Below are 72,089 nucleotides of genomic sequence, written 5' to 3'. Positions count from 1 at the left end.
TCACATGGCATGGATTTTCCTTGTTACACAGTGGCACGGGAGAGTTGCTCTCTGTCACCTTCCATCTGACATTTTATAGGGATTAAGAAAATAAGTCAGAAAGGAAAACATATTATATATTGTTTTCCCTCTGCAGCTGACTACCAGTAATCTTAAAAGTCAACAAATGTCAGATTTCAATTTGGTGCTCACTGAATTACTGCAACCCCCCAGAGCTTTGTTTCTCTAATTCATTCATGTAACGTTACTGGGAAGCACCATTTTGCCTTACTCTGCCTAAGTGTTTGTGCTGTGCATCTACACATACACACACCTGATTAGGTGTGCACCCACATCATGCATGCTCTGAAATGAGTTGGTGGTCTGCACCAAATACTGCCTCCACAACATCCTTCCTCCTTTGACCTAAGATGGAGGAACGTACCTTGAGGCAGAAGGGGAGACAATGGTCTTTCCCTTGTGACGTAGGAAGATACTCCTTTGGAATGTAGCAGTGCTCTCATCTGTGACCTCCATCTCAGCCTTTATCTGATTCCTAGGGTGATTTTCTTCACCTTGGGGAAGGAAAAGGTAGAGTCAGCAGTTCAGGATAATGAGATTGTTTTTAGCTAATAGTAAACCAATGGAAATTAATTGACTTGAGTTAGTTAAGTCCATTATTTTCAATGTGTCTACTCTGAGTAGGGCTGACACGGGGTGCTACCAAAGATAAGTAGCAGTTTGTTCACTGATGAGAGAAACATACTCCTCTTCCCACAAGGCCCAAAGGGTTTGCATTGGGTCTGCTCCTGAAGGGAGGTGGAATAAGCTAGAATCATGTGGCTATGTCAGACAGTGGGACCACACAATGCCCCCTTTCTGGTTTGCCTTTTTCTGGCATCATGGATCACATACTCTTGCCAATAGGTGACTGGAAACTTTGGGACTGGGTAGATTTTTTTGGTCTATTTTCTTGTTTGTCTATGAATATTGGGCATTTTACATATACATTATACTGCACATGGAGGGGCGATCGCACTATTGGCAGGGGTGGTTGTCGACATACATCTGTATTGAGACAATGGAAGAGTGTGCCATTGGGCATAAAGTCAAACCTCTTGAGAGTTACAGCACCTGCTGTGGCTGTAGAGACCTGTTTTATTGCAGCTGAGGCAGATGAAGGCATCCAGTTTTGCTGCTACATATGCACCATGGTGTTTCTTCTTTCTGGCAGAGCTTAAAAGTCTGCTTAAATAGGTTGGTGACACAGGGCAGGGCAGGGCAAAAAAATAAAGCATCAGGAGAGTCACAGGTGAGTGTCCTCCGTAGGGACAGAGGGCAAATTTAATTCAGTTCACATTTAAAGGCAATTCAACCTTATTTGAATTTACCTAATTTGCCCTTTCTGAAACAATATGCAAACCAAAATGCAGCCATCCTTTGAGATTCACACTTCTCTGAATTTTGCAATGCAGTTTTCCCAGCAAGTAATGTGTACAGACATGCATTCCCTGGATCATGGCTTCCATTATTGCTGTGGGGACCTTAAAGCAGGAAAGAGCCCTTTTTTGAGCTTAAATAGATTAAATGTTGCAAATAAAACTTTCAAGAAACTAAAGGGTGGATTTCAACACAGTACTAGATAGAACTGCTGCAGATCTGCTTGGTAATGGTAAATAAATTTGTGGTACTAATTGCCTAGTTATCTGTGTCTTGCCTTTTTCTTTCAGGCATGGAAGTCACCTACCCTTCCTAGTTTCCAACACACTGATTAAGTACTTAGGAGCAGCTATTGTCTTTTGCACTTACAAAACAGAAGGATCGTTTTCTGACTTATCTTCTTAACCCACATTTGCAAACACATTTAAAATGTCCCGTATTTTCCGGTCTATAAGACGCCCCTATGTATAAGATGCCCCTTATTTTGGGGGACTTGGATTTAAGAAAATGGAGGGAGATCTATCCATGTATAGGTAAAGGTAAAGGGACCCCTGACCATTAGGTCCAGTCATGACCGACTCTGGGGTTGCGGCACTCATCCCGCATTATTGGCCTAGGGAGCCGGTGTACAGCTTCCAGGTCATGTGGCCAGCATGACAAAGCTACTTCTGGCGAACCAGAGCAGCCGGAAAGGCTGTTTACATTCCCGCTGTAGTGGTACCTATTTATCTACTTGCACTTTGAAGTGCTTTCGAACTGGTAGGTTGGCAGGAGCTGGGACCAAGCAACAGGAGCTCACCCTGTTGTGGGGATTTGAACCGCTGACCTTCTGATCGGCAAGTCCTAGGCTCTGTGGTTTAACCCACAGTGCCACCCGCGTCCCTATATAAGACACCCCCAAATTTTGGACATCATTTTTTAGGAAAAAGAACCTAGTCCTATACACGGAAAAATACAGTACATGCCAATGAATGTGATATGGGACAAAGTTCACAAACGTCACTATGGCTGCTGTTTCTTGGCAATGGCTTCTGTAGATATTATCCCTATGTGGAGGTGGAGGGGGGAACCACAATGTTATTGTTGTTGTTTACTCCAGAAATCAGTGCAAATTGAATTATGAGAGATTGTATCTCTGTAAGATTGTTCATTAGGCCACATCTACAGGGCAAACTAGTGTTGATCGTGGATTGCCCTTGATTTCACCTTGTGGGGTAACATTGAGAAAATCAACCACAGAAGATATTATCGGAATTTGGTTTTTCACTTAGCCATAAGTGAACATGTAAAGGCTAAGAATTTAAACTTTACAAGGCTTTATACGTATTAGAAAGCCCCTTTCTCTCAAATTGGTTCTCTTTCTGCTTACTTGGCTTCTGTAAGAGTGCTATCATGGATTGCACACCTGCATATAAATATATACACACCCCTTCACATATAAATTGCATGAAGGGAGAAATCACAGGATGCCCCCTGGATGTTCACACATTGGCATGGCCATGTGTACTGAAGGAGATGATGACAGGATTACAACTAGTATGGGGGTTCCTACTTCTGTGTTCAGGAAGCCTATGTGTGAGCAACTGGTTACACAAAAACGTCCAGACACTTCGGACATCTATGCAATCGGCAGTCCAAATCCCATGGAAGCCTACAGCAAATTTCCTTTGCTTGGAAATTAAACAAAAGGTCTGCTGGTTTCTCTTTAAGGTTTCCAGACTCAAAAGAGAGCAGGGCAATTAAAGGCACAGAAGTCCTGTCCTCTATTGAGTCTGGCAACCCTACAGGGGAGTCATTCATAGACTTATTCTGTTCACGTGTTCAAGTCGACTCATGCACATATAGGGGTTGCCCCAGCAGCACGTCCAGAGTAGGGCTGGGTGAATCTGTAAATTTTGGTTTCTCTTATCTTCATTTTACAGTTTTAAATGCAGTGCATTTTATTTTATTTTTTCAGTCCTGGAAATTAATCAGCATTTTGGCATGTTTTTGTAAGAAGTTTTCTCCTAATTGTATGTAATTTTCCATGAAATGTTCCCTAATAGAGTGCCTTTTTGTATGCAATTGTCACAAATATATACCTATTGATGCACGTTTTCCCCTAACATATACATTGTTGTACACATTTCTTTTTTATCACCGCAGAATCTGCTGCAAAATTTTGATGCATACCTATGTTTCGGTCAAGGGCATAGCCAGGATCAAAACTAGGGGGGGGCAAGCCATGATCATTCAGGGGCGGGGCCACAAAGTGGGAACGTGGGCGGGGCTACAGGGCCAGCTGGCCTGACGACATCGTGGTGGCGGCAGCGGCGGCAGCGGCCACCTTGTGCTTCTGGGGCTGGCAACGGCGGCGGCTACCCTGCTTGGCTGGAGAGGACGGGAGGGTCGGGCAGGCAAGAGGGGGTGACAGGGTGGGCGAGGGCAAGGCAAGGCACGGCCGCAGTCACGACGGCTCCGAGGCGTTGCTGCATATCAGCATAATATTTCAACCATGTTGTGGGTTCAAGCCCCACCTTAGGAAAAAATTCCTGCATTGCAGGGGGTTGGACTAGATGACCCTTGTGGTCCCTTCCGACTACAATTCTATGATTCTATTGATATATTGCCATAGCATATGCATCATTCTGCTTTCTTGAATTGTCCTACTCCTAGGCATAGCAGCCAACGCCTAGAGGCCTAGGTGCCTCCCCCCCCCCCCAAATACTAGTAAATACCGTATGTGAAAGAGTCATCCCCCCCATGTTGATGGGCTTTCTATGTGGGGCTTATCTGCCCCCCCATATTTTATTAAGAATGGAAGAGGGAGGGAAGGAAGGAAGAAATAGAGAGAGGGATAACTCATATTTGTGGGTGCCTCTGGGTGACGCTGTGATGCTGGAACTCTGCAGCAAGAGGACGGGAGGGTCGGGCAGGCGAGAGGGGGTGGCAGGGCGGGTGAGGGCGAGGGAAGGCACGGCCGCAGTCATGACGGCTCCGAGGCGTTGCTGCATATCAGCATAATATTTCAACCATGTTTTGGGTTCAAGCCCCACCTTGGGGGGAAAATCCTGCATTGCAGGGGGTTGGACTAGATGACCCTTGTGGTCCCTTCCGACTAAAATTCTATGATTCCATTGATATATTACCATAGCATATGCATCATTCTGCTTTCTTGAATTGTCCTACTCCTAGGCATAGCAGCCAAATCCTAGAGGCCTAGGTGCCTCTCCCCCCCCCCCCAATTACTGGTAAATACCGTATTTGAAAGAGTCACCCCCCATTTTGATGGGCTTTCTATGTGGGGCTTATCTGCCCCCCCCAGTATTTTATTAAGGATGGAAGAGGGAGGGAAGGAAGGAATAATAGAGAGAGGGATACCTCATATTTGTGGGTGCCTCTGGGTGATGCTGTGAAGCTGGAACTCTGCAGCAAGAGGATGGGAGGGTCGGGCAGGGGAGAGGGGGTGGCAGGGCAGGCGAGGGCGAGGCAAGACAGGGCCGCAGTCTCGATGGCTCCGAGGCGTTGCTGCATATCAGCATAATATTTCAACCATGTTGTGGGTTCAAGCCCCACATTGGGGAAAAATTCCTGCATTGCAGGGGGTTGGACTAGATGACCCTTGTGGTCCCTTCCGACTACAATTCCATGATTCTATTGATATATTACCATAGCATATGCATGATTCTGCTTTCTTGAATTGTCCTAGGCATAGCAGCCAACTCCTAGAGGCCTAGGTGCCTCCCCCCCCCAAAAGAAATTACTGGTAAATACTGTATTTTAAAGAGTCCTCCCCCCCCATGTTGATGGGCTTTCTATGTGGGGCTTATCTGCCCCCCCCCCAGTATTTTATTGAGGATGGAAGAGGGAGGAAAGGAAGGAAGAAATAGAGAGAGGGATAACTCACATTTGTGGGTGCCTCTGGGTGACGCTGTGATGCTAGAACTCTGCAGCAAGAGGAAGATACCGGTACACCTGTACAGGAGCCTTGTAAGCAGCTTTCTCTCTGCTTGATTTACAGCAGGCACGTCCAACAGGTAGATTGTGATCTACCAGTAGATCACTGGATGTCTGTGGTAGATCACTGCTAGATCACTGGCACCCCTAAAAAAAGCTCACCCATAATTTTCCTTCTCCCTAAAAAAAGCTGAACTATGACCTGAAGCCCTAAACAAAAATGGGCCTCCCTCCCTCCTAAAAGAAGCTCAACAAGTTTGACCTAACCCCCCCCAAACAGGGCTTCCCTTCCTTAAAAAAACTCAACAGCTTTGACCTGAACCCCCCAAAAGGGGGTAGATCACTCCCAGTTTTTAACTCTGTGAGTAGATCAGAGTCTCTTGGGAGGTGGCCACCCCTGATTTACAGTATACAGATGCAGGAGGAGGGGCAGACTGGAACACCAATGCTTTTTATAAACATCACTGTGTCTATCAAAGCTGCAGCCCCCCCCCTTCTTATTCACTTCCTTTTAGCCTTGCAGGGCCACCTTAGTCAAACTGAATCCTCTGCACCCTCATTAAATCGCCAATAGAACTGTTAATGCGATCCCTGAATGCCCATTAACAACTCCCACTGAATAACAATAGGGTGAATAGGGTGGACCTTGCCTGAAGGGATATTCTGCTCCATTGTCTTAACTGCTTAAGTACTGGTAGCCACTTTGCTTTATTTATTTGATGTGTTTTTGTTACAGCTGTGTTCCCGCCCCCAGCAAGTGGAGAGCTGCTCTTGCTAAAGCAAAGCCCTTTCCACTTCAGTTTTTGGAGGGGCAAAGTATTGGTTATGGTCTGTAAAATACAATAATTTTTTGCTTCTAGGGGGGGGCAGCTGCCCCCCCTGCCCCCCCTGTCTACACCCATGGTTTCGGTTTCCCCAACATTTATGGAAGTGTAAATTAGGTAGGTTCTCATTAACCCAATTTTCTCCCTCCCCCTAGGCCAACGGCAGTAGCAAGATCAGCAAGAAGGCCGTGCTAACTGGTCATTATCACTAAATATTCCTTTCTTTTCCCCCAGCAGAATAATTTTCTGAAGGCATGGTAGCAGCCGAATCCAAACACCCTAGACCCATGTCTAAGACTTTTCTTTATTTTTCTCTGCACTGGTTGAATGCTTGGTGAGAAGGAGAACAGGTGTTTGCCCTTAGGAAGCCTGGAGCCTCTAACACAAGCTTCCAGAGGCCCTACAGCAACCCAACAGCCAGATCCTTGTTCCAAGGCAAGAAGGAGGACAAGGAGGTAGAGACAGCAATTCCTCTGAGCCCATGTGAGGGACAGGGGATATCGCGAAGTCCCTCCCCTCCTGAGTTCAAGCCCGTCCCCGAGCAAAGGGGAAAGCAGGGAGAGTTCCGATTCCAGTGGGGAAGCAGGAAGTCGTGTCCGAGGCTCAGGCAAGGTAGAGGAGCCAGGGTCCCAGGTGGGACAGGAAGGGGCAAGCAAGGGGGGAAGACCCATCCCCCCAACTCCAGAATTACGCAGGAAGAGGAGGGGCAAGAGGATGGGTCTGCCAAAGCTTTTGTGTTGGAGAAAGACGCGCCAAAAGCCATTAGGAGGTTCTGAAACCGACTGACCACATCACTCCGTGTAAATAGCAATGACTTGAGCACTGTAAATACGCAGCACCAATAAAAGAATAAAATGCAGAGCTGCGTGGCGTCGTTACTCTGAAGTAGTCCACTCCGGCCACCGTGACAGCAACCTCCTAATCTTTTTTGGGCTACTTTGGAGTTGCCGGGATGAGCGTGTCAGAGGCGGAGAAGTGGCGGCAGATCGCGGAGCAAGCCCAGCTAGAACTGCAGCAGCTGTCGCTGCAGGCGCAGGGAGAATTGAAGGCAGCTAAAGAGGAGACTAAGAAGGTCCAGGACGACCGGCTACAACTTGCGGAACAGGTGAGAGAGCTTCAGGAAAAAGAGCAGCAATTAAGGGCGGTGGCGGTAGACCTCCAAAACAAGCTGGATGCAGAGAAAAACAAGGCGGGAGGGGCACCCCAAGTCCAAGTGCTGCCAGGAAGGAGAGCTGGGACCCTAGTTAGCAAGTTCAATGGAGACCCGAAGGAATTTCAAGGCTTTGAGACTGAGATTGTGTATGCTCTTGAGCTGCACCACGATGAGTTCCCTGATGATGAGCACAGAGTAGCGTTTATTGTGGAGCACCTTACCGGGGCAGCCCGGGAGTGGCTAAGACCGTTAATTGCAACAAGGAATCCTTGCATGAAGAATGTCAAACTATTTCTAGAAGGTTTGAAAACGATGTATTCGTCCGATAGTCATATGGACCAGACTAAGGAGGAACTTCATAATTTACGCCAAGGAAATATGACAGTTCGCGCGTATTGGGCGAAATTCACCATGCTGGTGCACAGATTGGGGTGGGAACTGGGGTCCCCCCCAATGCAAGCGGCGTTCTACTTGGGGTTGCATGAGGAGGTGAAGGATGAGCTCTCGAGAGGTCCAAAGCCCAGTGATATGGATCAGCTGAGCAAAGCGGCTCTGGCGGTGGGGGTGAGACAGGAATCCCGGTGGAGCGACAAACAAGCAACGCGCGCAAAGCGGGCTTGGTTCCCACGGTCGCAGGAGAAACCACTCCCCCAACAACCCTTTCAAGCCACGCCTGGGGCCAGCCAGGACCAGGAACCCATGCAGATTGATAGCGCGCGCGCGCGCGGGCTTTTCAAACCCCAGCGGCGCCAAGACGCAAGGAGGGAAAGGGCGGGAATTGCTTTCTCTGCAACTCCCCCCAGCATCTCGTCAGAGACTGCCCACATCGCAGGGAGTGGCAAGGAAGGGCGGGAACGGTGGTGCCCTCCCCCACTGACGCAGCACCACAGCAGGGAAACGGGAAAGCCTGGCTGCAGGAGACAAGGGGCAGCAGCCAGGCACAGTCAGCAGACAACAGCCCCAGCCCACCCACCCGCACAGAGAGGAGCAGAGCCAGCCCACCCCTCCCAGAGCAGGAGTGGTTCTAGAAGTCACACTAACGCTCCCAAATGGCTATCCCCTGACAGTCCTTGCCTTAATTGACAGTGGTGCCTCAGCGAACTTCTTCTCGAGAAACTTTGCAGAAGAGCACCAGATCCAGCTTCTGCAGCTGGATTTTCCCCTTCACGTGGCAACCATTGACGGCAGAGAGCTGCTGGGGGGGGCCATCACTCATCAAACCCCCCCCATGAGAATGACGGTGGGAAGGCACTCAGAGACACTGGCATTCAACGTCACCACCATCTCAGACCCCCCCCATCGTCTTGGGCATGAGCTGGCTGGCGCGCCACGACCCCTCCATCAGTTGGCACCAGAGATGCATCACTTTTGGATCGGACTTTTGCCTGGAACATTGCATGCAGCGCCAACCAGGGGAGGGGCCTCCGATAGCCACGGTGGCCACCATGCACGTCAAAGGGGGTGAGGCGATACCCAAGCCGTACTGGGACCTGCAGGAGGTCTTCAGCGAAGCGGAGTCCGACCACCTACCCCCACACAGGCCTTTTGACTGCCAGATCAACCTGGTGCCAGGGGCAACTATACCCCCAGCCAAGCTGTACGCCATGTCAGACCAGGAACTGGAGGATCTGCGCGCTTTCATCGACAAGAACCTCAAGCGGGGGTTCATCAGAGAAAGCAAGGCAGCAGGGGGCAGCCCGGTCTTCTGGGTGGACAAGAAAGACACGCAACAGCGCCGCCTGGTGGTGGATTTTAGACGGCTGAATTCGGTGACAGAGCCAGTGGCTTTCCCCATGCCCAGAGTGGATGATCTCCTGACAGCAGCACGCAGGGGCAAGATTTTCACCAAGCTAGACCTGAGGGGGGCGTACAACTTGATCAGGATCCGGGAAGGCGATGAATGGAAGACCACGATGTTCACGCCTCTGGGCTCTTTTGAATATCTGGTGATGCCCTTCGGGTTGCAAGGGGGCTCAGCCTGCTTCCAGGCCTTCATGCACCACGTCCTGGGGTCCCTCCTCTTCAAGAACTGCCTGGTCTTTCTGGATGACATCCTTATCTATTCCAATGACCCAGTGCAGCATGTGAAAGATGTCAGGGAAGTGTTGCAGCGCCTGAAGGAGAACCACCTGTATGTGAAGCTGGAGAAGTGCAAGTTTCACACCAAGGAGGTGGACTTCCTGGGCTACAAGCTGTCAGACAAGGGGCTGGCGATGGACAAGGACAAGGTGCAGGCCATCCTGGACTGGCACAGCCCCAGGACGCGCAAAGATGCCCAACGCCTACTAGGCTTCGCCAACTTCTACAGGAAGTTCATCAAGAACTTCTCTCGCGTTACGGCTCCCATCACTGACTGCCTGAGAGGCAAGCAGAAGTTCAGGTGGACACCAGAGGCGCAAGCAGCGTTCGAAAGCCTCAAGAGGGTGTTCGCCTCGGACCAGAACCTGTTCCACGTGGTCCAGGACGCGCCCCTACGCATTGAGACAGATGCTTCTGAGAAAGCTGTGGGCGCCATTTTGTTGCAACTGGACGCCAACAGGGAGTGGAGACCCTGTGCCTTCTTCTCCAGGAAGTTGACACAGCCCGAGCGCAACTACACCGTGTTTGACAAAGAACTTCTTGCGATCCACGCTGCGTTCAAACATTGGAGACACTTCCTGGTGGGCGCCAAGCACCCCATCCAGGTGTGCACAGACCACAAGAACCTGGAGTTCTGGAGAACTGCCAGGGTGCTCAACCAGCGGCAGATACGGTGGGCAGAGTTCTTCTCGAACTTCAACTTCTCCATACACTACATCCCGGGAGAGCAGAACGTCAGGGCGGATGCCCTCTCCCGCAAGCCAGAGTACATGGAGGAGGAGGAGCCACCAGCCCCAAGGCACATTTTCCCCCCGTCGGCATGGTCCTGCGGAGCAGCAGTGGTGAGCGAGGCAGAACTCACAGCACTGACGGCAGCGGATGACTTTGCCAACCGCATCTTCAGAGAACTGAGAGGGGGGAGGGAGCAGGCAAAAGACTTTGCAGAACGCAGAGGGCTGCTTTTCTACAAGGGGGCACTGTACCTGCCCACCACCCAGCTCAGACGTACGGTCCTCAAACAGATGCACGACAACCCAACGGCGGGGCATTTTGGAAGGGACAAGACCACTCACCTAGTCATGAGACACTTCTGGTGGCCAGGGGTGAGGGAAGATGTTCGAGACTATGTACGGGGCTGTGACACCTGCCAGAGGGCAAAGGTGGTCAGAGCAGCGCCACCAGGGTTGCTGGAGCCCTTAGCCACGCCACACAGGCCGTGGGAAGTGCTGTCCATGGACTTCATCACAGATCTGCCTTCTTCCCGGGGTAAGACCGCAGTGTTGGTGGTGGTGGACCTCATGTCCAAAATGTGCCACTTTATACCGTGTGCCAGGGCAGTCTCTGCAGAAGAGACAGCCAAACTGTTTGTTGATCACGTTTTCAGACTGCATGGATTACCTTTAAGGGTTATTTCGGATCGTGGCCGCCAATTTGTTTCCAGGTTCTGGCGGCGGCTCATGAACCTCCTGCAGGTGGAGGTCAGCCTGTCGACGGCTAGACACCCGCAGACCAACGGACAAGCGGAGAGGGTCAACGCCATTCTGCAGCAGTACCTGAGATGCTACGTCAGCCAGAGGCAAACGGACTGGGTGGATCGCCTGCCACTAGCAGAATTTGCCTACAACAATGCAGTGCACGTCTCCACAGGGGTGTCGCCCTTTAAGGCCAATTACGGGCGCGACCTCAGATCTTTCCCAGAGAGGGAGGGGGAAGAGGAGGAGGAGGGCCCACAGGCTGAGGATTGGGCAGAGGAACTGGAGACGGTGCACCAGCAGCTCAGAGAACACTTGGAGAGGGCCAAGGAAGCGTACAAAAAGGGGGCAGATCGCCACAGGCGACTAGGGGAGGTCATCAGGGTGGGGGACAAGGTGTGGTTGTCCTCGGAGGGCCTTCCCACCAGAGGGAGGTGCAAAAAGCTGGCACCCAAAAGGCTGGGCCCCTTCACGGTCACGCAACAGGTCAACCCGGTGGCATACAGGCTGGCACTGCCAGAGGACATGAGGGTGCATCCAGTGTTTCATAGATCGCTGCTGTCGCCGTACAGGGAAAGCAGCAGGCTCCGAGACAGCGAACAAACCCCCGAGGGAGGGGGGGAGAGGGAAGGCAGGGAGCAACTCAATGAGGCCACGGCCATCCTGGATTCAAGGTGGGGGGTGGGGGGACTGGAGTACCTCATGGCATGGGAGGATGCTCCACCGTCCCAGAATGAATGGGTCCCAGCCACTCAGATACAGGAGGAATTCCTGGTGGAAGAATTTCACGCCCTCTTTCCCCACAGACCCAAGCCCTGGCACATGGAAAGGGAGGGGGAGGAGGAGGAGGCACGGGAGAGCAGCTCACCATGGCGCTGGGAAGCGGAGTTTGAGGAACCAGAGGATGAGGTATGGGTGTCACCGAGATCCACCCAGTCAGAGGAAGGAGCAGATTGGCAGAACGTTTTTACCCCCACCAGCTCTGACGCCACGGACTTTTTGGGATTCCCGTCCGCCCAGGCGGAAGGGGGGGGCTCGCAGGACTGGGGGGAGGTATTCACACCAACGGGCTCGGAGAGCACTGAGTTCTTAGGCTTCCAGTCGTCACCGACACATGGGGGGGCCTGGGGAGGGGTGAAGGAGAGCTTGGGAGGGGGGTGGATGTGAGGGACAGGGGATATCGCGAAGTCCCTCCCCTCCTGAGTTCAAGCCCGTCCCCGAGCAAAGGGGAAAGCAGGGAGAGTTCCGATTCCAGTGGGGAAGCAGGAAGTCGTGTCCGAGGCTCAGGCAAGGTAGAGGAGCCAGGGTCCCAGGTGGGACAGGAAGGGGCAAGCAAGGGGGGAAGACCCATCCCCCCAACTCCAGAATTACGCAGGAAGAGGAGGGGCAAGAGGATGGGTCTGCCAAAGCTTTTGTGTTGGAGAAAGACGCGCCAAAAGCCATTAGGAGGTTCTGAAACCGACTGACCACATCACTCCGTGTAAATAGCAATGACTTGAGCACTGTAAATACGCAGCACCAATAAAAGAATAAAATGCAGAGCTGCGTGGCGTCGTTACTCTGAAGTAGTCCACTCCGGCCACCGTGACAGCCCACCTATAGCTTTCCTTGTTTATCTGGAGAGTGAAAGTAATGAAAGCTGGAAAATCACTAACAGGGCAATCCACAGATTCATTTATTTGTAATAGTGCAATCCTATTTTCAGATGTCCATGTTAAGCCTGTTGCAGCAAAAACAACACAGAATCTTATAGTACCTTAAAGATGAAAACGTTTTATAGCATAAGCTTTCATGGTTGGTTAAAATATATATATAAAAGAGCAATCCTATGCTTGTATACTCCGAAGTCAATCCCACTGTGTTCAACAGAGTTAACTCACTGGAAAGTGTTCGTAAACTTAAAGCCTATTCCATTTAAAGGGGGATTTCATCAGGTATAAGAAATGTTTTCTACATATGGTAGTATCCTGTGCAGTATGTTCCCATCAAAACGATGCATGACAAATGACATGCCAATGCTACAGGCATGTGAACCGGTGCAGGATGGTCCATTAGGGCAAATAGGGCATTGTCCCACCAACGCCTGCCTGCTCTTAGTCAGCCCCAACCTGCTTGCCTTCTTAGTTACAACCAGTGAGGGATGGGCCATGGCTCAATAGTAGATAATTTGTTTTTCATGCAGAGGTCCCAGATTCAATGCCTGGCACCTCCAGGTAGAGGATATGCAATCCTAGAGAGATGTGACTAGCCAATGTAGACAATAATGGTCTGACTAAAGGATAAGGCAGTTTCCTATGTTCCAGTCAGGGGAATGGTCTACCTGTCATTGGCTTTGGCGCCATCTAGTCTTGGTCTCCCTGCCTTCCACTCCACCAGTTCCAATGGTCCCAAGTCCCAATTGACGTGGGCTGGTGAACAACTTATACAGAACAACGTCCAGGTTTTGGTCAGGTTAAAATTGACCTCCATTCCAAACTGAGAGTTCTGCTTTGGCTTCTTTGGCTCTGATGGAAGAAAACAAATGAATATCAAACCCTCTCAAACAGAAAACAGACTTCATATTTGAGAAGTCTTTGGGGACAAAACTTCTGCATCCCAGATCCACATTTTGCTGTCAAATAATTGCCCATTGCAGGGATGTCAAACAATTACAAAGCAAAACACACTCACTTTCCTTAAAGGATTGAATACCTCCTCACCCCCCCCCACACACTCCATTTTGCTTTCCAAAGAAAGATAACACAGCCAAGATTGTGTTTATTCTCCAACTACTTTTAGTACTATAAATATTTTACTCTCCACTTGCATCTGTTCAATAGTCTAAAGAGTTAAACTCCCCAAAGAACTGTTAATGCATCCGAAAGCTTTTCTGTGTCTCTCCCCCGCATGCCTTCCATTATTTAATGAATTTCAAAAGTCTAGTGGCCACCACCAGCTAGAATGGTAGGAATAGAGAAATTCCAGAATGGTATACAGGGAACATTGTCAACTCTCCAAAAAATAGCAGAGAGGAGGCACTGGCAGTAAAGGCCATCTGCTTAGTTTAAAAAAAAGAAAAAAAGAAATTGCCTGAAAGAAGAGCAGAGGAGCAGCACTTCAGTTAAACAGAGCAATAAAACCAACAGGGAATGTAGCATTGCAAACAGAGATAAAATGAGAGTCAATCAATTGTCAGTTTATCTGGCAATGCAGAGCACATGCAGATAGTGCCTCAAGGAATGGTTCACACAGGCATGCTCATCCACAGATGACCTAATATTAGAATACTTTTTATAGGAAAATATTCAGTTGAGAATTATTGCAGTAGATAACAAAGGATCTGTGGCAGTTGATGAGTGCAGTGTTATAAATGGTTATATGAACTCACTCAGAATTCAGGAACTGAATACACTGTTTCCACTGAGGCCTCATGCACTCTTTGACTTGCCCATGCCAAGAAAGCACAGCAGTTCTACACTTGTCCTATGCTTTCTAGACACAGGTCTGAGCAGTTTTGCCTTTGCCTCCCCCACTTTCCCCCAGAAAAACCACTCTTTAGTGCTAAATCGGAACAAACAGCAATCTGATACAGCACAAAACCATGGGTTTTCCCAGGGGAAAGAGAAGTGTGGCTCAGTCCAGAGGCATAAGACACAAAATCCAACTGCAGGGGTGGGGAATCAGCCTTGCAATGTTTATTTATATTCTCTTAACGCCAAGCAAATGCTTACCATTTCATTAGCTTGCTGTACAGGAAGTTACAACCCTTCCGGACTGGTGTTTTATTGTGGGTGCATTCTGCAACATCTTAGCACAGTGATGGCCAAACTTGGCCCTCCAGCTGTTTTGGGACTACAATTCCAATCATCCCTGATCACTGGTCCTGTTAGCTAGGGATGGTGGGAGTTGTAGTCCCAAAACAGCTGATGGGCCAAGTTTGGCTATCACTGTCTTAGCACAAAAACAGTGCATCAGTGGTGGATATATACTGCTTTAAGATTGTACTGCAGTGCTTCTCCAGTGCTACCACATTATTGCTGTCTGGAAGTGCCTATAAGAACAAAAAATAAACCAGAACATTTGTGATATTTTAAGCTAAAAATATGGGATTTCAGGAGGATGAGCTGGGATATGCACTGATTGGACTGCGCCAAAACCTTTTCAGACACAGTTACAGGTAGGTAGATGTGTTGGTCTAGCGTAGTTGAAACCAAATAAAAAAATTCCTTACAGTAGCACTTTAGAGACCAACTAAGTTTGTCACTGGCATGAGCTTTCGTGTGCATGCACACTTCTTCAGATACCAAACACTATTAAAAGCTAGATTGCATATGACTGCCCCAATAGCGTCAAGAGCACAAATCATTCATGTAACCTCAGACTACTCCTCCTAGAGAACATGAGGATAAATGCAAGAAGTTGACCTGTGAAATACAGAAGACTGCAGTATTTCTTAATCTTTAATATATTGATGAAGTCCTGCCGAGACCACACATCTCCGTATGTGATATTCCAATTTGATCTCAGTGGGCTGGAACAGTTATGACTGCATGAGCTACTGCTTCATATTAAAGAAGGGTAACCAACAGTTTTGCTTTTAAGAACTCACTTTGGCTCCATTTAGCTTGTGGTTTGTCCTTGGATGCCCTTTCCCTGCCTCTTTAAGTTGTTCTGATTTATACAGACACGTCTTTGGTCGCTCCAGAGCAAGCACTGGATGTTGAATGTTACAAATCTGCTGCATCACATTAAGTGGAAATGTATCATTGGCTGATCAGAAGCTAATGAAACAAATCACCAAATACCAGCACTTCCTCAGTTTAGTCTAGTTTATTATTATTATTATTCACATTTCATTACACTGAAGTTTTCTAAGTTCACAAACTTCTAAAAGAGAAACATTTGGTTTGAGTGAAGTGATGCTGTTCAAAAGGCTTAATGTGCCACTAGTATTGATTTGAAGCAGTTATGCGTCACAATATACAACTTGAGAGTGACGTCTCTAAGATCATATGCATATTCATCACAAAGATACACGATGAATGTACAGTGCTGTGCATATAATCACAAGGATATAAGATGAGCCTGATTGGATCAGGCCAAAGGCCAATCTAGTCTAGCATCCTGTGCTAACAATGTGAATCCAGATGCTGATAGTAAACTAGCAAACAGATCTGAGTGTCTTTTCCCCACTTGCAATTTCCAACAAGTGGTATTCAGAGGCATCGTTTCTCTTATAGTGGAGGTAAAGCATGGCCATCATTGCTAATGAGCATGCCTATCATTGATAGCCTTTATCCTACATGAATCTTTTTTTAAGAGCCCTCCAAGTTGATGGCCATCACTGAATCTTGTGGAACATGTGTTTGCCATGGTATTTGAGAGTCAGTGTGTGTAGTGGTTGGGATGCAGAATTTGTGCTTTAAAAACTTGTGCTCAAATCCCTCTTTGGCCACAATTCCCATTAAGTAGCCTTGGGGCACTCATTATATCTCAGCTTAACCTATGCCAACAGGATAGTTGTGAAATTTAACCAGGAGAACCTATGTATGCCTCTCTGAACTGAAATGATGAGAGGTCAGATTCAAACACATATTTAATAATAATAATAATAATAATAATAATAATAATAATAATAATAATAATATTTATACCCCGCCCATCTGGCTGGGTTTCCCCAGCCACTCTGGGCAGCTTCCAACAGAAAAATAAAATAAAATAACCGATTAAACATTAAAAGCCTCTCTAAACAGGGCTGCCTTCAGATGTCTTCTAAAAATCTGGTAGCTGTTTTTCTCTTTGACATCCGATTGCCTAGAGAATGCAGAAAATGCAATCACAATATGCCTTTTCCTCAAGGCCTCTTGGAAATTATACATAATATCAGATATTGTGGAATAGTAAGTCAATATATCTATGGTCCCCTAGGCTTGTTGGGGATTTTGTACACTGACTGAAAAAATGTGCACACTTCCTTCTTGTGTATCCATACTCCATGAGGCCTGGGGAATGTGCACAATAGCCAGCCAGTATAACTATCATCATGTTCATCGTCACAATGTATTAATTGCCTTCTAAGCCACCATTACAAGATGATTTAACATAAAATAACTAAAAACAGTTGCAAACACAAAATTAACATATTTATATTTAAAACCATGAAAAGTGGACACCCATGGTAAAAGTTCAGTTATCCAGCTGTTGAAACAAAAAATTATTCTATTATGCACATTAACCACTCAGCCACATACCTCTTAACATATACACATGTCTTGCTGGAAAAAATATTGTAAGCATGATGGATCTTGGGGCAGATGACAGAACATTCAGATCCAAAATCCATGAATCCAACGCTGAATATTTATCTGGAATTCTAGGGTATGGTAGATTGAAAAAAAATGCAAAAGGGTAAGTCTAGATCCAACCCAATATGACTTGATTTTCACAACCACCTTGATATATTCACAGACATGTGGGAGACTGCCTTCTTAGTGGCCCCTCGCAGACTTTGAAACTCTGTCCTTCGAGAAGCTAGACTGGCTCCCTCCATGCTGTCCTTCTGAGGTGAAGACTTGTTCCAGAAGGCTTTTGGGAATGGATTGCTTTTAATCAAAGGGCTGGAACCATGCTGTTTTTTTTATTGTAATTATCGGTATGATAATTCTATCAGTGTTTAACTGTATTTTCATAACTGAATTTTCTGTCTTGTTTTTATCTGCAAGCCACTTAGAGTCCCATCAAATAATATTTCAAAAGATCTGACTTTGCTTAAAATATTGTCAAAAGTATAAGCTCTGGTAGAAAGACTGAGCATACTGCACTAAGTAACAACAGGGTATAGATATAATGACAGAAGGAAGGTGACCTTAAACAAAAATGTACTTGACACCACCTTTGTGCACTTTCAAAGACTGGGATGTTTACAATTATCCATTCCAATAAACCTTTCCCACTAGGGGTCATGCTTGTTTTCACAGTTTGTCTTCCTTCACAGACAGTTTCTTTTCTCTAGAAGTCTGGTGTTCTGTATGGAACAACTCCCGTTGAAGGAGGTTCACAATTAAAGCACTGATCCTGAAGAAATAGAAAGCAGATGTGGTAGCTAAAGAGATTTCCAGCTGTCTTGTAGATCCCTAGGCGGAAGCACAGATACAGATACAGTTCATACAGAACTCTTAAGGATCAGAAAATGCATTTAAATCCATCACAACTGGCCACGCCAAGCCACTTATTTTCCACTCTTCATCCTTCTCACTATGATCTGATTCTTTAAACCAGAATTTTGTATTATAAATGCTATGAAGTGTTATGGACGTAGTAGTTGAAAAAGATCATAGCAGGGTTTCCCCTTCGAAATCATGAAACTGAGTTGGCATGTAAGGTTTCACATGGTTCCATGATCTCTAGACAGTGTATCCCTTCCTTCCATCCACCTTCCTGAAGTTCAGAACCACAAGACCTGATACAGTCCCCAGTGGTACTGTATTGTGCTCTAAGAGAGCCAGTGTGGTGTAGTGGTTAAGAGCGGTAGACTTGTAATCTGGTGAACCAGCTTCGAGTCCCCACTCCTCCACATGCAACTGCTGGGCTAGTCACCTTGGGCTAGTTACACTTCTTTGAAGTCTCTCAACCTCACTCACCTCACAGAGTGTTTGTTGTGGGGGAGGAAGGGAAAGGAGAATGTTAGCCGCTTTGAGACTCCTTCGGGTAGTGATATAGTGGGATATCAAATCCAAACTCTTCTAAGAGCATAAGAAGAGCCTGCTGGATCTGGCCAACAACCCACCTAATCCAGCATCCTGTTCTCACCAACTAGATGCCCGTGCAAAACCCACAAGCAGGATCCAGCCACAAGAGCACTCTTCTTTCCTGTGGTTTTCAGCAAGTGGTATTTAGAAGCATTACTGCCTCTGACCATGGGGAGAGATTATAGCCATCATGGCTGGCAGCCATTGATAGCCTTATCATTCATGAATTTGTCTAATACTATTGTTCAGCTATCTAAGTTGGTGGCTGTTGCTGCATCCTGTGGGGGCGGGTTCTGTGGTTTAACTATACATTGCATGAAGAGGTACTTTATTTTATTTGTCCTGAATATTCCAACAGTCAGCTTTACTGGATGTCTACAAGTTCCAGTGTTAGGAGAAAGGAGGAAAAAAATGCAATGCCTTGCATAATTTTATAAGCACCTGTGGTGTTTGCCCATTCTTTGGGGATATGTTTGTATTTGGGGAGAGAAAGGGTTAATAGGTTGACCAATAAGAAATCCCAGAGGCAGAGCCTACCTGATTTTGAGGCTCAGCCCAGAGGTTTGGACAGTTAAGTTGGTTGGTTCTTTTGGGAGGGGAGATAGAGGAGTCAGAGTGAGTTAGAGACAGGGACAAGACGGAGAGGGAAGAGAGTGACAACATTTCGAATATATTTTAAAACTTGTTTGTGTTTGAAATAAACTTTAATCTTCATTGTTAACTCTACCTGACTGAGACTCTGTACTTCACTGGGGAGCCCTGGGTTTCCCCCCACAAAATTGGTGGCAGCGGAAGAATAAAGTAGTGGTATACAGGTCAATAGTCCGCGAAACGATGGGGGGCTCTATATGAACGCCACACACCTCTTATTTGCTATTTCTGTAAATTGAAAAATCCCAGACACGGCAACCTTTCCTTATAGGGGAGTTGCTACTTGACTATTTTGGTTGCCCTCTGTTTCACTCCACTCCCAAAATGGGCCTTTTCTCTTAAAGTATTTTAACCATAACATTGCCTTGTCCTACAAGGTTGATTCTCTCTCCTCTCCGTCTCCTGTCTGCAGAAAATCCCACCTAAAAAACACACACCAGTTGTGTAGATTTGTTGCATGACATCAGAGCCGGCAGGGGAAAACCATGCTCTCCCTTTCATGGACCATAGTAAGCAGCAATGACAAATGCAGGGGATTGTGGGAAGCTCATTAGTCTGAGGTGCTTGTAGCAGAGCACAAACTGTTAACGAATCCTTTGGCAAAATGTTCTGGCACCTCTCATTTGTGGGGCCACATCTGACAGCACAAGAACAAAGGAGGTTCGCATTGCGTGTTCATGGGCCTGCCCAGACAAGTGCAATGCTTTTGATCCTAAATGGTTTAAATAAAGCAAGATAAATCATAGATGACTTATCTAACTTCCGTGGTCACCGAAGTATGCAGAACTCACAGAAAAGACTATATGTTGCATACTAAACATTTGCTAACTACAGCTGCCAGCAATTATAGACCCCTTTTCAACCTAAACGCACACTGGCATAACAAATTGAAAAACAAACAAGTGTACCATTTTCCCAACTGGCCACCAGAGACTTGAATACATAAATTACTCCCCCCCCCAAATGTCATTACAGCATGAAAGGGCAGAGTGGTGCATTTTAATTAATTTCTAAAGGACACATTGTCTTGGCTTCCCCTCTCTCCTGCATCATTAATTTTGAAGCCTATACTATCTGAGATGTCTAATTAGCATTTCCTTGCATACACATCATTGCGACTGTGGCATCACAGAGACAGCCATCTCTGAGAATTCAAATGCTCCCAAAGGCATCTGTAACTCTAAACAAGGAGTTCCTGTATCACAAACTCACCAAGCAGAATCCGTTCATGATATGGGTCTTCCCTGTTTTGTCTGGTGAAGGCAATCTGGCTTAATTTGTGCTTACTATACTTGATCATGTCCACATTTATATGTCTGATGACTTTCCTATGCCTGGTTTTCTATATTTTGCATAATATCCCCTCAAAGCTCTTGCATCAATTTCCTATTTCAACTACTTAATTCAATCTTGGGCCATAAAAATGTAATTGTTAATGGCAGAAATCACAGTTCCCCTATTCCCCAAAGGTCCATTCATTTCCACAAACCGCATTGACCACAGAGCTTATTGGCCTTCATTGTCCATTATCCCAGTGCTTGGAGAAAACTTCTGCTTTGGGTAATGTTGATGAATAATGAAGATGGCTCCTAGAAGACTTTCTTATGAAGTGCAGCAAGAAGGATTTATTGCTGAAATCCATTTGCCAAGTGGAAACCAAGTGAATATCAAAGGACTCTTAGGACTATCTATTTTCCATTCAAGTTGGATACTATGTACCTAAGTGAGCACCATGGGACAGATTGATGACTGTGCTTGAGCTTTTTAATAATCTGGAACCAGATATTTAGGGAGACAGTCCCCCATCCATAGCTGCCAAGTTTTCCCTTTTCTCGCGAGGAAGCCTATTCAGCATAAGGGAAAATCCCTTTAAAAAAGGGATAACTTGGCAGCTATGCCCCCATCCCACCTCACATCAACTCTCATGTGGCGGTTGGAATAGACATAGGAATGGCAAATCTTTTGGGTTCTCTCCATTTCTCATTTTTCCCATTCATAAGTTCAATTCTCCACATTTCCACATCAGCCTTTCTAAAATATCTATTTCTTGCTAAGTGCAAAACAAGCATAATCTGGCACTTTGTAAGAAAATTGACTCAGCGGATGAGGAATTTAGGAAATCTACCTAATTTGATCTTTCAGAAACAATATGTAAACTGAAACACAGCCATCCTTTGAAATTCACATTTTATGAATTTTTCAATGTAGTTCTCCAGTCAAATAATGTGCACAAGAAATCAAAATATGCGTGGATATATGCAGATTTGCATTGCATTAGAGGAAAAGGCATGCAAAATTGCATGCAAAAATTGCATTAAAATGCTGTGAATACTTTTATTATTATTATTAAAAGAAATCAATGTGGAAATGTGAAGAACTTAAGAATGGAAGAATGAGAAGCTAAGAGAAACCATAATTGACAGATGTACCCTTCCCTAACTGCTGGTCACTGAGCAAAAATGTCACTATGGGTCTCTGGTTATTTCTGTCACTTCTGAAGACTCTATTTTGCACAAATTGTTATTTTTCAGCCCCATTCTGCAGTGGAGTGTTGCTTCAAGTACCTTTTAGGAAAATACTGGCCCAATGCAGTATCATATCAATGAATAGCAAACTCATCCCCCAAGTGGAATTTGTTATGTAGCCAAAACAGCACCATCCATTTACAAGAGGAGGCTTTTGGAAGCTTGGACAAACCACCAGGGCTACATAGTTTTAAAAAAAAAGCCTTTGGGATGGAACCTTAAGTGGAAGAGAGAAAACCCCCAAACATCTCCATAAGGACAGAGCATGATAATTGACTATGCCGGGGTGCGAACGTGAACAAATTTTTTTGGGGGGGCAGGTAAGCCCCATCACACATAATTGATCACAAGACGCAATGCACACTCACCATTTGAATGGCAATCCCCATCAACTTGGGGGGGGGGGTCCATCCCCTTAAATATTTTATGGGGAGGGCAAAGGAACCTCAGCCCCTAGGAATTGGCTCCAATGGACTGTGGGATGTTGGATAAATACTGGAGGGGAGAAACTGTTATAACTCTTTCTGTGCTGGTGCCTTTCATTTGGAACAAGTTATCCAGTGAGATGTCAAGGGCTGGACAGAGGAGAAATGGTGGGAACTGCCCCCTCCCTCTTCCTGCAGCTTCCCAAGAGGAGGAGGAAAGTATAGATTTAGAACAGTGGTTTTCAGAAAGTCGTAGTTCAGAGGCTGCAGAGGGGAGAAGCTGGGAAATACTGGGGGAGCAGCAGGAAGAAGCACCAGCACCAGGGGAGAGACAGCTACGGTAACAGACTCAGTGTCTCTTGAAAGCATTCCTGACCCCCCCCCCCCACTCCCAGAATGAGGAGTGCCTTAAGGGTAGTAGAACAGAAAGCACAGAGGCAGAAAGCACAGATCAGCCGGTGCAGAGGTGGCGTAGAACAGGAGGGACTGAGGGGGTGGGACTTCACTTGGAGCAATGCCATTATCTAAGAGAGACTGCATTCCTTCATCTCTCTCCATGAATATTGAATAAACTACCTTGGGGTTTGTTTGTTTTTTTGCTTCTTGGCCCCCCACCATGGGAGGGATAGGATTCCCCGAAGCCTTGGCATTAGGTGCAGCTCACCACGCAGGTGACAGGTGAAGGCAAACCTCTCTGAGAAGGCTTTTGGGGAGTGGTGAGAGATACTAAGCATTTTAATGTCTGAAACTGCTACTGTTTTTTATTGGTAACTTAAGTCTGCATTTTGTTTTATGTTTTTTTTATTGTAATGTTTCATTCTGGTTCTCAGCGATGCCTCCCTGTGAAGCTGGGATGGAGGGTGGATTATAAATATGCTTAATAAATAAATACCTGGCATAGTAGAATAGAATGGAATATTCTGGAAAAGGGCAGGGGTGGCTGGCTGGAATTGTGAACAGAAGCTCTCCACACTGTAACATTTTGTGACAGGTCCCAGTTGCGGAAAACATGAACTATCAGACTATAAAATAACCTTGGAAGCAAATTATCTGTCTCTTCCCTTGACATGGGCCTTAGCGATACAAACCTAATAGGAGATGTTTCACTCTGAATGTTTCATCACATCAGCGATCACATTCCATGCTTTTGAACGAAGGCAAGAGAAAGAGATGGGAGATGCACCAAAATGCACACAAAAATTATACTCCAACTTCACACAAATGGCTGATAAAGATTTTTTTATTAAGTGATTTGACTGGATGTGACAATGATAAAACTGCAGAATGGATAGTCTGGGTATTAGTGCGAACTTGATTGACTGGTGCAATGCCTGAAAACGATTGCCAACTCAGGAGAAATTTAGATAAACAAGAGTAAGGTTAATGATCTGTGAAAGGCATTGATAGACAATGCAAATTTAAAAAAAAATGCATCAAAAGGAAACGATCAATGCTCACCATATGTTATTCACTGGACTTAAGCCTCAATTAGATCATAATGGTTCCATGCAACTAGCACAGTGTTCAAACACTGCAGGGAAAAAATAGCCGAGGAAGCAGTTTTCTGACAAAGTGATGCTTTTACTCAACAGCCTAAAAAAAATATTGAAGTATTTTGAGTTGGCTGACAAAGTCTCTGAAAGCTTCTAATTTTCAAATGCTGGGTGAATTGACATGGTGCAATCCCTCAACAGTCTACCCTTTCTGCATTTAGAGCAGTGAAATAGAATTTCACAGTGGAGAAGAGTAGGATAATGCTGTACGGAGTCAGTTCATTCCCATGTCAGTCTGATGTAGCCATCAAAGGTTTCCCATGGTGTATTTAAAACCATTATTTAATTTAGCATGATTCCCTGTTTTACAGCATGCTATATGGGAAAGAAATCTTATCCACTAACTCCTTTCACATTTACACACACACACACACACACTGCTAAAACAGTTGCTGCTGGTGGTTGGAGAGCAACAGGGCCAGGACTGTGCGGCTTGCACTGTACTGTAATTCAAGCACTACGCTTACGAGAAACGCTGAGGAATATCAGGTTTGGGCCACATTCACACCAGGTATGTAAAGCACTATGATGCTCCTTTAAACAGTCATGGCTTCCCGCAAATAATTTTGGGAGATGTCTCCCCCCCCCCCAATAATAATATTTATCAAGTTTTCCATTTCAACAATCCAATAAAAAACAGATTAAAAACATTCCAAATTATAAAATAACGTAACAGTCCAAATGTCATGCCAAATTATAAATCTTTGGTTGGCTTCCCATGCTCTGAGGTTGGGGAGTGATGATCATCTCACATTTATGCTGCTTCTCTTAATTAATCCAGGTAGTTCCAATAAATCAATCCAATGTTAATCCTTTGTTTATATTTAACAGCCTCTGAGTTTGTCAGGCAAGCGAGTTAAACCAATACAGTATATTTCTGTGTGGGTGTTTATTTTATTTTCTTCTTCTTCTTTATATTATTTGTACTCGGAGTCTGTCCGTGGTGTTTCACTTTCACTTCCTCGCACCTGTGGTTACCCACTGTGACATGTCCCAAAATGGAGGAAATCTGGCTTTTTGCCAATTGTACCAGGCATATGTCCAAACTTCTTTGTTTTATCTCATTCCAAAACAAATAACCCTGTACTTTGGCTAGAAACCATAATTTCCGTCTTCTGTTCTTAACAATTCATTGAAGGTAACTGCAAATTCATAAATCATTTCCACACAGTTAATAATTAGACCAAAAATATATCAATACTCTACAGTCCTGCTTGCATATATAAACAATCCGGCAGTCAGTCCTTCCAGGGAGCTTTGCCAGGTAAGATAGCAAATACAAAGTATATCAGAAGCAAACAAAGGAGGCTCACCCCCTTCTGTTCCGACATACCTCCTGTACTGATGGTAATCCTCTCTTCCACTCGAATCCTTTGGCACCCTAGTGGCTGAATCAGTTAGCAGAGTAGTTTATTGCCCCTCGCTCAGAGCATGCCCGTTAATTAAGTCCGAATTTTCATCTTAAGAAACAGGTATTTGTTGCCCATGGCGGCAAATTTGGAGAGTTGCCAAAGAGATGCACAGTGCTTTCCACCCACGCCCCCTGCCCCCTCATTCCTTCCAGATTGGGGGCAGGTGTTGGGCGATCTGCGGGTGAAGCTGCCCTCCCCCGGAGATGTCATTTCTTAAGGGTGCTGACAACGCCAAGGTTCAATCCCTGTAAGGGACAGCTGCATATTCTTGCATTGCAGGGGATTAGACTAGATCTGTGTTTCCCAAACTTGGCTCTCCAGCTGTGTTTTTGGACTACAACTCCCATCATCCTTGGCTGACAAGACCAAAAACATATGGAGATCCAAGTTTGGGAAACACTGGACCAGATGATTCTCAGGATCCCTTCCAACTCTATGATTCTTTGAGGAGAACCCTATTCCCCTCCCAAAGCTACATTTCCCACTGTTCCCTGGGAAGAGGGATTGATAAATAACTACCACTGCTGAATATTTCCCCTAAGATAAACACATAATTTTATTTACTGAGTAATAGAGAGTAGAGTGGGGATTATGATCAAAGATGAACAAGCCCCAAAGCTTTTCTAAGTAATGCTTGGGGAAACAGATTTAGGAAAATTCCCATGAAATTACAGAAACATCCATTTACCAATCATAACTGACTGATTTCTCAGGGTCAGACACTCTAATTTTTAAGATGTATGCCAGTATACCCTCCTGCCTATAACAGTAGAATAACACTCTGGCAGTACCCATAATGACCTTTGTCATTACGCTGCACTAGCACATCCATCAATACTCTCCATCGTAAGCATTTATTTCCTGGAATGTCAAGACTTTCCCTCTGGCTATAAATTAGCTGATTTGTTATATATTTAAGACATTTCTAAACTGCTCTTCAGAAACATTTATCCCAGAGAAGTTTACAATGCAAATATATCCAAGTTCTATGTTTAAGCTGGAGAAGGCAAATAAAAATGAAGAACAGCTCACATCTAGAATTCAAGTCCATCCCAGAGCAAAACAGAAGAAGTCAGCCAAGCAAACAAAGACGTCAATAAACGGCAAACTCTTCTCAGCAAGGGTGGAAATGCTAGCATTTATAATCCTCACTCGGTTAGATAAAAGAGATAGGTAAACGTTCGTGATGCAGGCCTAGCTCTGATGGGTTGAGTGAGTTAACCTGTGGTGGTTCTCCAGATCAGCCAGTGGGTTCCCAGCTCAGCCCAGCTGCAGCAGCATCGATCCCCAACTCCAGATAAGCTGGGGCTAAGCCAGCTGAGCCCAGACTGGCGAAATTTACATTAGCCTAAGCCCAGAAAAATGGGCATTCTGGGGGAGTGGTAGGGACAGGCTGCTCCCTTCAACACACCTGCCCATACACATACACCCCCTGCATTGGACTAGCATGTTGTAGGTGCAATGGGAGCATTTATATGAGCCAATGCCATGCTGACTTTGAGAATGTGCAAAGGGGGCCTGAAATGCTTGTGTATCCTGTTCCTTTTATTTGAACCACTGGATCTTTCAAACTACAAACGAATGCCTTGTGAGCATTCACAACCAGCCATCCTAACAAACATTCTTCTAATAGCTTTCCACCTCCTCTTCTGAATTTCATTTAAAAATTCCAAGCAGGTTCCAATTCTCCAGTCCACCATTTTTATTATAATGCTGCTGCGCGATTCCTTTCTGCAGCAACCATATTTTAATGTAATAAACTCAATTAAACTTGCATACACAGGTTTTACTTTGCAGCCAGCGTTGTGCTAAGACTTGCAAATGTTCCATTTAAAGCTGTCATAATTATTTTATACCACTTATTTATTCATTATTCAGGCCCAGCTGGGCCAAAATCATTAAGGCTGTACTGCCTTAATAATGGGAAGTTTAGCACTTAATGACCCTATTTCAAAGCTCTGCAGGAATACTCATAGGACAACACAGAGGTTCCCTTAGAATGTTTATAGGCTTTCTCCATTAACCTAGGGCATCTATATATGTAGAAGATATATGTGCATAGATTTTTTTAAAAAAGTAATGCATGCAAAGAGCTTTTTTCTGAAATAAGATGATGGTGGATCTCTATAAAGCCCAGATGAGGAAAGCTACAGGGCTATGACGACTATGCCTGCCCTCCAGACACACTGTTGGAGTACATTGTTGACATAGGCAGTTGCCTTCCACCAATCCAGATCATTTGTTCCACCTCAATAATGCCCACACTGGCTACATATACATTATACTTTTAAAGCACATTCTTTCCTTCAAAGAACTCTGAGCACTGTAGTCCACCCCTCACGGAAGTGCAATTTCCAGAAATCCATAACAAACTAAAGTGCTCAGAATTCTTTGAAAGGGGGAAATGTGCTTCAAAGGTATAGTTCATACATAGACACTGATGGCCAGTAGCTCTCCAGGGTTTCAGATGGGGGGCCCATCTAACCAGGGCCGGCCTCCTGAGATGGCAGGCTGAGGCAGCCACCTCAGGCAGTTGAACTTCAAGAGGCGGCTTCCTCACAGGTACCCTGCCCCACCTCCTGCCTCCACTGGTGAAGCAGCAGCAGCAGCTTTCAATGAAACATCACAAGATCTTGTGTGCTCCAAGAGATCTTGCAAGATTTCAGTGAGATCTTGCCTGGGGCCAGCACGTGACCCAAGAAAGAGGTTTTAGTGGGGAAGGCAGCACCCACCCACTTCACCTTAGGCACAGAAATGGGGCAGACCGCTACTGCTCCTAGCCAGAAGTGTAGGAATGTGGGTGCGGAGGTGGCAGGCCACCCCAGGTGTAATCGCTGAGGGAGGTGGCATGTGGCGCACTGCCCGCCCATGACTCCCAAGCCTACCATGAGCTGTTGATGGGGGGGGGGGTGTTGACAAAAAAAAATTGCACTGGGTACCACCTGATCTTGCTATGCCTCTGCTCCTAGCCATATGTGCAGATAACCAGGATTAAACCTGGGACATTTTGCAGGTGAAACACATGCTCTGCTCCTAAGCTATGGGCATTCCTCCTGTCACTGGCAAACATATTGAAAATGCTTCCCTCCCTTCTGTCTGCATTTTTGGATGAAGAACAGAAGGTGGCGGGGGGGGGGACCGATTGTGTCCATGGGTACGATCTTGATGTTCCCAAGCATAGAATATTGGATGTCAACAAGAAACATTTTCTATTTGGCTCACATTTAGAAATCACAAGTAGAAAGGACAGTTTATGAGATTAAAAATGGCACAGCCATTTCAAAAAATATTTTTTAAGAGAATGATTTTTAAAAATGACCTTTAAGTGCATTTTGCTTAAATATTACCATGTATCCACAATCCACTGTTTTACAATAAAATTAATATCAGGATAAATCAGTCAATTCCTTTCTGTCACCTCCCACCCGAAATGCACATAAAAGTAATGTCGTCAACCACAATCCATTCTGTCGTTCTCCTTGTCTTTAACAGCTCTTAAATCCATTAACACAGGACTGATTCGTTCATCCCATGCTCTGAAAAATGTTAATTATTTTGTCAAGAAAAGAACATTACAGAATCAATTAGTCTATACTTTAATTTCCCTGGTAACTTTTTTAAAAAAAATACTCTAAAAATCAGATCCTCCTTCCAAAACATATAGTGCAAATTTTACTTCTCTCACACTCCAAAGTGAAAATTTTAACTTCTCTTCGGCTCCAAGAGAGGCATTATTTAACTAAGGTGATGGACTAAGATGACGGATCACGAAATGTAATTGGGCTCCAGCTCCCATCAGCCCCAGGCAGTATGGCCAATGGTCAGCAATAACGGTAGGCCAGCAGCAACATCTGATGACCCACAGGTTTCTCCACCTTGTACAGCCCAAAGTTGACCCTCTCAAGCTGTAGTGTGCAATTTGTGTTGCAGTGTATGGGAATGGTGGGTATGTATGAATACTTTCATCTGGTATTTTCCATTTTAATTGGTTTATTTTCCCTAGTTCTTTCTTCCATTTCATAGTCCACTGATGACAAAATATACATTTTTATGTACCTCATGATGTATAATAGGCACACATGTCTTACTCATCAATTGAAATTTACAAACCAATTACCGCCCCTGTGTGCTCCCTTCAAAGTTAATGAATTTCCAGAGGACTGAGGCACGTAAGGACTGAGCTGAAAGGGGGCTTGTAGGAACCATTGATCAGCTGATTGATGGTACCTGCAGAGTGCTGTGTACCTGGTTTCTCAAGCTCCAACAATCAGTAGGTTATTCAAGCTGGTGAAGTCAGGTACACTAGGCTTCAGAAGACCCAACAACCAGCTGTTTCTCTGGTGTGTGGCCCATGCTGATCATGGGCTCGCACAGCACTATGCAAACAACTTCACAAGTTCCATGCACAGTGCTTCGCATGGGCTATGCCTTTGCCCATTTGGTTTTTTTTTAAGACATGCAGGCAAAAATGAGACACCTGATGTCCTCATGACATCAGATGATTGATAGATAACTGGCCCTACCCACCTGTTAAACATGGCCTGTGAAGGATGGGGGAAGAGAATAGTCTCGCCCACTGGCCAGATCCATTTTCCCATCTCTGATTTAGGGAAAGGATGGTCAAAAAAAAGATCAGTCAAATCCAGATTGTTCTCTCCACTTTTACAAAGAAGCTCAAACTTTAAGGGTCACAGATAAAGTCCACAGGTGACGAAATTTATCAACTTCTTTCCTTTGGAAAAGAACAATGAAAGTTGTACTCACCTTGATTTTTTAAAAAAATCACAGTAAGAAGCTGATTGAGGCTTCAATCCTAACTCCATTTGCCTGGGAGCAATCCCCACTGAATTCAATGGGACTTACTTCTGAGTAGACATGGTTAGGATTGCAGACTTGGTGCATGCAAGCTGCCTCTAACAATGTACAGCATGCACAAAGTCAACAAGCAAGACTTCAGAAAAACAACAATGAGGCACCTTTGGGGAAAGCTGAAATTATACACCAATGTATTTCCTTCAGTTGAGATTCCTGTTGTAGCAGGTTGGGCTAGATGGTCCTCAGAGTCCTTTCCAACTCTACAAGTCTATGATTCTATAATGTAATTGCAACAACTTCCCTTGAAAACAACTTCAGAAAAAGCCTTCATAGCAAGAGTCCATGCTATGATGGAGGTCAAATGGGCAGATGGAAGGAAATCTGCTTGATAGTCTGATTTCCACATATTCCTCAGACATCCCTTTCAAGTAGTGCTGAGTAAAGTAGGAGCCCCCAATTATAGTCGGAAGTGAATGCAACTAAAAGTACACAAATGCACTTTTGTTGTTGTTGAGATCCACAATGAATGCAGCAAATTGTGGGTATGTGTAGCCTCATAACAAGAAGCACAAGAAAGATCCCTACATGTCACTTAAGTCCACATGCATTGGGAAAAACACAGGGATATATGTCATTTTGACTTTTCATTTCAGGTGCAAAAGTGTATCACCTTGGGATGGTCCTAAAGTCTTGTCCCCCAAAGCAGAGCTTATCATTCAGAGGACATCTTCTTTGTCTACATTTATGTGTTGAGCTGGGCAGGAATAGATAGACTAACTAATCACTGAAAAGATGAACAGTGAGAAATGTTACAAAAAGAAAGTGGATTTTTAAATAGAAAACCTCTCCCTATGAAAATGAGCAGTGGGCTATTTCTGCTTTTACTGAAAATGGAAGAAGGTCAAATGAAATGCTTGTAAAGATGGCCAAGGATGTGAGCCAGGCAGCAAAGCTCTGCTACAGCCCCATCAATATTCCAACTCCTATGGAGTACGCTGACCTGCCATCAGTTTAAAGTCACTGTCCCATGCTGACATTTCTCTTGCGAACTCCGTGCTGCTTCCTCATCCGCTGTAATTTAGCATGACAGCTTTTGTCTCCAACCTAACTGAAAATTTACAGCAGCTTAGAAACCCAGGCCTAGAGATGCCCGGGAAATGTGCTCCCCTTGCATCTTCAGAGACTTGTTCATATGCGATAACATTTAATGCAGTTAAATACAATTGTGTCTATTTGTTCGCAGAGTCAGCCCCCACCTTCTCTCTGGAGGAAGAAGTAGGGGGAAGGAGGTTTTCACTATTTCTTTCTGAAACTACTCAAATTTGGAAAACAACAATCAACTATAAATGATATAAGCTTAAATGTGTTGGGGAGGGGGTTCTTTTCAAAATATAGTTGAAATCCGATAACCATTTATCTGAGGGCAGGACCCATTGATCTCAGTGGCCTGGTTCACTCATCATGCTAAGCCAGTCTACAGCTTAGGAGATCTTTCCGCATTCTCGTTATGTTGTTGTACTGTGCTGTGCTGTGCTAAACCAGGGTCTGGTTCAGTGTGTCATCCAAAACTGGGCTTGTGGTTTAGGTATCCTGGACAAACCATGAGCTGTAATCCATTGGGCAAATCTTGGTTACAGCTCATGGTTATTCTGGAGAGAGCCATGAGCTTGGGTTTGGACAAAATACTAAGCCAAATCATTGCTTAGCTCAGCAGCAGGACAACCAGAAAGGAGCAAATAAAACCACAATCTTCTTTCGAGGAGTCCACACACATTATTGCATTCCTGCTGCCATGGTTTTGGCTTATCGTGATATGCAAACCAAGCCAGTCAGACTTACTTCTGAATAGACATGCATAGGTTGTGCTCTAAGGGGCACAATACAGACCTATTGAGCATCATTGATAGATACGGTACTAAAGTGTTCCTAAGAGATGTAAATGAGGATGTAAGTGGCTTTTGTTAATCAAAGGAACAGGAGAAGCACCTGCTCATGCAGACAGCCCTACTAATGCTCAAGCAGTGTGCCTGATAGCTGGGGGCAGAATCAGAAGCACAACCCTATTCCCCCAGTAACCATGAATTGACCCCTACATACCAGTAACATAGACAGCCAGATCGATATTGTTCAGGAATTCATTTTCTTTTCCTGCATGACTTGATAACTTTTTGATTGCACTGTCATCGTTCACTGGTCAATTTGTTTCTCCAATTCCACACACCATAATCTAACAATATTTTGTCCAGATGTGTGCTGTTAAAAAACCATGACCGCGTGTGTTTATGCTAATGTCCAGATAGCAGAGAAAGAAAACAGTGGCTTGGATTTTGAGTTGCTTTTCTTTTCACACAGGTTGCAATTTCTGTCAACTGTCTCCTTCATCAGCTCCTCCCCGTTAAGAATCATATCCCACACCATTCCATGGAACCTCAGATTTTTGGGATGTGAAGTGGTGAGATGGGAAAATCCTTTTCCATAAGGGCGAAGTCTGTTTTGCTCTTAGAAGAAAAGTTTTGAGTTCAAGTCGGAAAAGTTAATGTCCTTTGGAGCATATCCCTTTGATAAAGCTATGTGTTTTTTACAGCCCTCTAACCAATAACATCTTGTCCTGATTGTTCTTGCTTACCATGCAAGGAGCAATGGTCAAGGGGAAAGAGTACTGTCAGTATGATCCATACAGCCTCCTGTAACTGATGAGTCCATGAGTTATTGAGTTGATGTGAGAGCCAACTACATGGACAAATTTGTCCAGTGACTATTGCACCAACTTAATGATGTATGAACTGCGAATCAGCATGCCTGATTTTTAAGCATGTACATTCCTGATGGATGGTTTATAGCAATTATGATTTATTTGATGTGAATCTAATTGAGACACGTTAAACTCTTTGCAGACTTAGAATAAAATAGCACCAGTGTTCATTCATGAGCCTAGCTCTATCTACCAGCCATAAATTCAGTATCGATTCAAGTCATTTGAGTGGCAAAAGGATCCATTTTACACCTCATCCATCACTAACAGCTTCCAAACCATCAACTCCTTTTAGTAGTTATACTTATAAAATAAAACTCTGACAAGTCTAATAAAGATATAGTCAATTGGCTATCCTGGAAGCAAAGGATCTTTATATCTTCCAGACAGAGTGATCTTTTATCTGAAACAACAAATATAAAAACAACAGAAGTGACTCACTATTTTTCAAATAATAATTGAAACTGGGAGAGTGCAAACAGTATAAATATTACTTTATTGCTTTGTTTACCTATAATGAATTACAAAAACTTCACTAAAAGCAAACTGAAAGAAAAGAAATTGTGGGACTCTGGAGCCCAATGAAAAATAGCCATGAACGGGTTTTCACACAAGACCTCTAACTCAGATACTTGTGTCAATAAATTCATTGCCCAAACTTTCCTTAGCTAAAGCAAAGCTTTGTTATCCTTCTTTCCCCCCAAATGAAACTCTGAACAACAAAGTCTGTTCTTTCTGAAGGACTTGGTTATTAAATAGATCACACAAGCATTCCAGTTGAAGTCATTTGGCTTTGCTTCCATGTGGCTGTGCCCCAGCCCCGAAAAAAGGGCAAAGGTAGCACAGAATGAGGCAGCAGTGTTGGGAGAAAGAGGGGGGACCAGTTGGCCTTAGCTGTACAAACCCTGCCTTCCTCTCTTGACAGGAGTTGGGGAAATTCCTGCTTCCTTGGCCAGAGTTAGTTCTACCATTAGGCAGAGTTCGGTGGCTACCCCAGGCATATGCTGGTGGTTGGGGAATGCTGGTGAGGGGTTTCCATACCCTCCAACTTTTTGAGAGGGCAAATCGGGACACACACACCCCTCCTGCACTATGCCACCACCACAGCCCCACTTCTGCCCACCTGCTGCCTTATCTTTGCTGGCTCATGCCATGGCAACCTGAGGCCCCCCATAGAGCATGCACTATATGGCAGCCACACAGGGGCAGCATCTCAGTGCCAACAGCAGGCCTGTCTCTCACTCTCTCTGCCACTGCAGCCTTTTGGAAGTACAGCAGCAGTGACGGAAGCGAAAATGGGACATCTGGGATTGCAATTGGAAGCCAGGGCAGTTTCTGTCAATCCGGGATGTCCCACTCAAAATGGGAGATTTGTATGGTATGGGTTTCCTGTTTTCACACCCTAAGCTGTGAAAACATTGGTGAATTGGTGAAACAAGAACTCTGCATGCCCCATTGGCTTCTGTGCTTGGACATGTGGGATAGCACCTCAGAAAGCAAAATGTCTTAGATGGATCCTGGCCCTGGAGCAGCTGGCCATCAGAAAGCCCAGGGCAGAATGCATCCCTCAAGCAGTAGAGAGAGCAAGGACTGGGAGCACAAGACCCTAAGCCCGCTACTCACCTTCCACAATCCTTTGGGCAGGAGCTCAAGAAAACAACCGGCAACAGAAGGTGCACAGCAAATTGTCTCCTGATGCTAGGCGAAGTGACCTTAAAGAGACATTGACGCTTTCTTTACTTTTTCTTTTTTCTTGAGACTGCGATGAAGGGGAGAATCGAGAAACACCTGAGCAGCATTTATTCAGAGTCTAGTGTTTTATCAGATGCACTAGATTTTACATCACACCTGAAATATTCAGTGTCTCTCACATGATAGCCAGCACTTAAGAGTGCCGGACCCAGGTTAAAATCCCATCTATTTTTTCTTATCTTATTTTATCTTATTCACATATTTTTAATTTTAAAATTGAATTTTAACATTGTATTAATCTGCATGAAACCAGTCATCCTTCCAGATGAAGTATATATTGAGCAATTGCCCTGATCACTTTCCCCAAAATATGTGCAGGTGTTATATTTCACCAATATGTTGTTATCATACATTTTCCACTATAGTTGTCCATCACTTTTTTTTTATCTCAAAAGCTCTGTTTTTATGTAGATTTGTTATGCAATAGTGGTATTTAGTCATTGTATCTCTGGTTCCGCTGGGGGAGGGGGCTTATACAGACGTAGCCCCGCTTAGCTGGTAACTTGCTGGTTGAGCTGGAGAACTTCCACATCCTAATTCGCTTACTCCAACAGATCTAGGATTAGGATTGCACCTTTTACTATATTTGTTTTTGGAATTCTTTTATGGCTGTGGTATAAATGCTATTAATAAATAGAATTAATACTGCTTAGAAATGTAAAAAAGAGAGAGCAGAAATAAACAATATTTAGTACAGTTATATATTATTTCTCTAATAGAAAATACATCACAAATATAATCTCTCAGAAATTAATTTTGCTTGTAGTAAAAAAATTCCCCATTACAGACTTCTTTATTAAATTCCAAGAGATAAAATATGCAACACTATGAAAGGGTAAAAAGCAACCAGAAGAAAGAAAGCTACAGTGTTATCTAATTACAGGTAGGTAGCCGTGTTGGTCTGATGTAGTCAAAACAAAATAAAAAAAATCCTTTCAGTAGCACCTTAGAGACCAACTAAGTTTGTCATTGCATGCACATGAAAGCTCATACCAATGACGAACTTAGTTGGTCTCTAAGGTGCTACTGGAAGGTCTTAACTATGAGTGAGGTTAAAATAAACCTTTTCAAATGAGAGGTTACCAGTTGACATTGTGTACTGTATATGAAACAGAACGTACTGAAATGCTGTCCCTGGAAAACTGTTTCATGAATCATTATTGAGGTGTTAGGTTTAAACAGATGACAAATACATCCTTTTGTGTGTTTGATTCCATCTGTGTACAGGTTAGGAAGGCGGGCAAGCTATTTTCTTTTGTGCAGCTCCCATTCATTTCAAAGGGGCTTTGCAGGAGACCTCAGTGGATAGTGTCCAACCATGTCATGGTGTTGGGATCAGCTAAGACTAGCTAAGGTAAAGGTAAAGGGACCCCTGACCATTAGGTCCAGTCGTGACCGACTCTGGGGTTGCAGTGCTCATCTCGCCTTATTGGCCGAGGGAGCCGGCATACAGCATCCAGGTCATGTGGCCAGCATGACAAAGCCGCTTCTGGCGAACCAGAGCAGCACACGGAAACACCGTTTACCTTCCCGCTGTAGCGGTACCTATTTATCTACTTGCACTTTGACATGCTTTCAGACTGCTAGGTTGGCAGGAGCTGGGACCGAGCAACGGGAGCTCACCCCATTGCGGGGATTCGAACCACCGACCTTCTGATTGGCAAGCCCTAGGCTCAGTGGTTTAACCCACAGTGCTGGATCAATTAAATTTAGCTTTGCCCCGACACCTGTTTTTGGTGCCAAGACTCAAATGATATTCCACCATGTAGCTAATCTTGCTTTTGCTGATATTGTTTCAAAGATTATTCTTTGCCAAAACAATTCCTGGCTCTCTTTCTTTTTTTAAAAAAGCCAAAAAAAGCCAAAAAAGCATAGCAGCAGCTATAAAACTGGCCTGCTGTTTCATGTTTTCCTCTGAAAACACAGAAAGAGGCCAGGTTAGATTATTTCCACATGATTTCAGTATTCCATTCAGAAGGTCACTGCGATATTCAGACCAAAATGGATGTGGTCCATGCCAGCCAAGCAGCTTTAAAAACATTTCCATTACTTCCCATGGTATTCCCAGGGCTTTTATTTCCAGTCGTCAGATACATTGCTTCCCACTTACTTGCCTGGCAAAAGAAATTATGGAAAAGATCTGCATCAAGTTTCCGTTTGCTGTCTCATAAGACTGTAGCCAACCTGCTCCTTTCCTCTCAGTACTCACCAGCGACTCCCCACGTCTGCCTACTCCACATGTAAATCACTAATATCTTTATTTGTAGAAAATCCACAAGTTTTACTGGGCTTTAGGGAAGGTTATCTAACTCTAATCCCCTTGATCTGAAGGCGTCAAATTGGAAATGCAGGTTACATGAACCACAGTCATTCAGAAATAGACCCTTTGGATAAATTGGAAATCAGCCTTGGCTGGAGACTCCCAGTAATAGATACAACAGGGTTCCAATTTGCTACACAAGCATATCTGTTTCTTGAGTTAGCTGAATATTGATGCTTAATTATTAATTATTAACTCATTATGGGAATGAAATAATGTCAAAGGACCTTTCTAATGTCTTTTTAATAAAATAAAAAGATAAGCAGTACATAATAATTTGGGATGGCAGAAAAGGCCTTTTTAAAGACTCTTATTCTCAGAATGTGTAATGCCTCACACAGGGCGAGATCTGCCTAGCCTCCTCCCTCACTCTTTTTCATCAACTGAAGCTCTCCTGTTCCGGCAAACACTTCATTTGTCACACACATGCTTTTTATGAGACACTTCTTTGTTTCAGCATATTCTTCATTGTTTTACCTCTTTTATGCTGTGGTTTTCTTTCTTTGAGGGAATATGTTCTGTTGGAACCACCCAGAGTGATGTGAGGACATTGGAAAACTCATGTTCCCTAACTAAAGACAGGCGACTCCCCACTGACACAGGGATTGCGTCCCGGGCCCCGTGTGCATAAGTGAAATGTGTGTAATTGGGAGGCACCCTGAAAAGTCCTTGTGCCTTATGAGGAGACTCTTCCCAGAGCCCAAGAAGGACATCCTCTTCAGGCTCTGGGGACGGTCTTCTCACGATACAGAGGTGCAGTGGGACTTTGTTGAGGCTGCTCATCTGATGTGAAGGAAAACTTCCTCAAGTGTCAGCTAAGCTACTCAACAAACCCCCCAGAGGTGACCCTCCCTGCAGCCTGAAGAGGATGTCCTACACTGCCATAGGTGACTAATGCATAACTTCACCAATGCCACAAACTATAAACTGTTCTTCGTTACGTTAAAAAATAATAATGAAATATGTGTGAAGGTCATAATTTGTATTTTTTGAAAGAATTCTCTATCCTTTATCAAAGTTACAACGGGAGGCTAGAGCCTCCCGTTGTCTGGGCTGCAGTTTGAAAAAGCTTCATACACCTTTGCCAACCAAAAGAATAGTAACTGTCAAACCTGGAACATTGGATTGAAGGATCAAAAAGGAAATTTCATGCAGCGACAACAATGCACCAAACCCCTGAATTCATACCACTAAAACAGGCACTGCCAACTCTCAAGAGAGAGTGAACTACTCCCATTATAAAAAAATAATAGCTGTGATCTACCCATTGTTACTGACAGGCAAAGTTGTTGAGCATTTTTTAAGGGAGCCAAGGCTGTTGAGCTCTTATTTTTTTGGGCGGGGAGAACACGTCTCATGATCTACCACGATCTACCATAGACGTTCTACGATCTACCGGTAGATCACAATCTATCTGTTGGACATGCCTGCACTAAAAGGTTGAAAAGATCCATGGTACAGGCCTCAGTATGTGCCTCAGCAATGTCACAGGCTCCATTTTAGAAAAAGCAAAAGAGGAGGCATTGACCTAAAATCGTAAAATAAACTGTTTATGGGGAAAATTTAGTATGTCAAACCATCTTCCAAAATATGTAGTATTTTACCTCACCTTCTTCTGTGGGACCTTTCTGAGAAAGGTCACCAACCCTATCAAAATCTTCAATGTTTCTTCTGTTTTTCTAAAGTTGTTGCTACCTGAATTGAACCCTCAAAATTCAAAATCACTTTTGCTTTATATGAAATGTTATGACAATTAGAGCTGAGCCAAAATTTCTCTGGTGACTTTTTTTTGAGAAAGATGATGATGATGATGGTTTTTTAACCCCTCCCTTAAAAAATGTGAAAGCCATCATGAAGCATTTTCTGCAAATACTCTTTGTATGTTTGGTGGCCAACATTCCCCCACCCCACAATGCCCTAGTGCTAGGTCAAACACAATGTGGATAACACTTTCAGGCTAGGCTGCCAACACAGTGACTTTTCCTGTCATTTGAAGTAGGGAGGGAGGAAGAATCATGGAGAAAAAGGCTACTGCCACTGCCAAATGGTGGTCCCACCTTCAAGTAAGATTTGAATAACTGCTCTGAATGTTCCTCCTCCAATTCCTCTGCACATAAATTGGGTAGAGAATACATCATACTGACAACTGTGGGAAATACAAGGATATCACAGTACTTGGATTTAAATAACCAAATAATATAGAGCAATGAAGATGTGCTATCTGGCAAAATTGACATGATTTTTGCCCTAGGCACACTGTAACTGGAATGAGCAGAAGCAAACCACATTCAGGGCCGGCCCTAAGGCCAGGCTGGGTGGGGCACCGCACCAGGGCGCCGGGCTGCCAGGGGGGCACCGCACTGCACCCACCAGACAGCTGCGCTGGGAAACGGGGGGGGGGCGCGCCGGAGGGATATTTGCACCATGGCGTCAGGGCACCAGATATGCTTAAGACGGCCCTGACCACATTCTTCTATAAGCGATGTTTTTGGATTATGTAGAAACCTGCCTTAATTAATAGGATTTCACTAGATGATCTCAAGTCCCCATCCATCCTACAATATTGAAATTGTTCAACTGATATCTGCAGAATTAGAATGCTTGCTTGTGGAAGGCAACAAACCAGGTTTCTTTCTCCATATGAGAATGTATAGATCCTATACCTCCAAGAAACATAACAACCACTTCAAAACTTCTGGCATACTTAAAGTTTCCTTTACTTTGCCCCTTAACTTTCTTTTGTTCTCTTTAACATATGACCCCATAACAGGAAGTCTTCCCAGGCCTGTAGATAAAAGATTTACGAGGCTATTCATTCAAATCACATTTGCAAGTTCCACCTTTGAACTAGACTACAGATCATCAATTTCTTTAGTGAAATAAAAGATAACCCTACCTTCCGGCTTCTTTTTTAAAACAACCAAGGGATCTCATAATTTATGATACTGTATTTCAAAGTTGAAAAATACAGGGAGGAAATGTGGTAAGATCATAGATATATCTGTTTTGCCACATGTCCACCCTTTGTAAACCACACTTGGGCTGAACACACACACACACACACACACACACACACACACAGCACTCAATTATTACAAGCATGAACTGAATTAACTAAAAAAAAATAACTATCACAAAATACAGTGATTGCCACAAAAGTAATTGGCTTTCAGAAACTATTAGACAAACTAATGGAAGGTAGTTCTATCACCATCTATTATCCATGATAATTAAATGGAACTTTCATATTAAGAAAAACAAAATAATACATCTCTTTGAAATACTCCTTAAAATCAGATGCTAGGAAAAAGTCACAGACAATAGCTGTTGTCATCATGCTCTGCTGATAAGCTTTCCAAAAGTGTCAGAAGACCATTGTTCACTTGATGAACCTTTGTTCTGACATAACATGAACTTTCTTCCAACGAATGCATGTTTTCTGCTATAATAGGAAGAATATTATTGATGAAGAAAACCTGATTGCTGATCCCATAGCATCCAACACAGAAGCATCATAGAAGCCTCACACAGAATAAAGTGCATTTAGTGCCACTCCTATGGAGAGACGTCTAAGAATGGAAATCGGACATTTGCGGTACACCTATGTGACTTACACATGTTTCAAAATCAAACAGGCCACTTAATTTTAAAAGTAAAATCAAAATAATATTTTAAAACACTTGTATTTTTCAAATATGCTATAATACATAGCTGTTTCTTACTTCCTTTCCTTTCCTCGGGCATGCAAGAAAAATAAGAGGGAGAGGATACAACAAAAGAGAGCAGCTATTCAAGATCAGGCATCAACACCAGAATCCCAGCTGACATCTTACTTCCCTCCTGCCCAAGCCCTACTCGAATATACACCCTTCACATTGAGGGGGGGTAGGGGGATTTTAAAATATGAACCACATTTCCAGGATACAGAAATATTAGCTCTGAACACAATTAGAAGTCATTTAAGGAACATTTATTGCAAACACTAAAATATTTTAAAGTAAAACCCTGTTTCCATTTTCGTCCACTATTAGCTACCCCCTTGTGATTAATGCGTCCCCACTGTGGAAGGACATGTGGATCCAGAATTGGCCTCCACAGTCACTTACAGACTCACTGTTAAAACCGTGTTTATGGAAGACAACCTTACTTGGCTATGAGTAATCTCCAAAGAAGAAGAATACATTCATGCTTCCTTCCTCTTTCCCAAGCAAATAATTTTTTCCAGCTTGATTCCACTGTCATTGCTCCTGTTGCAAAGACACCGTGTGGCCCATTTGTGGAGTGTAATTTAACAACGCTGCTTACCAATAGAACTTTCCCTATTTGCGGTTTTCAAAACAGCATTATGATTTTCCTTCATTATATAATCACTGCAGTTTCAGTACAAGCTTCCTTTCCGTCCAGCCCTGGGAATCTTTACTGACCAGCAGGAAATTACACAAAAACATTACACAAAAATATGTATGTACACAATGCATGCAGCTAATGACCTAGGTAATGGAGACTCGGGCTGCACTGTGCCTTTCAGCCGTTCCAAATGCAGCATCTCTGTACAGCAAGCCTGTGGGGGGGGGGCTGCTCCAAAAGAATACAGTGGTCTGCATTTGGTAGGCCAGTTTGGTAGGTCAGTAGAGACCTATTACAGACTTTGGGCAAGCAGCACTGGGTAATTCTGCAGTGACAGGGCCAAGGACTCCCCAAGAGCCACAGCCCTTGTTGATTTCAGTGTCGGTTACATAGGAGAAGTTACAATACACATATATTTGAACTCTTTCTGTCACACACAGGCACAAACATACTCTGAGCAGTCACTGCATTTGCTCCCATTTTTCTACTTTAGCACACCAGAAGTATGCAAAACATATCTAGGGGAAAAAATAAAGTCATTTTGTTTGTTTGAGATAGCCTCTTCACATTACCAAGAGGCCAGGATGTGCCTGGTGTTGCCCTGATGAGCTGGGTGCTGTATGGGATCATATATCAGTTATGCCATAGAAACACATGAGAAGAGCCTGCTGGGCTCAGACTAAAAGGTCTCTCCAGTCCAGCTTTCTGTTCTCATGCTGCTCAGATACCCAGAGGAAGTGCACAAGCAGGAGACAAGTACAACAGTGCTCCCTTCGACAATGCTCATTGTCAAAAATAAAAGCTGCTTTCAAATTTCATTCCAGTGCTCTATTTGTCCCATGTTTCAAGGTGCTTACTCCGTGGGAAGAGAAGCTACAATTATTGGTATTTTCTCATGAAGGCGAATATTTTAACAATCACCATATCAAGGACATGCATTACAAACTCCTCCTTATTTGAAGAATGGCACACAACACTGCCTCCCTAGCTTTGCTGAACTCTCAATTTCCTACCATCAGCGGTGTTGAAAGTATTATCAGAGACCAGCCATTTTGCTGGTTTCTCTCAAATCTTCACTGGAAGCAAAATTCTTTGTGTTAAACCCTGATCCATGAGCAAGGCACTGGGAGTCAGCCGAGCAGTTTGAGGAGTGAAGATTCACTTTGGCACTGTTTGAAAGAAAGAAAGAAAGAAAGAAGAACCACCTCATTTTGCATATGTTTGATACTAGGATGGCAGGAGAGGGAAAGAGAGAAACAGCCTGGCATGAACGAAAGTGATGATCCAAGGTTTCACTGACACACCAGTGCACATTAATACACTTTGCCATTTCCTTTAGCATGTGACAGTCTACCTAGCCAGAGGACAGCCTGGGAAAAAAGAAAGAGAGCTGCCAGTCCCTCTTCTAATCCAGGACAAGTGACAGCCAAGTTACGCTCAGTGAAACCGCAACATATCAACAGCTCTATCAGGCTAGAGGCACATTTTGACATAATAATGAACGGCTGGGAATGAGCTACTTTTATCTAGGTCAGAATGAGAGATCACAGAATGTTGCAACATGTTAGTGGAGGACAGGAAAGCTGGGGGGGGGGGGTATCACAGTGAAGCATTCAGAATCACCGGGAGAATTTCCTAACAGTTTGAGAAGACAAACTCATTAAATCTCTTGACATCAGCTAATTTTTTGTCACCCAAACGAAAGGCAATTACTCATCTGGCACATTTCGACATTGTGGCACCAAACTCCCATTCTGGTTCAAGCAAATAAGAGAAAACATATTTCATAGCAAATTCATTTGTAAGGAAATGCTAGACAGAAAAGGAGTAAGAAACGGGCGTCTCTGATATCTAGATCTTGGTACACACATCCGCAGACATTTACAATAGGCATACTTCTGCAGAGACTGTGAACCAAGAGATTAGAATACATTCAATTTGAAAGCGGGGGGGGGGGGAGACGGAGAACTGTCTGCTACTTGGATAGGGGGTAGAATAGTGTGGAAGAAGGTGGCTGCCTTTAAATATATATATCTTCAGTGCAATTTAAGGAATGATGGAACTGGTTTTCTATACATGAAAATGCAAACAGATTTTTGAAATGGATTGACGAGATTAAATATCATTCATCATTAACCAGAATTTGACACACAGATGGAAAGTAAACCTATGAAGTGAGAAAGCATAAGGTCGTTCCAGCATTCTTTACAAATTCATTGTAGTAAAGCCACAATCCTAAACAAATTTACTTGCAAGTGAGGCTGCAATCCTAATCCCACTTCTCTGGCCATAAACCCCATTGAATTCAATAAGACTTACTTCCGATTAGACATGTTGGGATTGTCTAAAAGGCCTGCCCCTCCCAACAAAAATCCAGCCTACACCCATGGCTGTTAATCCCCATTGTGTTTTTATTATTTAGAAAGTGCCTAGTACGTGCTGGGGGCTGTTTAGAAATTGAAAACGATTTTAAAACCAACCTAGTCCCGGCTCCCTCCAGTTGGCATTCTGAAAGGTAAGGCCCGTTATATCAGCAAATTTACTCCAGGAGTCAGGAGTAAGGGGCCGTGAGAAACCAGGTAGCGTTACACATGTTCCCACTCCTTGAGCAAGTATTTATCTCTATGATTTAAGAACTGGTGTGTTGAAATATTCTCTTGAATCTGTTCCAGCTGATGAAAGTGACATTTACTCTCTTCCTGCCACATGAAGATGCTACCACAGCCGTCTTGACCCTTAAAATCTGGCATTAAAAAGTCAACTTTTTAGGAAAAGGAGGAATCGGCATAAGGCTCCAATTTTACACTGAAGTCATTGTGTTAAAAGTCTGTGGAACTATTCTCCAGTTTGTAGGATATAGATAAAACTGTGATATACATCCTATTAACCACATCATTAACAATGAATGGATGAATAAATACATTTCAATGAGAAGGGCATCAAACACTGTGACGCAGCACCATACATTTTCTCCATTGTTCCCAACAGAGAGCTGGAACTTAATTCAAAGCCCACAAGTTATACTATGCCCCTGCCAACATCAGGTTCACCCTACACACATCCACACTCCCAAGAAGGTTCATTGAAACTGTTGCATGTAGATTGTGTGGAAAGAACTTGTGGAGAGAGAAGAAAGGTGAGTCTAATTTATCTGTGTACCTTTGACCCTCCTGGTGTTTTCAGGCTTGGGAAGTGGTCAGGGATAGTGGGAGTTGGAGTCCAGCAACATCTGATTCCCCATCCCTTAGAAAAGCAAAACTAAGATGGGCATTGTTGGCACAGCCCCAGATACTGCTTAATCTGCCCATGGCTCTCCCAATCTACGTGTACCTTATTTTTCAGGCAACTGATTCTGCACTCCCGACTTGGTTTCAAGATGCTGAGAAGAAGATTTTGTGCAGATGTAATCCAGATAAAACAACAGAAGAAGCCCTTGTCAGAAAGACAATCACAGAAATGGGCTCTGTATGTATATTTATCCTTACTTCTGACTATGAATTGTTTACTCACAGCAACGTAACAGTATGAACCGTTATCCTGAAATCACCTTATGGACCCAGATTCCTTAATGCTGAGGATTGGAAGAAACACATTGAAATACTATGAATATGCTTCCATTTCACTTTGGGTCTTGGTCTTTTTGCTAAGGCTGCCAATAGGATGCCAAGATTGTGCCAGTGTGTGTGTGTGATCTGCTTTCTGTCACTTCAGTGATGTCAGGCAATCATAAAACACAGTTTAACTGGCTGGTTAGGTTGACTTTATGGCTTCTCAGCACTGCTGGGGTAGTTAAAAACAGACATAACATGTCAGTAAATCCAGCCCTAGGGAGATCAATGCTGCCAAACGCCAAGTCTGCTTTGCAAAAGAAACAGTTGTTCATTGAAAACTAGGGCTGAGCCCAGCCTCCTCCCAACATTGGCCACCAAATAACCAGCAGATGGCAGTGACACTTGGCAACTCCCTGCCCGGCTGGGATTCATGCCAAGAGCCAAGGAATATAAGGCCCTGATCCTATTACCCATCCTCTGAGCTATAGCCAGTCCCCCATCTGGAAACGAATGCAAAGATTCACACAGCTTTATTTTCAAAGGCAGCAAAAGTAATTACGAGGGGGCTTTTTCTCATTGTCGTTGTTGTTTAGGAAGGGAAAGGGAGGGTGGGGGAAGCTTACCAGACCAAATATCTCATTTCCTTTAAAATAATCTCTCTCTCTCTGCAAGTGTAACAGACTGTACAGACATTTTACAAGAATAAACCAGCTTTTTTGATTCTTATCTACAAATTGAAGAGCCTGGGAATCCTTAGTGCAAACTACCGCTGACCCGCAGCTTCTAAATCGGTAAACTTTGGATAGCCTAAGTGGTCCATTAGAGTCCAACAGATGTCCTCGATCTGCTTAATTTCCTCGCGAGGCATCTCACGTCGCCAAGCCTGGATGCTTGCTGGGGAGACCTCTCCTTCGTAAGGAAGGTAGAAAAGGTTGGTGGACGTGGCAAATAGGATTTGGTTTAAGCTAGCGGGAGACAGAGGGATGCCCAGAAAGGCATAGATGGATTCAGCCACCTTCTGGGGGAAGTTGACTAGGTCTTCGAACTTGAGCAGCCGGTAATTCTCCGGCAGCAAATCCCCATTGAGTCTCAGGGCTGCTGCCGTGTTTGCCAGCCACAAATGGGACATCACAGAGACAGCGTTTGAATTCGAATCGGAGAGTTCCTCCCTCAGTGATTCATATTCAAAGGCATAGCCTGCATTTAAGCTACACTTTTCTTTCCTGCCCTCTGCTTTAAACAGCATCGCTAAGCGCTGGGGAACCTTCCTCAAGGAGTAAAGGCTCGGCTGGCTTTTGTGCAGTACTGAGTAGATCCATGCCCGGGGGTCTCGTACTACATAGAGCGCTCTCAAGGAAGGGCCTATGATTTCTTGAAAGAAAGACAGCTTTAATGTCCAGCTCCCACTGCTCAGGCTAAGCACGGGGCGCACATTTGGATAAGAGGCTATGTGTCTCCTGAGTTCCCTAATGTAGTCAGCCTCTTTCTCTGAACTCCCTCTCAATCGGCTTCTTTGCTCTGCTATGGATTCTCTTTTTCTGGGCCGCCGCTTTTTGTCCTGCCTGGCAGCAGGATGCTGCGCAGACTTACTTCTGCTGGTTTCATGTAAATGGATATTCTGAAGGTGGAGTTTCGTGTCTTTGACTAGGGAATGCAGCCAGCCCTGGAACAGCCGGAAACGGCCGCTCCGAACATCGGAGGCCTTCCACTCACAGGCATCGACGAAGGAGTCGATCTCAAAGTCAGCTTCGGGGACGTCAAGGTAGCCTGAAGGGATCCTGATGTACAGGAAGTCACTGCTGTTGAAGAAAAGCTGCTTCAGGATTTCCGCACCTGAGCTGGGCAGGGAGGTAATGACCACGTCAGGCAAAATCACAGGGTGCGCCTGGTCCTTCCCTGCACTGTGCTCTGCACTCATCGCGTCGCTGCTCCACTTTCCGCAGATGGGCTGAGTGCAAGAGCTCCACACGTCAACCAGCTCGACAAGCCACAATGTGATGACCAGGATGAGGATCCAACGCAAGAGTCTGCTGAAGGAAATGTAAAAGTGCCACTGGAAGGCCAGCAAAGCCAAGCTAATCCCTAAGACCAACCCTGCAACGACATTCACTTTAAATCCAAAGGGGAAAGCGATCCTGTTACTGGGTGCCTCTTTTGCTACTGTTTCAGTGCCCAGGCCAAACCTCGTCACCTTTCCCTGAGTGGCCACCTTGGCATAGCCACCAAAGCCTAAATAGCTGAACCTTGTCCTCAGATTTAGATAGTCTGTAACGACAGAGAGAATTGTTTCCGTGTTGTTGACATGGAGAGAAATCTGATACCCTGATCGGGCATCGTCAACAAACCTACAGCTAGAAACATTGACATACGGCCCATAGAAAATGTAGGCAATCCTTGCTACGGTGGTCTTTGCAGAGAAAGTGACGTTTACAAACTGAGTCCACCGCTTTTTGAATTCGGCCGCCTGCTCTGCCTCTTGTATCCTAGCGACAGGGCTATTCCCATGATGGTCGAACCAAAACATTTTATAGTGGGCATCCCAGACGTCCATCATGGCTCCATTATATTTGCTCATAAATTTATATGGTACGTATTTAAAGTCAATGTCAAGGTTATGAAAAAAGGCACTGATGGAGTCAATGGGAGAGTCCTCCTCTTTTTCCACATGGTCCACCACTAGCAACATTTGAGGATTCAGCAGGAGCAGAGAACGGTACACGCTTTTCAGCTTCATTGCTGATGAGTAGGCAGGCGCTGCCTCACCGCTCACAAACATCATCTCCTCATGCTGAGAGGATGTAATGATCTCACCAGCCGTTTCCCCAACTTCATCCCCAGTCCACTTAAGCCACTGTGTGCATTCCCCAAGCTGACCCTCCCAAGGCTGATTGCACTGGCTTGTGGGAGATGGAGCGAACACCAGAACGTTATTCAGGTGGCTCAGCTTGGGTCCATAGAGGGCCTCGGAGACAAACACCTGCCCATTAGGAGCAAAGGTAAAAGAGTTCTGATCTGGGTGTTCATGGCCTGGGTTGAAGCTTCGCCACCCATCAATCCAAGAATAGGGTTGAAAATGGACTATGTCATAGACAGCACGGCCACCCAGCTTCCCAGATTTAAAAGAAACAAAGGTATTTGTCTGAGCGTTTGGCAAACCTGCTCCGTATGTCACTACCCCCCAATTAGGGAACACATGCATTTTAGGAGTGCCGTAATCAGGTGGAGGGTGGGGAGTTAACCCCGGGTCATACCATATGTACTCGGTGTGAAGCGTGCTCCACCTCTGGGCAGTGGAGGGCACCATTGGACCATCCTTTGGGCGGTGCTTTCTAATTTGTTGTGCAAGCCAATTGCCTACCCCGCTCTTCAGCACAAACTTATCCAGGAAAACCAGCTGGCTTTCGGGGCCGTAAAACCAATTGTAATTTGAATCGGCTATGCCGACAGTCCTCTGAAAGCCAGGCAGAAGGGTGGCGTAATAAAACCAAAAGTGCATTTTGAGCCAGTGGTTTTCGAGGTTGTCAATCCCAAAGTGGCGCTGTGCCAGAAATATATACTGAGTGATCGATTTGGCGGTGTAGCTACCGTAAGCCACGCCTTCGTCCAAAGAGCCATCGACAATGTGGTTGAGCAAAAACATGGTTTTCTCCATCACGTCCACCACGGCGTGCTTCCAGGCATTTGCTTGGGACTCTAGGCCCCCTCCAGTGACCAGGGCCCCAATGAGCAATGCCAGCATGTTAGTGGCCTGGTGGTTATGAAGAAGTTGCTTGCCCCAGGAACGGACTTTGGAATACTCGTACATTTCCTCAGTCACAGCCCATATCTTGGCGAAGTATTTTTGCCTTCTGACATCATCCAACGAAGCATATAAAAAATCAAAAGCGGTGGCAAAGCCGGTTAAGGAGTGGCCTAGAGGAACTTCGTCACCTGGGGCATTCTCCACCAGCCAGTCTTTGTATCCAGCCATTCTGTCCATATATTCTAGCACAAAATCAAAGGCAGCTTTATCTTCCGGGCACAGGAGGCAATAAAAGGCTAAAGGAGGGAGATTGTTCCCATATATTTCATTCCACTTGGCGGCGAAATCAGCATGCTTGGGGGGAGGGAGGTAGTACGATGGACTGGACAGCATCGCTGACACTGCATTTCTGAGGGCTCTGAAGAGGTGGAGATGGCTAGTGTGAGATTTCTGTCTCAGCGCTGGGAGCTCCTCAGCATTAAAATATAAGCTTGGGTGAAGCACGGCCTTTTTCGTCTTCTGACTAGTCCTGAAATCATCTAGCCTCTGTTTCTCATACGGATCCACATCCTCTGTAAAAGTCACCCAGTCGGAGTAATTGCTTACAGACTCTTCAAAAGTGGAGGCTGCCAACATCGCTAAGGCTAGAAATAAGGAATGTCCTGTAAAGATTAGAGCCATGATCCATTAGGCAGTTTCCTCCCTTCGGGCATACACCTCTTAGGGAAAAAACAAAGCAAAACCACTGTTCAGATTTCAAACATGAATCAGGCTCGCCAGCGTGGGAAAAATACACTTGAAAGCTTTTTACGCAAACCCAGGCGGCAGTAGCGGAGGGGACCTTGTGCTACCAGGTACACACAGTTCTGAGCTGAAGCGATCAGTTGACACAGCACTGGAAAAACGCTGGCGTGCAGACGCTTAGACTAGAAACCCTTTGGCCACGCTGAAAAAGTGGTTTTTGGGGGCCAGAGGGCTAAAAACAATGAAACCTTTCACTAGCTTCCATGTACATCAGACTAACAAGTAAATTTGATGACAGACAGGATGTCTATTGAGCCATGAAGAAAAACACCTCCAGGATGTTACTCGTGGAAGGGTTCTTATTTAGTTTTGTTTTTTAAAAAATAAAAATTCATTGATTTCTTCTGTTGTGATAGGATGACACTGATAACAATACACGTACAGCAAATGAGGAAACAAATGAAATTCAGTGCCGGAGATATGAAATAATGAGTTCAAGTTGCCCTCTTCTGTCCCATTCTCTCCACGTTCATGCACATCTGCAGAAGTTTGTCCTTTATTTTGGTGGGGAAGGGATACTCAGAAAAACGTCTCCACTGGCCAATTTTGGCAGAGCTGCCATCCTTCTTGCACTTGCTAACCTCCAGTTGTGAAAACTCTGTTGGGTTTGATGATCGTCTAACAGACTCGCTGCTTTCATGTCGTCTTTCATTATCTTCAAGTCCTCATCAGCCTGTGAAGCCAGACCCTGCCTCGGAGTCTCAATTAGTTCAATTGCCTCATCACAAAGCCAAATTAAAAATACGAAATGGGATGCACAGATAGCTGGCTCTGGAATCTGTTCGCTTTGCATGTTGATCTCCTCTGTTAAAACAAACAAACAAGCAAACATGTGTCCTTCAAAATGTACAAGGAAAGTGTTCATATGCAACTACAGGTTTTGTTTTTTAAAGATCATCTCACTGTAAATAGTTTTTTTTATATATATTCATGTCAGAAGTTATATAATGTTAACTTTTTAACTGTTTTTACTTCCAGCTGAATAACTGTCCAGTATTTAGAAAATCTCATAAATTGATGTAATACTTCATTTAGTAAACCACTATTTTACTAGTTAAGCAAAATAGCCTTCCTTCAAAAGCACAATCTGGACTGCTATTTACCTGTCATCTTCAAACATAGCAGAACTAACAAAAGTTAAGACACCCAATCATGTCTATGTACACTGCAACCTGCAACACAAACGGCTTCTTCTCTTTCAAAGGCAAACTTTACAAGAAAAAAAATCCCGAAATGCAATCGTTGTGCATAACTGTGTAGGCTACATTTTGCATTTCGCAGCAAAAAAAAAAAAGTGCCCCCCCACCCTCTCTTCACCTGTAATTTACTAATCGAGATAGTCCCTTGCAAGTCACCAGAGGGCGCTATGAGCCAATTAGTATACCCCCCAAATAAATGTCTCCGGGCTGAAGAAGTTAGAACAAGTTTTTCTTTGCCAACAGCTGCAAATATTTAAAAGTCATCGCCAACAGGAGGTCGGCCGTACAGAACCAAAAAAAGATGGAAAGGACCTCATGCTCTCCCTTTACATTGTTTAACAAACGTTTTTAAGAAAGACGTACCTTAAAAAGCAGTCTACTTTGGGGGTCGGGGGTCGTATCCCATCAGCAATGGCGCCAGTATATCAACGGGAAACGGGAGTAGAACTATCCGGTTGCCCCATCGCTCCTTTCTCTTTTCCTCCACAGGAAATCTCTCTTCTTCTCCCCTCCTCTTCGAGCTTGATTTGCATTCGCCCGGTTTCGTTTTAAGTAGCGAAGCCTGAACTTCAGCTGCCCATCGAAAGGCTCTGTCCCCAGATCTGGGCGCCGCCTGTCATTTCTTCCGTTCCCATCCTTTGCTCTCTCTCTCCCCCTCAAAAAAAAAAAAAGTGCAATGATGCTGCTACCACGTCTGAGTTCGAACTTCCATCAAGCCAGCTCCAAAACGACTTTCCAAATGGGGAAGAAGGCAGCCAATGTCAATCAAGAGAAAAAGTGGTGCTATATGCAGAGCAAGGGATTATTCTCTTCCCTTTTCTCGAGGAATCGCCACCAGCAGCATGGAGCCGTCTTCCAGATCCAACTCCTGCAAAAGAACTTGACTCCCGCCGCGGCGATCCCCGGACGGGGGATGCCGCTGGACCCAGGGCAGACTCCACCGGAGGCTTCTTCTCCGGCTGGGACTCCGCCGCGCTCCTTCCCGCTTCGGCTGCTGGCTGGCGGCCGCACCGGCGTCTGGCTCCCTCGCTCAGCTCCGCCGCTGCGGTCGTCAGTTCAGGCAGTCGAGAAGGCAGCAAGAGCCGAGGCGGCGGCGGCGGCAGCAAATCTCTCAAGCCAGGCGGAGCGAGGGCGGGTCTCGCCGCTGCCTTCGCCAGAGCAGGAATGTGCTCATTTTCAGCTCGGCTTTGTAACGCCTGCTGGGCGCCCCCGTCCCACTGAGCATGTGCAGAGGCCGCGCACACATGCTCCGCGCGAGACGCTGAAGCCACTGCCCTTAGCCTGCCCTGAGCTCAGCTTGTGCAAGCTCAGGGGAGGAAAGGAAGGTGGCTGGGGGCAAGACATTGGAAATGGGGGTGGGGGAAGGTGGGGTCAGCGGTATCAGGAGGGCGAGAAAAGAGGGGTTCTTGCTTTCATCTGAAATCCCTTCCCGAACATTTATGCAGGCTGAGATTTAACAGCCTCTCCAGGGTTAAGTGGAAATACCTTACAGTGCTTAGGAAATTCTGAGGTGTCCTATCGCCAAATCTTCATCGTCAGCATCATCCTAACCAAGAATGCAGAGCAAATTTAAGAAGCAAAAGTTGCTGTGTAAGTCCATATGGGGAAGGGGAGTGAAAGCCACATTTCAGCAATAACGGTTTGGGCGACCAGCTTTTGAGTTCTTCAGAAGTCTTCATCAGGGTGGATGAACCCCGATACTACTGAGCAAGATGGACTAGTGACCTGACTATGAGGCAACTTAATATGTTCTTATGTCATCGTAATTACTGAAATGATTGCTGCTCTTTCACTTGGTGGCCTCTGTGTCACTCGATCTAATGGTAGGGCTGACCCTACTTCACATTCTCCCTGCCCTGCCCCCCAGTAGTTGGAACAGAGCGGGTGGCGCTGTGGTCTAAACCACTGGCTTGAGATGGCCCTGAGTGTGAGGAACATTTTCAGCCATGTTCCCTTCAACCTTCTGGGTTGGGGAGGGGGGCAGAGGTAAAAATGGGAACTGAGCAGAGAAACAAATGTGAATGTTACCTTTGGACAGAAGGCTAGTTTCTGCACACATTTTCCTCCACTGAGACGTGTGTGTGTGTGTGTGTGTAAAAGACCCTCAAGGGGAGTTCAAAGCAGGGCCAGTAGTAATGGGGTGTGGCCTGAGGAGAATCCGAAGGGCCAGAGGCCAGGAAAGAATATTTGGTCCCTGGGCCTGGGGTTTCCCATCCCTGTTTTAGAGCCCCCCTGAGGGAAAAGTAAGAGCCTCTCACAACATCAGGCACATCATTCCACAGCCTTTGGGGATTCACAGGGCAGTCTTGCTCCTTGCAGCTCAGCTGACCCAACATCCCATAGTGAAGGCTCCAAGACTGAGGTATCAGCTATGTAATGCAGGATGGGAATTCAACCCTGCATCTGTCACACAGCCTTCCCCAACCTGGTGCCCTCCAGATCTTTAAACTACAACTCTCGGCAACCTGACAGTTAGCCATGCTGACTGGGGATAATGGGAGTTGTATTGCAAAACAACTGCATGGCACCAGATTGAGGAAGGCTTCCCTCACATATGTGGTCTGGAGGCTATGCAAGGCTTTGAATGTGAACACCAGTGCCTTGACTGGAGTTTGGAAGCTAACTGGCAGCCAGTGCAGTTGCTGACTTTCCATCCAGCACCCTTCATTCAGTGTTTGTGAGTCACTGTGAAAAGGTAGCCCTAGCAGTCAAACCTAACGGTTTCAAGAGCAGAAAATAGCTTGAAAGGGTTTCAAAGACCTGAGGGGAGAGAAAAGGATGGGAAGAAGATAATAATGCCACTTTCAGTTCTTAATATCAAGGACAAAACTGTACAATGGGGAAACAGTCAGGTTCAAAACCTTAAAAGGAAACAGAGGGGCAGCAAAGAGCAATATAATTTAAAGTACAGATAGCTCCTTGTTTGTACCATAAGGAAAGGAAGTTATAATGTAAAGGTTACCTTCAGACTGTTAATATTGTATTCATTGTTAGACCTACTCCGAGTAGACCCTTTAAAATTAACATACATGACTAATTTAGGCCTGCTAATTTCAGTCGATCTACTCTGAGTAGGAGTTAGCTGGCTACAGCACTCCCTTTTCACAGGAAGGGTTCATTTGCATACTGGAAATTTAGGTTTGCACAATTAAAAGTGGATTAAAGAGCTCAGGCACAAGTAACCTACTTTTTCTTTTTGAAGGATCTTTTGCATTTAAGAAAGTGATGGGGAAATGAACTAATAAATGTGGGATAATCAACTGATTAACGGGAAGATGTGCAAGGAAATTGGGATGAAGTAAGGAGGGATGCAAACAAATCAAAACAAATGCTTAATAAAGCTCAGACATTGTCTTTCCTTCGCATAAGCTTTGGGAAAGCAAATCAGGATCAATGTTCCATAAACAGATTTTCTCTGGAGGGGCCCTAAAATCTCCTGTAGTAAATATGTGGGGAGTGGGGCATGGAGAGGTTGTACTTTGATGGTAGTGGCAATCGAAGGCCAAACTATACATTTAACACTTAATGAGCATCATACAGCGATGTCTCTGGATTTTCCTTAACTTCAAGTGAGGGGAGGGGTCTGCTGTTATCTAAGCCACAACACACAGGGAGGGGGGATTTATCACTGTCTCCCTCCAGCTATGATTGGGATCCTGGCAAGTCGGTCTGGATAACAATGCCTGCCCTCCGCCCAAAAAAATATACAGTATGCAATGAAAATGAGTCTCAAGATGTTGCTGCAGGCATCTCACAAAGCACAAAAATGAATTATTTTAAACCTTTCAAATAGCCTTAAAATACCTACAATGTAAAATCAATCTTCATTAAAACAAAAATACAACCTGAAACCAATAAAACAGTACAAAAAAATTAAAAAGCAAATAAAGCAGTGACAATTTGGGGGGTTCTTATGTATAAATTAGGGTCCAGTTTTCTGGATCAAGGAAAAGGATTTGAGTCCACTGTCGAATGTTGCTTCACCTCTGAAATGCATTCCACATTACAGGGGCAACCGCAGAAAATGCCTGTTTTTGAGACACCGCCCTAGTGATATTCTGCAGGGTGCAGTGCATTTTGGCCCTGAGTGTCATGAAGTAGTGATCCTGTGAGCAAGTATCGCTGGGTGGGGCCCCTCAGGCAGATGGTAACAATTAGCCCCCAAAGTGGGAGCATGTGATGGGGCTGGCTGGTTGCCAGCATTCCCCAGCCCCTATAAATCTTGGATTTAACATTTTAGACTTGCTGTTTGATGTTCTGTAGCTGGTGCTGGAGAAGAAGCCAATTGAACCTGGTAACCCATTTGGTGCCTACGTGTGATTGATTGGTAGCTTGGAGGGAGGACTCGGGTAAGCAACCCCCTCCTTGGCACCGAGATGAATGGGAGACTTGCTTAGGTGTCACTAGGGGGCAGGCTGGGCTGGCACTTCTTATGTCCTGAGGCTTTCTGGAACCATTTAGAAGCAATTGTCTTATTCTGATGCTTTTGCACACAATCCCATTTGCGGAACCTGTTTCGTTGCTCTGCAGAGACCTCCCTTTGCTTTGTTTCATTTTCATCAGTTACGCTGGGATGAAATTAGTCACTTGGTCAAATATTTAAAGACACTGGGCTCCAGGGGGTTCAGATCTTGTTCTTGGTATAAGCATCGCAGGCATCGCTTTGTATCACGCTAAAGGAGTGTGACACAAACTAAATTGGTGACTGGGCAAATATAGTCCCTATGCTGTGCTTGGGTCTTTCGAGAACATCTGTTGAAAAGCGACATTGTACATTCTTTTGTAATTCAAGAGAATCTTTAATAAAAACTATTTCAGAAAATGTTTTTATCAGTCGTACTATCCTTGCACTTGTCCTTATGCTTCACAATCAGTATAATATCCAATTCCCATATAAAAGATGTCATGAGGTGGGGCTACAGCTGCAACCCCATAGCCCCATTGCTCAGCCTCTCAAGCAAGAATGCAAGGCACACATGGAGATGGCTTAAGAAGCATGTGTTTACTGCATGAAAAATCAAGTTAGCAAAATTCACAGTACAGTGCAGAAGGCAACATAATTATCATTTTCTTTTATTTAGAAGTGTTGTTAGTGTGTATGGAGACTGTACTACAAATGACTCAGTTGGTTTGTTTTCAAAGTAAATAGACTGTTGATGTCCTACAGTAAAGCAACTTTTACTCAAAAGGATGTTGGCGGTTCTGAAACCTTCACATTATTCCCCCCCCCCACCCACCCAAAGAAGAGGATTTAGGGATAGAGGAAGAATCTGCCTTAGTTGGATTCCAAAGCACACTCACCTTATCCAATCTGGGTGGATTATGACCTGGAACAGATCAATGGTCCACTTCAGAATCCGCGGTCCTGCAGATTCCATTATAAGGTGATCCAGGGGTTCTGCATTGCCTCCATCTCCCCACCCCCACCCCTTTATTTGTACCTCGGGTTACAGACGCTTCAGATTACAGACGCTTCAGGTTACAGACTCCGCTAATCCAGAATAGTACCTCGGGTTAAGAACTTTGCTTCAGGATGAGAACAGAAATTGTAATCCGGCGGCACAGTGGCGGCAGGAGGCCCCATTAGCTAAAGTGGTTCCTCAGGTTAAGTTCTTAACCAGAGATACCACTGTATTTAAAAATTGTGCAAGGAAAAATTGTATGGGGTGTGGGGGAAAGTATCTTTGTCCACAGTGTTTGCTCTGACGGTTACTGCTGAAAGCTGAACTAAGCATCCATGGATGGAATGCCATTGCATTCTCCCCAAAATGCCTGATATTCTAACCACTACCCATCTGCATCTTTCCATACTGTGCTTCTAACCACCTGGTTAGAAAATTTCGCAGTGGTGCAGAGGGCAAATGCATGGAAACAAAACCACATTTGGTGTAAACTTCCTTGCAGAGAACAACCTGTGAAGGGCCCTTTGGCAAAAGTGGTGCTGGAATTTCAAGTATTAGGTGATGCATTATCCTTCCAGCTGTACATTTTTCCCACATCTCTTCAGAGAAGGATGCAATTCAGTAAAGTGCACTTCTGCCTTTTAAAAGCAACATGTGTTGTGGACCCTTATATTTAATCAGGTCACAAAGAAATGAATGAGTTGTACCAGCCTGGGAAAACAACTGATGATCAATGTGAAATCTCCAACTTGGGTAATAGCATGTTCCTCCCCCCTACATATTATAATGATTTTAAACACAGAGAGGACACTCCCCCTCTTTATAACATAACATAACATGCTATTTACATAGATGATCGGTAGCAGCCATATTTGCTCTCAAACTGCTGCATTAGTTTTGTACATTTCTAGGAGTGATTTATTGAGGAACCTTGAGAAGGTGTCAGCAAATTGTGCTATGTTGTGATCATTCTAAGTATTTCTCATGATGTGGTACTGACTAAAAAACCAGCTTACTTTATCACTGTAGGCAGAGGACAGCTTGTGTTTGTTGCACTATCTTCTATGAAAAATGACATTTGATTTCACTTGCTTAATATGAAATTCCATAACCCACACTGACAATCATTCTCATGCATCTTATTATTATTTATATACCACCCTGTACTGCAAGAAGATCAAACCTATCCATTCTGAAGGAAATCAGCCCTGAGTGCTCACTGGAAGGACAGATCGTGAAGCTGAGGCTCCAATACTTTGGCCACCTCATGAGAAGAGAAGACTCCATGGAAAAGACCTTGATGTTGGGAAAGATGGAGGGCACAAAGAGAAGGGGACGACAGAGGACAAGATGGCAGGACAGTGTTCTTGAAGCTACAAACATGAGTTTTACCAAACTGCAGGAGGCAGTGGAAGACAGGAGTGCCTGGTATGCTATGGTCCATGAGGTCACGAAGAGTCGGGCACGACTAAACAACAACAACAAATGCAGATATAAGGGGATACTTATGGGGTAGGGAATAATAAATACAGCATGTTGCACTAGGACCTGGGAGACCAGGACTCAAACCCCATTCAGACATTTCACTGGTTGACCTTGGGCTAGTCACTTAGTCAACCCATAGGGGGTTACAGAGCTATTGTGAGCATAAAATGGAGAGAAACAGAACCATGTTGGCCACTGGGAGCTTGTGGAATATATAATATGGAATATAAATGGAATAAAAATAATGGCAACATGGTGGCAGACTCAATATGGCTAGTGGAGGCATGGCCAAACTTGGCCCTCCAGCTGCTTTGGGACTACAATTCCCATCAACCATGAACACTGGTCCTGTTAGCTAGGGATGATGGGAGTTGTAGTCCCAAAATAGCTGGAGGGCCAACTTTGAATGTGAGCCAACATTGAGCAGTCACACTTTTCATTTTTAGGTATATACTTAAAATATCTAGATAGATGATAGTGTGTGTGTGTGTATGTATATATATATATATATATATATATATATATATATATATATATATATATATATATATATATGATAGACAGATAGACAGATGTTTTTAAAGTGTTCCAGAAGTTTTTATAGCACATTATTTTGCACCACTCTGTTGAAAACTCATGCCACTGATGAATAAATATTATATCCTGAAAGGACTCTCACGCTCTTCAGTAGCTTATAGATTTCATGTTTAGTGGGATCCTAGTACAGTTGGCATATAGGGAAAAAAAATTCTAAGACCATCAACATGAAGCACAAATAACTGAATAAAATTTGACAGCTCCTAGAAGAGACATTTCCATCATGAAAGTCTGCAGCTGGCTTCATCCAAATAAATATTTAAAATAGTCTCCTGGTTGAGGTGAACCCTAGTTACATTCTAATGGAATATGATGCTTAGAGTTCTTTTCTGCTACACAAATGCTTGTATGATGAAAAGTTCAGTGCAGCCTATTTTACTTTTGGCAGATCTCTGGTGCTTACATATCAACTATAAAAAGCAGGAGCTTGGTAGGTTTAATTATAATAAAGCCACAAAAATAGCAGATATGAGTTTGCAGCCAAGGACTCATTTCATTTTTTGTACTGGTGCCAGTCTAGCATGAGAATCTCTCAAAACTGAGTCAGTGAGGAACAAAAAAAGGAGTGACTGGGTGTTCATATCAGTTGCTAATCTGAGAAACAGCTGGTATCCATGGAATAAGCTTCCAAAAATATGTGCAACGTGTCGGTATAAGCCAAAAACCACACTTTTAAAAGCTTGGATATTGCTCAAAAACCAGCACAAACTGCTTTTGTACTAGGAAGTCCCAATTTCATGACAGCTCTCCCCCCCCCTTTTTTTTTAGTACTAAGGGCTGTAGTGGACCCACTGCACAGTTTATACATCTGCAGAGCCTTCCTCTGAAATGCAAATAAAGAAGTTTTTCTCCTCCACTCTCAGGATTGGAGAAATCCATCAGGCATGTGCATAGAATACCATATTTTTCGCCCCATAAGACACACTTTTTCCCTCCTAAAAGTAAGGGCAAATGTCGGTTCGTCTTATGGAGTGAATGTGTGGTCCCTGGAGCCAAATTGCCCATGGTTAAAAAGCAGATCGTGCTTTTTTTTAAAAAAGAAAGAGCTAAAGGCTAACAAGAGGGAAAGAGGGGTGTTGAAAAGAAGCCGCTCAGCAGCTGATTGCAAGAGATCAGGGAGGGAGATAAGGGATGCTAGCTTCCTTCCCGGCCAGCCCCCTTGCCCAGGCCTCAATTGTTGAATGTTCTGCAGAGGGAGGCTGTTTGTTTCCCCAGCAACATGTGACTGGCTGATTGGATTTTTTCCCTTTGCAAAGTAAACTCAACAACTTTGAGATGATCCTTTTAAAAATGGGGCTTTTCCTCTTTGCAAAAGAAGCTGCACAACTGTGAGCTGGTCCCCCCCAAAACAGGGCTTTCTCCCCTTTTCTCCTCTGAAAACTAAGTGCGTCTTAAAAGTCAGGTGCGTCTTATGGAGTGAAAAATACGGTACATAAGGAGGAATGATTAGAGAGGAAAACATTCTTTCACACCACATTATCCCCATCAGAAATGCCCTGCCATTTCATTAACTGAGGTTTTGTGGTTAGGAAATGGATGGGGAAAATCATTGCGAGTTTTGGACTGAAGCAATGATTAACAGGAAGTTGTATGTATACCCCACAAGCAAATCAGGAAGAATACAGTATTCATTTATGTATACCCACCTCACCAACTAATCAAACCAAATGCTCCGTGAAGTCCAGATATAATTTAACCTCCATGTAAGCTTTCTGCAAACAAATTGAGAAAAATGCTCAATAAGTAGGTCACCTGCAGGAACTCATAGAAATCTAGGAGAAATCCAGTATTATTCCTTATGTCAAAAGGCCAAAGGGAGGCAGAATATAGTGTCAAAACCTAGCACAGGCAATGCCAAGTAATGGAAATCGGCTTTAAAATTTAAGAGGACAAAGCCAATGTCATATATAATAATCAGAGTATAGGGGGGTGAGGGACTACAGACCTGGCTTACAAAACCCACTCCCATTTTTTCCCCATCCAGGGGCAGGGGAAAGACCCCTCCCCCAAATTCCACTGATTCCCCCCTCTTGTTGGCAACCCCCCAAAACCTGGTGCCTAATCCCAAGATTTTCCTGAGAGTCCCACTTTCTGTAGCAGAGGTTTCCTATAGAGCACAAGGAGCCTGGAATGGGAGGAGAGGGTGGGAAAGCCAGGTCACCATGACTGTATTTCGAAGGAAGGTAAACTTTGTATGCCACACAATTTTTTTTTAAAAAACCCCTTTCACAATAAAATATTTTTCATTAATTTATCAGATTGCTATTTACACAGCTATTCGAACAGATCACAAAATGTTCACATAGCATACAAGCACAGACAATTTGTTCAAGCTGCTTGGGTGGGGTGGGGGCGGAAATGCCTTTATTACTGAGAATTGCCATTACAAACTATACATGTCATCCACATGCATCTGAGTAAATCAGAAGCTTTTCCTCTACCTTCTGCGGCTTATGGATAAACTGCCAAGGCCAAGAACGTAAAGGTTAGTGCGACTAGTAGCTGCATATTAAAAAAATTGACGTGGGTGGTTCCTAATTGGTGGGCAGCGAAAGGTCAGGTTTAATATTTTAACCTCACTGGGGGAAAAGTAATAATAGCCTGTGCCAGTGAGAAATGTCCTCAAGAGCAGGTGCAAGACATACAGCAGAGCACTTAGATGTAGCAATTAAACTTGTAATACTGGGTGCAAAACAATTATGATCTACGCATCTTCCCTCAAATCACTTTATTATAAGGAGGCACTGTGTTGAAATAGAGGTTATATCAGCTAGAGACACATCGACCAATCTCAACAAGGCACGTTTCCCCCTAATCATCTCTGCTCTGTCAGTGTGCAGATCCAGACTTAGAGGCTTTGGAAGCATTAGAAATGTGAATCTTCAGATTACAGTCCATTTGGGTATGCTTAGCCTGAGTACGCCTGTTGTTACTAGCTTCTTTTCATAGCATGGGCGGGTGTGTGTGTGTGTGTGAGGAATAGCTCGGAAACATCCCAGTTCTCATCAGCACCCTGTAAAATCTGGATGCCATTTTTGCTTAGCAAATGAGAGAGCATTTATTTGAAAGGGTCTGGAAGGCTTTCTTATTATTTGGCATCCTGGCTGCAGACACCCCCCCCCCTGCATTTAAAGGAATCGTAGCTCTGTGAACTACATATCCCAGGATTCTAAATGCGCCTTAAATATATGGTGTGTATGCAGCTTGTGTGCAAATTCTCAGGTTCAAATGGACTGATGGAGATTAGAGAAGGTAAGGATTTCAACATACGCAGCTAGGAATTGGGCAGAATCTGGAACTGTCTTGCAAGGTTTGGGTGTGCTTATTTATATGGCCCCAAGTTGGACTTCCTTTTAAAGCCATAATTCCCAGCTCAGGCAGAAGGGCTGCTTTTCTGCCAGATCTCTGAACCCAGTTATGTGCCCTAAACCATGAGAGTGGTCTGTCTGTAAATGGGATATTGAAAAATGCCCGCCCAGTTTGCAAATACTTAATAATAATTACTTATGTTATACATTGCTGTGAAAGGCAAATGAAACTTTATTCTTTCCCCCTTAATGCCTGGAGCCAAAGTGGTGTGGAAAGGGATTCTGGAGAATATCCAGTATTAAATATCTTTCTACAGAGTTATGCAAAGTCTGGCATTTAAACAACTGCTTTTGGTTGAGAAACCATATTCCACCTTTCCAATTTTTAAATTGTATTTTGACATGTCTTCCTTTGAGATCAGATAGAAGCACAGTTGCGGCAAAATAATGGAGCAGCATAAGAGCACCCTCATTCCTTACCCCATCAAACATGCACTTGAATTCCCATGAGAAGAGATGGGAAGACAGATGTGGCCAGTGCAGGAAGACTTTTGTTTTGTTTTAACTTTATATTTCAGAAATACCAAAGTGAGGATTTGATATTTGTATCTTTTCACTGCTGGCTTAAGAGTAGGTTTTTGCAAGCCTCGTTGTCTGATAGTATTGTTCCTCTCTCCCTTCTGTTTTCACATCTCTATCCAATATACCTCTTTTTCATGAACCTTGACTTGCTAGGGCTTCAATCCTAAGGTGAAGGAGGTACCAAATTTAAAGTTGCTACAGCTGCGTTACCATACACCCTGCCGGGCTCAAGCTGGCAAGGCAAAAGTGAGGGCAGGGGAATATTCTTTGTGTGGGATGTAATCCATTGGTACAGTCAAATGCAACATTCTCTATTTCCCTAGAGTAGGCACATGCAGGGGGACATCTAGTCACTGTGACTTCCTGTCCTACTGACTGGAACATCCTCCCCCTGCATGTGAGATGAGAGATGGCCCTGGTTCTGCCTCACTCCACAAAAAAGCCGAGTCACACAGCCATTTTCTCAGTTGTTGTTTTCCTGTTGTCTTGCTTGTTCTATGTTTTGCTGCCATGCTGCTCTCCTGTAGCCATTTTGTTGTATTAATGATTTTGCTGTCTGCTGGCTCTCAGCCAGCAGCACATGAGTTCAGTCTCCATATGAGATGAACTCACTGTTTATAGTGTAACTACCAAGTACAGTGGTACCTCAGGTTACAGACTCCACTAATCCAGAAATAGTACCTTGGGTTAAGAACTTTGCTTCAGGATGAGAACAGATGCAGCGGCAGCAGCAGCGGGAGACCCCATTAGCTAAAGTGGTACCTCAGGTTAAGAACAGTTTCAGGTTAAGAACAGACCTCCAGAACAAATTAAGTTCTTAACCCAAGGTACCACTGTAAAGCTTGCCTTTCAGGGATCATATTGTGAACTGAAATGTGAGTAAATTTTTTGTTACTTTACTCAGAAAGACTCCTGTGTCTTTATTCGTTTAAGAGGGATTAAAGAGGACACCAGGAAATAATCTTAACTAAGAGATTCAAACGAATCTTCAAACTAGCTTCCAGCTACATTGAGGGGAATTTGCTCTGCTACAACACTTGCCAGCATGAATGAAGGAAGGATAATACTTATTCAATATACAGTATCCTTTCCTACTATCCTTAACATTCCCACACTTAGTTCCTTCATTCCATCTTTCAAATGTTTTCTAAAAGTGTTTTTGTTTGTTTTTCCTTTTTCCCTCCCAATGGGATCAATTCATATGGCATTGGGAACCAGGATGGGTTTGAACCCTTCAGATCCAAACCACTTCCTGGTCCTCTGGCACACACCCTTTTTGGTACCACCAACATCAGAATTCTGACATCAGCTAGGCTGGGTCATTTTAGAATCCAGCAGTGGCAGGGAGATAGGATCAATATTGGACAGGAAGATTCAAATTGGGGTTTCATGGAAGAGGAGGAAATCCACTTGGCCCCAACATGATGGTGAGCATACACCTTCCTTGGTAAGGAATTAATGGTTCTTCCATCCTACAGTAACCAAATCAGCAAGGAAGGGGGGATTTTTAGGGGCTTGGAAGCCCTGCTATAATTCCGATGCCTTCCCAAAATGCAGAGATGCCCAGCATAGACATAGACCAATGAAAGCATTGTTTTCCTTACCATTTGTTGACTGTTCATAGTTGTGACATTTGGTGAACTCTAGAGACAGACTGGCATCGAGGCAAGTCACTAATTTTGTAATGACCACTCCCCACATCAAATGGGGGGCACCTTTTGTGTGGTCGCACGCAGCCCTGCGGATCCCAGTGTGGCTCCCGGTAGTACGGGCTGGCTTCACCCTCCCCAGGCTGGATACCTGGAGGTCTCCGCCTACCTTAGCCAATCGCCCAATCCCGCCTGGGGAGGCATTGCCAGGGGATCGGCCAGGTAGGGGGAGGGACCACCCTGCCCACACAACAGAAGGTGAATAATTTTGCAATGGACACCACTATTGGTTTCAGTGGGTATACTATAGTTGGGATAGAAAAAAGACTGCTGAGAAAATAACAATGGGAGAATTGTTCAGCAGGGAACAGTACTGTAAAGTTTGCTGAAAGGCCACCCAGATGATGATAGGTGATAATGGTGATAATAGTAATTATCATGTTTGCTTTCACCATTCGTCAGAGCAAATTAAACAATGGGTGTAAATTATCACTTGGGTATCAGGCAGTATGTAAGGTTCATCTATAGTCTGAAGACTGACATACATAAATTTCAAATGCAGTAGAGAGCAGGAGCAATTGTTGAGCTTGTGTGTGATTGGGCCAAGAAGTGCATATGCCATCTAAGCTACTGTGAAGCTTCTGCTACAGCAGATCTCCTATTTAACAAACAAAAAGAACGTTTTGTTCCTTTTCACAGTGACAATGATCAGAAGGAGGATATTTAAGCTATAATGTAATTTCAAATATGATTAATATACGGTAACAAATGGAGTGATTTTTAAAAAATATACAACACTATTGTATTAGGCTTGGAAACGTGTTTAGCAATGTTCAGTTTGGGCTATCATTCCTCCTCACATGACACCCTCCTTGGTGACCTTTCCATCTTCCAACAAGGGATGGGGGAGAAATTAAATTCTGTTCTCATTTGAAGGCAAGTCTACTCAATTTACACTTTCTGAAACAATGTATGATTCAAAACACAGCCGTCCTTTGACGCCAGCTCTCCAGCCAAGTAATGTGTACATAAATGCATATGCTGGAATAAAGTGTTCACGAAAAAATGCACATATTAGCGAAAATAACATACAGAATTGCATTATATTAGGAAAAACTGCTTCACAAAAATGTGTACATTGGGAGAAATTGCAATATCAGAAGAAATTTGCACAAAAATGCTGATGAATTTTCATGTGGAGAACTGAATATTGGAAATAAGAGAAACCAGAATTGACAAATTTTCCCATCCCTAGCCCCAAATCTCTTCCACTCCTTCCAACTCCTTCCACTCCTTCCAACTCCTTCCACTCCTTCCCTTTCTGCCTTCAATTCCCCTTCCCTCTGTAGAACTAGCTTCATAGGAAATTATTCTAAAGAGCTGAAGTAATGTGAAGTGGTATGGCTATGAGATGTTGCTTGTCTTTTCATCTGGAGAACCATAGCTGGCCTATTTATATGCAGGGTTGTGATGCAGTATTGCAGCCTCACAATGATTACTCAAACGTAATTACCACTTAGTTCAGTGGAGCTTTCTCCCTAGTTTATTTGCTGGCATATGTCAGTCCTCTGCAAAATAACAAAATAAAAAAGAAGAAAAACAGATTGCTTCATTTTGATGAAGAACTTTCTAACCAGAAAGAAAGGGGGGGGGAACCCAGCCTAGAGATTCATTTTCTTCTTAGCAATAGTGAAATAGAAATATTTCCACACCAGCTTCTTAAATATTACTTCTTTTGATCTCTGAGCCAGCCTGAAGACAAAGCTGAACAAAATAAAAATGTGTTCCAAACAAAATCTATTAAACTAAAAGGTGTGAAACTAACAGGACTCATATGTTAGCTTCACTGCTCTGTCACTGCATTTCACAGATACATTTTGCCGGAGCAAAAACTCTGTGAATTGGGGTGGGGATGAGCATTCAGAGGCCTAGTTCTTGTTGAAGCAGTAGACTCGTGTCTATGCTGTAATTGCATCACCAGCTTGGAGGCATAGGCTCATGTGACTGATGAGGCTGGCATGTCAAGAACTCTTCGATAAATTTAGATAAAGATTCAGTCATTTGGGTTCCAGTGGACTGTATATTTGCCATCCACAGGCTCTTTTGGCAATTCCCTCAAGGCATATACTCCACCTGCAAGGTCAAGACCTAGACCAAACCCACCAGTTCAACGTCCAATGTCCCTCTAAATTGATTCATTATTTGGGATCAAATTAGAACAGTTAAAAACAAAGCTCAGTTCCCTCCCTATTCGCTATAGGAGGGAATTTTAGAATGGCTATAAATGAATAAAAAACACCTTTCTTTTCTTTCTTTCTTTACAATTTTCCTGCATTCCCATCAACCCCAGCTAGTGTGACCAATGGTCAGGGATGATGGGATCTAGAGTCCAACATCTGGAGGGGACTGTGTTACAAAGTCCAGAAAAAAATGTTTCAATTCAGGCCTTAAATCTTGTGATTTTTTTTTATTGTTTCCATGTAATTCTTTTGCACACTTTTTGGACTGAAGAGGAAGAGCAGGATTTAGAGGATATAACCCCAGAATAAGCCAGAAAGCAAGTGAATTCTATTTTCCCTCAGCTAACAGCTTGACTCACAGCACTTGTTAACAGCATGTTCATGTCAGTTGTAGGCTGTGGCATATCTTTGCGCAATGTACCTGTCTTCTGGCAACATCAGTGGGACGTACAAGGCCTAGTAGCCAAGGCTGGGGAATTCAAAATTCATGTTAGTCAAGGCCTTCACGAGTTTACATGCTCTCCCTATAAAAATAAGTAAATAAATACAGTTTGCACCAGATGTGGAAAAGCTGGAGGAGATTTGTGTGATATCTTCCTAACTCAAAGCCTAAAGAATTCAGCTTATGGAAATGCTATATTAGACATACTGATTCCAGATAACGCCATGTGTTGATTCTGGGTAACTGCCAAACTACTGACATTGGGACAGCACTAACGGAAAGCTTTGGACTGTGATGAACATATGGTTCTCTACAAGCAATATAATACTGCTTACACAGAGACTTACACAGCTGGCAGTTTCCTTCCTTGCCTACTGACTAGACAACACCATTGAGTGACTTTCATGGTAGCATAATGGACAGAGGTTCAACAGGTGAAGCTCCCCGCCCCACAACAATGAAGTGCAGTGCTGAGGAGAGATGAACTAGTTCAAAATTATTATTAAATATTAATTATATATAAGAAAAGTGTCAATTATTAAATTATTAATTATCTTTATTATATAAATGATAATAATAATAATAATAATTAATAATAATAATAAATAAATAAATAAATTCCCACCCTTCTCCCTAAGGTCCCAGGGTATAACATTAAAAAAGCTGCTCAAAACAGCTTACAATAACAAAAATAGAGTGGACCCCAAACAATGTACATCTCACTTGTCAAGCATGCCTGCTGCATAACTGTTAAATGCCAGAAAGAAAGGTTGGTGGTCATACTGTGGATGATATACTTGTTGGGATTTCTATGCACTGGCCAGGCTACGCAGCTTGCGCCAGGCTAATGGTGTTATTGGGTCTGTTCCCAGGAGAAAGGAAGTTCTTATCTCCTGGTGCTCACATGATGTTTATCACTGTACTCTGTACACTTTCTCTTTTGGCTATGCAAGATGCCAGACGCAACGCTGCATCTTTCTCTCTGCAATATAGTAGTTAGACACTACTTATTGATGCCTGTGTGTTGTTCTTCAAGCTCAAGGCAATCACAATTTGCTCTAGCTTCTGTTAGCTGCGTGGGGGCAGATTAACACCTGGCCCCCCGGCTACAGTGCTAACAATACTCTCATTGATTACTTTGAGGCCTTATAATATTCCAGTGTTCCAAATACCTCTAATTCTAGATCATGATCTCTCCATTTCTGACCATGTCATCCAGGAAAAACAACAACAACCAGGTGGTCACTGGTGGATAACTCCAGCTTACACTAGCTGCTCATATACTACCAGACCAGGTTTCTTGTATTAATTTAGAGAGCCCTTAATGAATTGGGTTGATGATATCTTAGGAACTTCCCGGTTCCATAAATTCCTGTTCCATCACTGAGATGTTCACTGGAGTCCCTATTAGTGGTTCCCCATGACTCAGATGCAGGGCTCATACCAGGATGTAGCACTTGGGGACGAGAGGCAGAAAGGCTTTAATTTGAATTGCTTAGGGATTTCTGTATTGCTGTTTACCTAATGGTCACATCATAAATAAGTAATATAAAGCTTGGCATAATAAAAAAATGTTAAAATAATTCACACAGCAAGGTAAAATGATACATCAGGAAACGGACAACTGTTCCAACAATTACATAACTCTGCAATAGCTACAGATGTTTTTTTTCTCTACCAAATGGCTGGTGGGAGATTGACTATCTTCCATATTAACTCTTCGGGTCAGACATAAAAACCGGGCAGTTCCTTCAGGCCAGTGCTGAGGTAACTGGTCTTTCTGGAGGATTCATAGCTGTGGTTCTGGTACTTTGCCCCTGGGCTCTGGATCAGCATGTTCAGAGCTGTCCAAGGTCCTGACCACGTCCCTGTTTCAGACCCATAGACTAAGGTTTCCCAATGCTGTCATTGCATTGCTTTGCCAGCAGTGAGAGCACCACCCTAAGGCAGATTTGTAGACTAGGACCTATTGCTTTTGCCACAACAATGGTCTCAGGTTCCAGGGGCATGCGGTGACGTTTTTCATAGGGGAACAGTTAGGGCCAGAGGCACCAGCTTGTGAGGGTGATGGGAGTGGCTGGGTGTCCTGACGTCATGATGTCCTGATGTTATGTACATGAGCATTGTGCCTAGGCCAGGCAAAAGCTTCCCAGGCTTTGGGAATGAGGCATCAGGGCCTTGACAGGACGCCCCCTGCCTCCTGCCCAAAGCCAGGCGAGCTTTGGGAAAGTGTTGGGAGGGCTCTTAGATCCATCAGAGTATCACACCTGCCTCCCTATGCCAAGCAAAAGCTTTCTGGGATTTGGGAAGAAGGCACCAGGAAAACAATTAGAGGCCTAGCCTCGTCCCCCTAGTCCACTGACCACACACCACTGTCAGATACTTACTTTCAGAGGGGCAGGAATAATAGGAAATTTCTCACAAAATTCTAGCAGTAGGCCTGCAGAATTCCCAGGGACAGACATGCATTGTTAATCTTGATTACCCACCTCTTTTCTGTCTCTTAAACAACTGCAGCCAGCAGCAAACTTATCATGTCGGGTAGGCAAAGACCTGAAACATGTGAAACATAATCTGGAAGTGAATCAATTTTCACCACCGCAATAGTATGCAAAGCATACCACCTCTTTTAAGAGACAGTCAAATAACTTGCAGACGAGGGGAGTAAAATGAAAAGTGAGGAATAAACTTGCCAGAGGGGAAAGCACACAGATCATAACTTAGAAATCAGTAAGCAGGTGAGAAATTAAATAATGAGCTGGTGGAATGCTGAATGCAATTAATGTCTCATTCAATTTAGCACCATCACTGAGTGAGGAAAACACCTTCATTTGAACATGCAGCGTAGTTATCTGTTTTGATGAAAGTGGAAGCATGGAGATATGCACTCCCCAGGCAAAGGGAAAGGGAGATGTTATTTTGGCTGTAATCCTATGTATATTTACCCCAGAAGTAAGTCTCATTGAACTCAATGAAGCTTACTTTTGAGTAGAAACAAATAAGTGTGCCCTGTTAGTCACTTTTTGTTTGTGTTTGATTCGGTTATTTAAAAGGATGTTTCTGATGTTGTACTTGCAGAAACACCAAGTGACTTTTTTACCTCCTCTGTGCTGTTGCCCATTATGAAGACTAATGAGCATTCTAATTAGCATAGTTATTTTCTCAAGTTTTAATTATTTCAGTTTCTCTTTATCTTTTCTGCTTAGCCCTCATGGCATGATAGCTAAGTAAATGTATTGATTTAATTTTATTTAGTGTAATTACTATTGCCCTTGGCAAGGCAGCAATGAAATAAGCAAATTAGACTTTTCACTTTCCTCCCATCCTTCAAATGGGACAGAAAATTGAGAATTGACTGGCCAGTTGATTTATTTTCAGTTAATACTAAATTCAGGTATATTGTTACTTTGTTTTACTTTGCTATTGTTTCAACTGTTAATAAAGGGATGAGGTTACATCCCCCCTGCCCCCATAGTACTCAAAATGCTATCATTTTTGTTATTAGTATTAATATTAATTGTATTTCTAATCCACCCTTCATCTCACAAGTTCTCAAGGTGGCATGCAACGTTTTATCAAAAGCAATGCTCTTAATTAAACAATTAACAATCAGCATGAAATTATAAAAATGGTAAGCACCATCAAGACCTTAAAACAGGCATCCCCAAACTTCGGCCCTCCAGTTGTTTTGGACTACAATTCCCATCTTCCCTGACCACTGGTCCTGTTAGCTAGGGATCATGGGAGTTGTAGGCCAAAACATCTGTAGGGCCGCAGTTTGGGGATGCCTGCCTTAAAACAATAAATACAGCAGCATGGTAGTGCAGCAGCAAAGGCGCCAGCCTTTAAATCAGCTGATTCTGCAGGTCTGGACAAAAAGTAAGTCTAAATTCAGGCATGGGGATCTGGCTAAGTTCTTGTCCTCCCCATCCCACTTGGGCCATGATTGACAGCTGGTTGTTGGGGCTTGCAGAGCCACAGAGCTGATTGGACTCCAAATTTCCTTTAGCTCAGCTACATCTTTACCTGTCCCACAGGTAAATACTTAAGGTATAAGGCAGGGTGGAATGGCTTGACCCAAACAGCCTCATGGGTTGAATGAGGAGGGCTAGCAGGCCTCTAATCAGACCCATGGGCTGTAGGTTATGTGTTATGTAAATATCTGGAGGTTGCTAATATGGGAAGACAACTATATCTCCAGTGGGAGGGAGTCACACATCCAGGGTGTCATAACAGAGAACAAGCTTGCTTCATAGTGTTTCAAGAAACTACACTACAGCCTTTGATGGAACTGTAAGCGAGGCATCTCGTAGGACCCACCGAAGATGGCTAATCCCTGTGGTGTGGTGTGGTGGGGGAATGGTTGTATCCGGGAATGTATATTTGTTTGGACTGTGATGCTACACTCACTGCTAAAGAAATACTTGTTACTGACAACTCTGACGGTGCCACCACTTGTTTTGGAGAAAGCAGGTGGATTAATTCCAGTCACTCTCTGCACCAAAAGGTAATTAGCACTTTAAAAGCTTGCCACGTCAACCCATTTTCAGGAAGTTTGTCACACATGGTGGCATCCTCCTGATCAGGACTATTTGGTTTGATTCACTGTTAGTTTCTGAATAATAGTAGTCATATAACTTTGTTGTTGCACTGTTAGAAAACAATCTTTTTCTTTCTTTTTAAGGCTTTCAAGCTCCAGGCCACCACCTTCAAATATTTAAAACCTTGTATGTACTTACTTACTTCCTCCTACTGCTATTTGCTCAAAGTGTGACATTATGACTATGAGCATTTGGATGGGAGATTACAGAAATAAAAGTACCGTACTGTATTTGTATCACCCTCTGAGACAGTCTGTCAAAGATTAGCCCTGTTTACTAAGTAGCCTTTACAATTTTTATCCCTGGAAACATAAATGTTGCATCAGTGATAGAGATAATAATGTGTGCATGCTGTGTGTGTGTGTGTGTGTGTGTGTGTGTGTGTGTGTGTGTGTGTGTTAAAATATTTTATATTTGCTTTTATTTTATTTTAATCATCTTGTTTTACAGTTTGGTTCTATGTTACCCTGGACTTCTTTGAGAAGAAGAGTAGGGCAGAAATTTAATTAATATTGCTGATAATACTTACAGCTCTTATGATCTGGGCAGGTTATTCACCTGTGCATCCGTTATCATACTGCTAATGCATTCTACAGACAGTAGGGGACAGAGGTGGTGCTGTGGTCTAAAGCAGGCATCCCCAAACTTCGGCCCTCCAGATGTTTTGGACTACAATTCCCATCATGCCTGATCACTGGTCCTGTTAGCTAGGGATTATGGGAGTTGTAGTCCAAAACATCTGGAGGGCCACAGTTTGGGGATGCCTGGTCTAAAGGTTGGTGGTTTGAATCCCAATGGCAGGGTGAGCTCCCGTTGCTCTGTTCCAGCTCCTGCCAACCTAACAGTTCGAAATCATGCCAGTGCAAGTAGATAAATAGGTACCGCTGTGGTGGGAAGGTAAATGGCATTTCCGTGTGTTCTGGTTTCCGTCACGGTGTTCCATTGCGCCAGAAGCAGTTTAGTCATGCTGGCCATATGACCCGGAAAGCTGTCTGTGGACAAAAGCCGGCTCCCTCAGTCTGAATGCAAGATGAGTGCCGCAATCCCATAGTCACCTCTGGCTGGACTTAATCATCCAGGGGTCCCAGATACACCTTTCTATATGTCTTCTTGACATTAGTCCCTTATTTATTTTCCTGAGACAAAAATACAAGTTGCACTAAATGCTTGAACTCATCAACAGCACACTCCTTCATTTGCCTACATGTGAGTAAGTCCCATTGAGTCCAATGTAAACTTCCTACCAGATAAGTGTGTTTATCCAGTCTTATGCACCCTTTCGTCAACAGAAACCCCAATGAACTCAGTGACACTTATTTCTGGGT

The 72,089-nt window shown here is 44.0% G+C and overlaps 1 protein-coding gene across 1 annotated transcript; it reads right to left on the bottom strand.

Moving 5' to 3' along the window:
- Positions 1-45,227: 45,227 nt before the first annotated feature.
- DSEL (dermatan sulfate epimerase like) lies at positions 45,228-51,526 on the bottom strand. The gene is made up of 2 exons (XM_035126170.3): positions 50,822-51,526; positions 45,228-50,063 (listed from the first exon to the last, which is right to left on the bottom strand). Exon 2 carries the CDS (start codon positions 49,134-49,136, stop codon positions 45,477-45,479), a length of 3,660 nt encoding a protein of 1,219 aa, XP_034982061.3. The 5' UTR covers positions 49,137-50,063; positions 50,822-51,526; the 3' UTR covers positions 45,228-45,476.
- Positions 51,527-72,089: the final 20,563 nt, after the last annotated feature.

This window comes from Zootoca vivipara, chromosome 8, assembly GCF_965207765.1.
Source record: "Zootoca vivipara chromosome 8, rZooViv2.hap1.1, whole genome shotgun sequence".
Classification (NCBI taxonomy): Eukaryota; Metazoa; Chordata; class Lepidosauria; order Squamata; family Lacertidae; genus Zootoca; species Zootoca vivipara.
This window is presented reverse-complemented; position numbering and strand designations above follow the sequence as displayed.

Bases quoted from the DNA above. Each gene is read 5' to 3' on its own strand.
- DSEL (XM_035126170.3), bottom strand. From the start codon at position 49,136: ATGGCTCTAATCTTTACAGGACATTCCTTATTTCTAGCCTTAGCGATG.